The sequence below is a fragment of the Triticum aestivum genome, chromosome 4B (genome assembly GCF_018294505.1).
Source record: "Triticum aestivum cultivar Chinese Spring chromosome 4B, IWGSC CS RefSeq v2.1, whole genome shotgun sequence".
Classification (NCBI taxonomy): domain Eukaryota; kingdom Viridiplantae; phylum Streptophyta; class Magnoliopsida; order Poales; family Poaceae; genus Triticum; species Triticum aestivum.
The window spans coordinates 645,211,599-645,272,546 of record NC_057804.1 but is presented as its reverse complement, the minus strand read 5'-3'; the positions used below and the strand labels follow the sequence as shown (position 1 = coordinate 645,272,546).

General features: G+C 47.1%; 6 protein-coding genes across 11 annotated transcripts; 4 read left to right on the top strand and 2 right to left on the bottom strand.

Annotated features, from left to right (window-relative positions):
• Positions 1 to 23,250: 23,250 nt before the first annotated feature.
• LOC123089573 (xyloglucan endotransglucosylase/hydrolase protein 31-like) lies at positions 23,251 to 24,206 on the top strand. Its single transcript, XM_044511218.1, has one exon. The coding sequence runs from the start codon at positions 23,313 to 23,315 to the stop codon at positions 24,072 to 24,074; it is 762 nt and encodes a 253-aa protein (XP_044367153.1). The 5' UTR covers positions 23,251 to 23,312; the 3' UTR covers positions 24,075 to 24,206.
• Positions 24,207 to 25,597: 1,391 nt separating this feature from the next.
• Positions 25,598 to 32,503, bottom strand: LOC123093819 (pentatricopeptide repeat-containing protein At5g66520). Of its 3 annotated transcripts, XR_006445575.1 has the most exons (4): positions 30,689 to 32,503; positions 30,381 to 30,517; positions 26,200 to 26,439; positions 25,599 to 26,034 (listed from the first exon to the last, which is right to left on the bottom strand). XR_006445575.1 is itself a non-coding variant. In XM_044515874.1 (2 exons), the coding sequence occupies exon 1, from the start codon at positions 32,420 to 32,422 to the stop codon at positions 30,704 to 30,706; it is 1,719 nt and encodes a 572-aa protein (XP_044371809.1). In that variant the 5' UTR covers positions 32,423 to 32,503; the 3' UTR covers positions 30,141 to 30,517; positions 30,689 to 30,703. The 3 variants fall into 3 exon arrangements, 1 of the variants encoding a protein (XP_044371809.1); XR_006445576.1 differs by having other exon boundaries at positions 25,598 to 26,439; XM_044515874.1 differs by lacking the exons at positions 25,599 to 26,034; positions 26,200 to 26,439 and having other exon boundaries at positions 30,141 to 30,517.
• Positions 26,935 to 29,999, top strand: LOC123093821 (protein-ribulosamine 3-kinase, chloroplastic). Of its 2 annotated transcripts, none has more exons than XM_044515876.1 (9): positions 26,935 to 27,207; positions 27,564 to 27,717; positions 27,829 to 27,919; positions 28,258 to 28,332; positions 28,440 to 28,528; positions 28,697 to 28,815; positions 28,968 to 29,108; positions 29,323 to 29,399; positions 29,629 to 29,999. In XM_044515876.1, the coding sequence occupies exons 1-9, from the start codon at positions 27,081 to 27,083 to the stop codon at positions 29,773 to 29,775; spliced, it is 1,020 nt and encodes a 339-aa protein (XP_044371811.1). In that variant the 5' UTR covers positions 26,935 to 27,080; the 3' UTR covers positions 29,776 to 29,999. The 2 variants fall into 2 exon arrangements, with proteins under 2 accessions (XP_044371811.1, XP_044371810.1); XM_044515875.1 differs by having other exon boundaries at positions 28,258 to 28,371.
• A 7,675-nt stretch (positions 32,504 to 40,178) lies between the features above and the next one.
• LOC123090336 (dehydration-responsive element-binding protein 1F-like) lies at positions 40,179 to 40,900 on the top strand. Its single transcript, XM_044511682.1, has one exon. It carries the CDS (start codon positions 40,179 to 40,181, stop codon positions 40,743 to 40,745), a length of 567 nt encoding a protein of 188 aa, XP_044367617.1. The 3' UTR covers positions 40,746 to 40,900.
• A 7,322-nt stretch (positions 40,901 to 48,222) lies between these two features.
• LOC123093818 (uncharacterized) lies at positions 48,223 to 52,820 on the top strand. Of its 2 annotated transcripts, none has more exons than XM_044515872.1 (3): positions 48,223 to 49,137; positions 50,799 to 50,997; positions 51,908 to 52,820. In XM_044515872.1, the coding sequence occupies exons 1-3, from the start codon at positions 48,598 to 48,600 to the stop codon at positions 52,579 to 52,581; spliced, it is 1,413 nt and encodes a 470-aa protein (XP_044371807.1). In that variant the 5' UTR covers positions 48,223 to 48,597; the 3' UTR covers positions 52,582 to 52,820. The 2 variants fall into 2 exon arrangements, with proteins under 2 accessions (XP_044371807.1, XP_044371808.1); XM_044515873.1 differs by having other exon boundaries at positions 48,226 to 49,137; positions 50,799 to 50,988.
• A 1,625-nt stretch (positions 52,821 to 54,445) lies between these two features.
• LOC123089572 (probable low-specificity L-threonine aldolase 2) lies at positions 54,446 to 57,388 on the bottom strand. Of its 2 annotated transcripts, none has more exons than XM_044511217.1 (9): positions 56,841 to 57,388; positions 56,187 to 56,298; positions 55,913 to 55,963; positions 55,735 to 55,806; positions 55,510 to 55,642; positions 55,355 to 55,413; positions 55,163 to 55,260; positions 54,925 to 55,049; positions 54,446 to 54,833 (listed from the first exon to the last, which is right to left on the bottom strand). In XM_044511217.1, the coding sequence occupies exons 1-8, from the start codon at positions 57,281 to 57,283 to the stop codon at positions 54,953 to 54,955; spliced, it is 1,065 nt and encodes a 354-aa protein (XP_044367152.1). In that variant the 5' UTR covers positions 57,284 to 57,388; the 3' UTR covers positions 54,446 to 54,833; positions 54,925 to 54,952. The 2 variants fall into 2 exon arrangements, with proteins under 2 accessions (XP_044367152.1, XP_044367151.1); XM_044511216.1 differs by having other exon boundaries at positions 54,925 to 54,991.
• Between the last annotated feature and the right edge of the window lie 3,560 nt (positions 57,389 to 60,948).

Here is a 60,948-nt window from a genome sequence, read left to right as displayed (position 1 = left end):
ACTATCGACGTGGTTTAAAGGTCCCTTTGTTTCGGTGCAAATGGGTCAATATGACACGAGGCGGGGTAACGGAAGACCCGCAGTACGAAATGACAATAGTGGATCTCAACAATCTTGCGTATGCAGACGAACCATTCGTCCTAGCCAATGATGTGGCACAGGTTTTCTATGTGAAGGACATGTCTACCAAGCCAAGAAAAAGAAAAGATAAGAAAGCGAATGCATCGTACGATGAGCCAAAGCGGCACATAGTTCTTTCTGGGAAGAGAAACATCGTGGGAGTGGATGACAAGACAAACAAGTCAGAAGATTATGAAAATTTTGATGAAATTGCTCCATTCACACTGAATATTGACCCGAGCATCCCGTTAAATGATGAAGATTTTCCATGGTTACGGCGCAAAGGGACACACGCGAAGAAAAAGTTTCACACCCAAAGATCTGTGATGTGATCGGCTTCACTAGCTATCATCACTTTCTTCTGTGTTTCGCACCGAGAGGGGAATCTCTGTAATAGTTAGGGTAGTTATGTGTTTTGGCATTTGAAACGCGAAGAAATTTTATGTGCAAACAAATTCACACTAATTTCAAATAATTCAAAATTTAAACTATTCAAATTTGAAAACTACGGGCACTAACAGAAAATAGCAGAAAAGAAAGAAAAACTATAGCTGAAAAGAAAAAAACTATATAAAAGAACTACTCAAAAATAAATAGAAGAAAATAAATATAGCAGAAAAGAAAAAACTACTCAGAAATAAATAGAAGAAAAAATAAAGCAGAAAAGAAAAAAAATTATATTTGCTATTTTTCAATCGTTTACAAAATGACCGTGAAATTGAAAATCACTACAAAATGAACTCTAAAAATGTTGAATTTTGGCAAACTAGACGAAAAACTACTCACAAATAAATAGAAGAAAATAAATATAACAGAAAAGAAAAAACTATACAAAAACTACGCAAAAATAAATAGAAGAAAATAAAGCATAAAAGAAAAAAACTATTAAAAAAATTGGGGCGCTGCCCTGTGGGCCTGATAGGCCACAGGTGTGTAATTACATGCCTTAAAGGCCCAGCAGACTCACAGGGCAGCGCACAGAGTTTAGGCCCACAAGCCTGCTAGCTATATAGAGGAGTTCCAAGTGGTAGCCGTGGCTGGGTTTATAAACCAGTGCGGCTGCCCTTCGCCCGGCGAGGTGGGATTAAACTTTGGGGTGGCAGCGCGACCCCTTTAGTACCGGGTCGTGGCACAAACCGGTACTAAAGGAGGGGCCTTTAGTACCGGTTTGTGCCACCACCCGGTACTAAAGGGGGTCGCTTCCCGCCGCTTGGCCTGGCCAAAACAGGCCTTTAGTACCGGTTGGTGGCTCCAACCGGTACTAAAGGTGCCTTCTATATATACTCGACTTACGAAATTTTCATTCTTCCTCTGTTTCCGTCGTCTCCGTCGCCATCGCCGCCCCCATCCCCGTCGCCGCCCTCGTCTCCGTCGCCGCCCCCGTCCCCGTCGCCGTCATCGTCTTCGTCGCCGCCCTGGGCCCGCCCCCGTCCCCGTCGCCGCCGTCGCCTCGCCGTCGCCGTCGCCCCCGTCCCCGTCGCCACCCTCGTCTCCGTCGCCGCCCCCGTCCCCGTCGTCGCCCCCGTCCCCGTCGCCGCCATCGCCTCGCCGTCGCCGTCGCCCCGCTGTGAGCTCTCCCCCTCTAACCTCTCTCCCTCGCCCCCGGCGGCCACCATGGGCGCCGCCCCTCCCGGCCCCGAGCACACACACACGCAAGCATGAATTAGTATATAATTTAGATTATTATTGTTTTAGTTATCAAATTTTTTTATATGGAAATTAGTGTTTAATTAGTATGGAAATTTTTTATGTTTAATTAGTATATAATTTAGATTATTATTATTAGTATATAATTAGTGTTTAATTAGTATGGAAATTTTTTATATAATGTTGTTTTTCAGTTTTTTAATGGATGTATAGAAGTTGTGTTTTCTTTTTTAGTGTTAGATGCTTAATTAGTATGAGATAGTATATAGATTTTTGAAATAGTAGAAATGTTAGAAATTTTAGTTATCAAAATCCAATCATTAAAAAAATATTACTTTTTGCGGGCATATAGCTAGTATTTGTTCTCGACGATGCCCGGCCCGCATCCTCGCCGTCGACCCGTCCGCGACGACGTCCAACCGACCCATGTCCGGGACTAGGCTCCGCCGGGCTGGCACTGGGAGGTGCTGCCTGGAGGGGCGCGCCGCTTGATGAGGAACCCGGCCCCGGGTCCCGTCGTCGACCCTGATCTCGTTTGGTGGCGTTCGCGTGGGCCAGTTTCAGTGCGGAGGGACCCGGCCCCGCCGGAGGTGGTACGTCACCGTGTCAGGGAGGAGGACGAGCACGTCCATCGCTACATGGTTGCGTTAGAGGGCGGCAGGTTCTCCAATACCTGGCAGTATCTTCGGGGATCTCACTTCAGCTATGATCCTGTGAGGGTTCCTTCTCTTTGGGTGCCCACCGCCCGCGCCGCAGGAACCGCGAGTGTCCTAGATTCTTTAATTAGCTAGCCAGTGATGTACTATTCGATATTATATATTATTCGAGACGATGTATTCGAGATTATATCTATTATTCTAGACAAAGTATTCGAGATTATATCTATTATTCGAGATGATGTAATTTGAATACTAAATTGTTTTATATTTCTTCTGAATTAGTTAAATAAAAGCTATGGCAGACAATACCGACAGAGAGGGAGAACAGACCATGTTCGATATGATACGCGGGCCAGATGATGATCAGAATGAAGAAGATTATGACGGCTCCGAATTTCTAAACAACACCGGAGAGGGTGATATGATATTCGATCGCGGCGACCGAATTGATGAAGTCATGAACTACGATTATGACGATGACGAAGAACATGTTGATCCTGAAACAACAAAGACCGGCGAGGTATATATATTTATATAAGCAGGTATCTGGTGATCATCACATGTTTTAAATGACTTGAAGATATATTAACGAATCGATCTTTGTTCTTTCAGCCATCCGGATCGAGCAAATCTTCAGGCAAAAGGACGAAACGAGGCCCGAACAAAAAGTTGAAGGAGGGCGTAAAGTACAATATCGAGGCAGTCAGACCTAATGGCGAACCATTAGCGCCTAAGAAGATTGCGGACAAGTTCATTCGTCAGTGCGGAGTTCTTGTGAAGGACCAACTCCCGATCTCCCTTCAAGAATGGAGAGAGCCAGCAAAAGACAAAAGACAAAAAGGCAAAGAGGACGCTGCTCCACGTCCAGATGTTACTTTTGTCGACAAGAATCAAAAAGATCTGCTTTGGGATACTCTCATGGAACATTTCACCCTACCAGATCATTTCACAGAAGCAGATGTGCAGAAAGTCAAGGACGCTTCTCTTAGGAAGATGGCGGTTGCATTCAAGAACCACAAGAATCGTGAATGGGACAAGTACGTCTAGGGACGAAGGAAGACTCCAGTATTCGAGGGAACACTAGAGAACCAACATGCTCATTGGGACGATTTCGTGAAATTCAAGGATTCGGAATTAGCTAAGGAACGGTCGAGAATAAACAAGAAGAATGCCGAAAAAAAGGATAAGTTCCATAAGCTGGGGCCAGGTGGCTATGCAGTGGCAATGCCTAAGTGGGATAAGTCTGAGAAAGAGATGGAGAATGCAGGTGCCACTCCGGTTACTAAGAGCTGGCCCCCCAGGGTCAGGACTTGGTTCTATGCGCATGGGGGGGAGTTGGACCCGAAGACAGGCAATGTTTCGACGAGGGCAAGTATGAAGGGAGCTGACGATGCGATACTTGTTGCAATAGAAGAGGCACGATCGGGGGTATTCCAGCCCAACAGAGAGAACAACGAGCTTACGCGTGCCCTGGGAAATTCTAAACACCCAGGAAGAACACGAGGCAAGGGCGCTATTCCGTGGTATGAGGGGTTTTCAGACTGGAACACCGACTACAGAACCCGTGCGAGAAAGAAGATTGCAGAGGAGAAGAAGAGGAAGATGGAGGAGGAGCAGAGGAAGCGGGACTACGAACGCCTTCAAGGCCTAGAAGCAAGTCAAGCGAAATTGGTAGTCAAATTCCAGCGGCAGCAGGAGCAGATCGACTCACTTACCCAGCAAAGGGGGTCTCAGCAGCTGCAGCAGCTAGCGAATGATCCAGCATTGGATAGCACCGCCCCATCCATGCCGAGAAGCAGCGTGGGTTCCGCCCCGGACGATGCAATGCTGGGTAGATACCCCGTGGATGACATCACGAAGAACACTAGCTGCGAGCTACACGTCAAAATGAAGAACATATCCATGAAGGTGGCGGACGCCGTTGCTTTTACAAATCCCCCCGAGGCAACCTTCCATTGCAACCCGATTCTAGCGGGCTATGCTCGTGTCTTGGTTGATGAGGTGGTGGACCCATATTCGGAGCTAGAGCTTGACTATCCTGGAGGTGACGACGAGCGCTTTCTCGGAGACGCCAAACATCATATCATCCTATGGAAAAAGGATTGCATCATCTTTCGAAGGCCACCGACACCGCGTCAGCCGACTCCTCGTCGAAGTCCGCCACCGAGTCAGCAGTCTCCCGCTCCTGCAAGTCCACCAAGTCTAGCAAAGTGTCAGGCCACTCCTCCTCCAAGTCCGGCAAAGTGTCAGGCCACTCCTCCTCCTCCAAGTCCGCCACAGCGTCAGACGTCCACTCCTCCTCCAAGTCCGGCACAACCTCAGGCCACTCCTCCTCCAAGTCCGGCACAGCTTCAGGCGGCCACTCCTCCTCGTCCAACTCAGCCCCGTCAGCCGTCTCTGCCGCCTCAGCAATCGCAGAAGAGACACCCCGCAGCTATGGTGCGTAGCGGTATGAGTCGAGGTAGTACAGGAAGTACAGGCGGAGGCAAGCGATATAAATATGGTCCAAGCCTCGCGCCTCTTCCGCAGAGGGCTTATGACAGGTCCGAGGAGGAAATCGCAGTCATATCGAAGTCCGAGGTGGAAGCCCATTTTGCACCGAAACCGCCACCGCCGCTAAGGAAGAAAGTGCCTGAGGAAACGATTGACCACTTCATTCGTATGGCTCAACCACCAGCTCCCAAGCCTGTTGACACAGACTATGAGCGCCACATCAGGAAGTTAAATCGAGCACGTCTACATAAGGAGGCGAGCTCGGGATCGAGCAAACAAGAAGCAGCTGTCAAAAAATGCGGGAAAACCATTCCCCAGCTGGGAGAACAGGCGGCGCAATCGATCCCCTCGCTTGTTGTGCCAACAACATGTGACAGTACGCGCGCCCAATATTATTGTGGGCAAACAGTTTACGTTCCTGAGGTGGGCAATATGGTAATAACGGAGGAGCATATAATGCAGGCTGAAGTTCTCAAAATCACTATTGGACAACTCCTCGAGATCGAGCCCATGCCTGTGCTTAGAGAGGATGAAATAAAACGGAAATATGTCCGGGGCCAACCTTTGGTCGAGCCAGACAAGGTCAAGAACCTCCCAACGATAATGTATGAATTGCATCAATGGTACATGAACATTACCAAGATTTCCGATCGATTGTCCCTCATGGTGAATGTCAAGGAGGAGCATTACTACCATGAGAAAGCTGTGTCCGTTGAGTATTCTGAACTGTTTCAGTTATACAATCAAGACGCACTCGACAAATCTATCGTCAGTTGCTATTGTCTGTAAGTGATTTCTTTCTGTAATTTAAGTCTCAAGCTAGCTGTAGTGATCCTTTTGATCAATCATTACCTGTAATTATTCTCACTATATTCTTTTCTGTGGTATTATATGCAGGATGAAGATGTATGAAATGAGAAAAGGTGGACGCTATGGCATTGGGTTCATTGACCCAAACACCGTTAATGAATGCACATGGAAAATAGATGCACGTCATCAAAAGGCCGTAGAGGACAGCATGCTAGAGTTCTTGAAGCGCATCAAATACAATGAAGATATACTACTTCCTTACAACTTTCAGTGAGTCACACTGTCTTGTACTACAAATTCTCTGTTTTTGCCTACTAGCTAGCTACATGTTTTTGCTTACATATGCCCGCTTAATTAAGACATGCAAACGTGTGTGCATGCAGATTTCACTGGGTCTTGTGTATCATTAAAGTTGACGCCGGAACAGTTGAAATACTGGACTCACTACTCAAAGAAAAAACTGACTATAACATCTTGTTTGGGATAGTCAACAGGTAATTTCAATCATTATTAACTATATATCTCGGCCTATTTAGTTCGTCATTTCATGATATGAACTATTTAATAACCCATTTATTCATTTTCTTTGTCGGCGGGCAGGGCTTGGGCAAGGTACATCAGCGTCACGGAAGGCGAATGGAAAGAAAAGCTTAACTAGGGAAGACCCAAGGTAAGTAATTAAGTAGTACTAGCTAGCTAGCTAGCTGCCATCTCTTTAATTATCATGCTTGATTAATTATTATCTGATCAAATTCCATTCTCGTAAAGGCCCTGAAGCAGGCGCAGGGGACTGATCTGTGTGCATTCTGCGTTTGCGAGAACATTCGCATGATGGCGTCCGAAAGAAGCAGATCTCAAAGACAGGAATGGGTACGCTTGTCAAAACACTATTCACAATTTTTACATCATTATCGATATCTAGTCACATAACTAATACACATGCATATTGATCTCCTTCTTAACAGTTCAGAGAGGTGCGGGCGAAGCTCCTAGAAACGAAGCGCGTAGAAGCACTTCAAGAGGAAATAGCGGGATTTTTGCTCGACCAGGTCATAAATCCGAAGGGAGAATACTATTACCCGCTACCGCCCCCATGAAAACCACTTCCAATTGTCATCGTGCTCCGAAGGCACCAATTAGGCTAATGCCACTGGCTCCGAAGGCAACATGCATATGTAGGAGAAATTGTATATAGCTATACATGTGTGTATGTGTGAATTAATTAATATGATGGTTTGTGAGACATTGATGATATATATACGCATGATTGGTTCTACTAGAAATTCTATATATATATATATATATATATATATGCATAACGTGTACAATGTGTAGTATCGTAAAATACCAGCAAACGAAAAAGAATTAAAATGAAAACACAAAATTAAATGAAAAAGAAATCATAAAACTAAAAAAACCAAACCTTATAGTACCGGTTGGTCTTTCCAACCGGTACTAAAGGGCTCCAGACCCCTGGAGCTGGCTCGTGCCACGTGGTTTCCCTTTAGCACCGGTTCGTATTGAACCGGTACTAAAGGGGGGGGGGCTTTAGTGCCCACACTTTAGTGCCGGTTATGGAACCGGCACTAAAGGGCCTTACGAACCGGTGCTATTGCCCGGTTCTGCACTAGTCTGTCTGTAGCTACAGAGATGTCAGGGTCCCCGTTGTTGCGCTATCAGCGGGAGAGGAAGAAGAATGTCAGGATGATGCGAACGCCGGAGATGAGGCCGATGCTGCCGCCACCACCTGCGGTGCTGCGGAGGAGGTTGATGCCGAAGCTGCTAAAGATTAGATTAGATATCAGTGTTGTCCCGCCTCTCATCATGCCACCAGCCGTGTGGAATTTGCTACTCCCTCCGTCCGAGGGAGTATCTTGGTCACGAGTGTTGCAATAAAAGATCCATGAATTATTTGCTGTGAAGGAAAAACAATGAAAACATACACAGTTCATTTGAACAATGGGTTTTCTTAACGTTCATACGTTTAGATAATACTCTATAATAACAGAGATTGAACCCATAATATTATTAGTGCAAAATACATGTGGTTTATATGATGATGGTCTTCATCAACATACCTAACGTATCTCCTTCCCTATTCACAAAAAGAAAAAAAGAAAATAAAAATGTATCTCCTTCCCACAAACAAGCATTGGCTATCCTACTACGAATAGTGTTCGTGGTATCTTCATTCCCCCCCTCTTCAATGAGATCTGGTATCTTCATTCTCCCCCTCTTGAATGAGATCTGTTAATGTCATCGTATTTTCGTAGCACTGAAAGCATTGGTGAAGCCATCCGGGTTGGGTGCCTTGTCACTCGGCATTTGATCCACAACACTCTTGGCCTCCTCCTCGGTGAATGGTTCGTCAATGCCCTTTGGGTCGGTCTGCCCCAAATTTTGGTTCTTCCAATTAAAATCTTGGGTTGTTGCATGACCCCTACCAATGGCATTGGAAAAATGACTGCTTGGACAATAGTTTCCTTCACCATGTGATCAATTACCCAACCATTGTTATGCTTCAGCCTATGAATGTGCTTTTTTGTCGTCTCCCATTGAATCCAATGTGAAAAAAGTTGTGTTGGCGTCACCCTCCTTGATGTTATCAACGCGGGCGCATTGCTTCTTGCGTGCCCTTTCCAATACGGCAAGGCCCATGACACTCCTCTTAAGCCTAGCCCTCAGATCCTGCTCGTCAGGAGAGAGAGGTCACGATTCTTGGGTGATGTCGAGTTGAAGGAGGATCAACAAGGCGGCGTGGAGTTGAAGCCTACCTTTGGAGAAGAGCCGCTTGCTCCACTTGGAGAGATGCAAGCTTGCTTTCTTGAGCTATCAAGATTTGGCATGTCTCAAGGTGGGTGGATGCACTACAAAAAAATACACTTCCGTGATGATACGTGTTTGTCACAGTAGGTCATATTTTTTGTCATGCATGTACATTCATGACGATTTTATGACAAAATCAAGATAGTCATACCTGTGCTGTCATAGAAGTGTCCCATGACATTACCAAAATTATCATCACGGAAGCGTCCACTTCCATGACGATAAATCGCGCGTCATAGAAGTGCTTTCGTCAAGGATGACCAGCACATGACATCCACCGTAACGGGACGCCGTTAAGCTATCGGGTCCGGTTTTGGATCCGATAATCCGCTAACAGCTACGACCAATGCCGATTTTCCACGTGTAAAATTCTCATTGGTCGACGGAACCACGTGTTGCCTCACCGTTGGGACAGATGTCATCCACTCATTGGACAGGAGGCGCCTATGATAGGTCGACACATGGCACGGCCCAACAGTGGCCCATTCCGGTGAAAAAGGCCGGCCCAGTAAATATTAGCAGGCCGGCCCATATAAGGCCAACTTGTGTTAGGTCCATTTAAGCCCACGGCCCATACGAGATGTGCCAATTCGGCCCGTCAATGGCGCGTTAAAGATTTGACACCATTGCAGCCCATCATCAGTTCGAGCGCGTTAACAGCCCGCTATATATTTGGGCTCAATATCGGCCCGATGTGATTTCGACCTGTTAACGACCCATTTAAGGGATGTGCCAATTTTCAGGATGTACATCTTTCGGTCTTTTAGCGACCCATTTAAGTGTTGGGCTAATTTCCGACCCGGTGTGTCTTTCAGCCTGTTGACAGCCCATAAATGAGTTGGGCCATTTGTAGTTGAACCTAAGTTTTGGCCTTTTAGCGACCCATTTAAGTGTTAGGCCAATTCCTCCTGTGTGTCTTTCAGCCTGTTGACTGCCCATAAATGAGTTGGGCCATTTGTAGTCGGACCTGAGTTTTAACCTTTTAATGGCCCATGCACTTCATGGTCCAATACCAGCCCGGTTTCTCTTTGGGTCTGCTAAAGGCCCACAACACAGTTGGGCCATTTACAGTACGACCTGACTTTCGGCCTCTTAGCGGCCCATAGTCTTCATGGTCCACTACCAGTCCGCTGTCTCTTTCGGCCTGCTAAAGGCTCACAGTATAGTTGGGCCATATGTAGCCCGACCTTAGTAACGGCCTGTTCATGGCACGTGAAATCAAATGGGCCCACCTGTTGCCTGCTTCGATATCGGCCTGTTAATGACCCGGGAGCTAGGAGGACCGACCATTAACTTTCGGCCTGGTAACGACCCATTAACTTAATGGGCCCACTAAAGTTCGTACATGTCTTTAGGCCAAATTTGATAATTTGAGCCCATTACAACGAGCAATTATGCACAGGGCCAAAACCGATCAAGCAAAGGTACGGCATACAAGGAAAAACGTTGCACATCCAGCATATATTACAGGAAATTACATCCACTATGCAATCAAAGATTGATGCCAGTGCAAATAAATGAACAGAACCTAACGATCTACAACATCACGATCTACAACCTCAGTGCGGATGACGCCCATAAGCATGTGGGCAGTTCTTGCTGATTTGCTACACTGTCTCTAAAAACATTGATCAGTTATTGTTGCGCACGAATGAGCTCCTCTGATTCCTCCACCATTTTCATCATTGCTTCAGCCATTAATTGGTTCACAAACATAGATTTTTTCTGATGCATTCGAGACAGAGGAAACTGAACAGATTGATGGCGATTTTGGCAGGCTTGTATTGTTGATAGTGGAGAGTGTCTCGACCACTGTATCATAACACAAATTAGGAGGGGAACCGAACAGATTAATCATGAGTTATTTTCATATTACCTGGCCTAGATTTATTGAAAAGAAACAATGGGGTTGCCTTGCTGTTTTCAGAGTTTGTCTTCTTATCTTCAGCAGCCTGCACCAAATTAACACACTAGCATTGCTATCATTGGCCAAGTCAGATAATAGGAAAGCAACATTGACACAACAAACGTTTGGGAAACTAGCCTACACCAAATTAACACAATATGGCACAGTTATCATAAGCCAGGTAAGGTAATATGAAAGCAACATTGACACGATGAATAAATGGGCAACCAGAGCAGCACTACAATTCAGTAATGTGCATGATATGAGATAGTACACTCATGCAGCTCAGTATGCAAAACTACCAGGCATTTTTCCTTACAAAAAACAACATTGGCGCCTTTAACATTTTGCTACAACTAATTTTAGATCAGATAAAGGTTGGATTCACGCCGATTAACAAAATACATGCTGATGTAAAAATATAGTGATATACAACAGGTACTTACATCAGCATTGGAGCACAAAGAATTACTGCAAGATATTTTTCTTGAATATAATCCCAATGGAGGAAGTCTTCTATCGTTTAACCTTATTTTCTAAAATAGAGATGGGTAAGAAACATGTATAAAATATGATCAGAATGCTATAAAATTTCATGATGTGAGGATACGCACACGCTTCTTAGGATGGAGTTGACATTGGTTTGCTGGACTGGAGCGGACTAGTTCTTTGGCTACTGGAATCTGCTTATTATCAGTGAGAGTTGGTTTCTCTGTGCTGAAGCAGTATCTATGAAAACTGGAGTTGGTTTATTATCTCCTAGAGTTTGGATCTTTTGCAAAGACCTGGTTTGTAACCCTTCAGATTCTAACATAGCTGTCTTCCCCTTGCATGCCTTATATAGAAGAATGGTGCTTCAATTATAAAACACGCTACAGTAAGATGGAATAGGTACAGAAGAATAGAAGGCATGACATATTGACATGTATTCCCTCGATCCGGAAATAAATGGATGGGTTTAGGCGTATTTCAGTTCTAGATACATCCAGTTTTATCCATTTCTACGACATGTAATCCGGATGAAGGGAGTATGATGTACGAGCTAGGGATACGACAGGACAACAGTGTAAAAAACACTACTTAACTGTAAAACTGTATGATAGCGGATTACATACAGAAAAACACTAAGGCAACATATGCGTGTATGATTGGGAAACTAAGATGTCATTGCAAAATACTACTAGAACAACACTTCAATGTAAAAAAAAGAACATGGTATGGTAGACAGATGAAGTACATATTGATGAATATCAATGCATAAGATATTCAGAAGCATGATGTCCAAACTAAGCAGATGGCATTGCGATAGAGTAGAATGACAATACTTGAATTTGAAAACATGTTATCATGAATGGAATAGGTACTGAAAAACAGGAAGGCATGTCATATTTACATGCATGATCAGCAAGCTAAGCACACGGCATTGCAATAGAGTAGATGCACTCCAGGACATTATATGCATGTTGTACCCATATCAAGGGTCAAGTAAGAGCATTAGAGCAAGGACCTTGTGGGGTGAATAGGATTCATCATCTTTCTGCAAGTCTTGTGAAGAACTGACTTTACATGTTCCATCATATTGGGTATCATTGACGTCAAGTTTGTTGGCCGTTACATTGCTCCGTGAGGTTCTTGTGCATAAATCAGTGTGTGTAATTATATCTGACATGCATGGAAGACAACTAGTAGTTAGATTTATATAATGAGTGCCTGTAGGAACGACATAAATAGTAGGACTGGGGTTAACTAGCAGCAACATGTCTCAAAAACTAAAGGGAGAACACAGATGAAAGCTACAGAATATGTATCGTTTGTACTCGAGATTAACTAGATGGCACACAAAAGTAATAAAGAACAACATAGGTAATACTAGAAGTGGTATAATACTATAATCACCAGCTTGTGGATAGCATTGGTTGATGGATGATAACTATGGAACAATGTTACCTAAAGAACAAGTCTCTTAGCTGAACTATGGAACAATGTTAACTCCTGAACAAGACCCATAAGAGATCAGCATGAATATACAGTGAAATGTGATAATCTATTTCCATGCTTAGATTAATAACAAAGCCATAAATGTTGCACACAAGTAAGATGAGGGTACAACCTATCTGGCCGCCATCCATAGGAGTGAGCATCATGTGCTGACTTGTCGATGGCCCTGCAGTTGTTGTGGCTGTCCATGTCGGGCACGCGCATTCGATGCAGGGAACTGTTGAGTGGGGACTATAGGTCCCTTCTGGTGTATGCTTCCTGTGTTGGAGCAGCTGCGGTGAGTCGGAAGACGGTGTGGTTGAAGATGCAGAAAACGCATAATGTTAAGAATGACACATCTCTTTGATCTAAAGAAATACCCTAAGAGATCAACAACAAGGTATGAGAGTGGTCACAGTCTGTTGACTGAAGACTAAATTGGGGTCACACGATTTCATTTTATTTTTGTACTGTCCGATCTACGCCGGATGGCTTGATGGCCGTCTTGTGCCTCCCGACTGACACTGTTTGGAATCTTCCCCGAAGAGCCAGCGACCAACGGTAGAGCAGTTTACCTCCGCCATCCGTGGCCCCGACCAAAACCCGCTCCCCGCCCCACCGTATTTCCGTGGTTGCGCCGCCCCCGGGCCAATCCACAAAGACTCGCCGTCATCCAGATCCGGTGACGGCAGTACCTTCAACCCACACAACTCTAAGATACCCATCTAAGCACTGCTTATGCGGCAAACTTGCGCCCCCGCATCCTTAGTTAGACACCAGCCAACCGACAGCCTAGGAGCTCCGCCGCCTCGAGGGGTGCTGCTTCCCATTGGGAATCGATTGGCCCAGAATAAAAATTCAGACAACTGATGCCTAAATAAAGTGATTTGAGATGAGGGTGTGACCTATCTGGCGGCACGGTGAAGTAGGCAACTCCAGCTGCCGAGTCGGTGAGGTCGGCGCGGTTGCGGTGGCGACCGTTGGCAGGGAAGCAGAGATGTCGCGACGGTTGACAGCTACGGGGAAGCAGCATCGGGGCTCTGGACGGATCCAAAGTTGGAGCCGCTCTGGCGCCGTGAACAACGGCGGGGGTGAATCAGCTCCGGTACGGTTCACGCGGCCATCGTCGAGGTAGCTCCAACAACACTGAGTAAGAGGCACACAGCCCAGTGCACGACGGCAAATGGACAGCGTCTCCGGCATTAGGGAGGAGGGCGGCTGTGAAACTGCCCGGTGGGGGCACCATGGAGGAGGGCTGAGGCTTCGCGGCTCAGGAGAAGGGAGCTTCCGGGGAGAAGGTGATTTAGCGCCCACGAGGTATGAATAGGGAGGGAATTGGGAGGGGAGTGGAACCATGTCTTACAGACGCATTTGTCTGAAATGTGTGTGGGGGGGTTACAGTTCTACCCCTGCATTTAGGCTTGTCGGCTTGGGTCTATGTACTTAGAGTCGGGGATAGTAGAGTAACTTTGCTTCTCCCCAAATAGTGGACGCGGGCGATTTCGGGCGAGGAGGGTGTGTTTTGAAATATAGTGGGCGCGAGCGATTTCGGGCAAGGAGAGCGTGTTTTTAAATAGTGGGCGCGAGCTATTTCAGGCAAGGAGAGGGTGTTTTGCCGACCATGGTTTATGAATTATTCGGCACATGTCATTTCGGCCGAGGAGAAGGCGCGCTTGGATGAAGTTACGAACCTACCCTCGATGTACAACGGGCCAATTGATGCGTCTCCCACATAGGCCGGTAATTTCGCGTCTCCCATTTATTTGCTCGGGCGAATTCAACCGAGCAGAGGGTGTTTAACGGTTCGTTCAAATTTTGGGGGAACGAGCATCCACGCCTACTTTACCAAGTCGATTCGAATCAAATTTTGAAATATTAGCTTGCCACTTCTTTTTTAGATGGAGAGATGATGCTCGGGAGTAATGTGTTTTTACATGCTCATTGCTAGCGATTTACTATATAACAAATAGTTGGCCCACTCAAAAACGGGAATCAAACCCAAAATGAAATATCTCGATTCAATGAAATAGCTCGTTCACCAGGTCAAAATAGTGAACTAAATCCAAAATTGAACACCTCAATCGAGTAGCATGTTCTACACTATTATAGTACTCCATGAACATGTTGAAAGTCAAATTAATGAACTTGTTTGATATACGCATATCTCCGTTCATGTGTGGATTGCAGACAATATGTTCTCCAATTTAAATATTTGAATGCAAGTTTATATCGAAACATGGTTTATATCAGTCTTTGATGCATAAAACGCGACATCCCCTCTCCCGGACTCCTGCTCTCTCTCTCTCTCTCTCTCCCTCTCTCTCTCTCTCTCTCTCCGACAATCTTCAATTCTGTCGCACGCATCCAACACACAAACCTTGTTGGTCCCTCTCCCTCTCCCTCTCTCTCTCTCTCTTTGTGTGTGTGGGGAGGGGGGTCTTTGTAGTTCGCATGCATATATACTCCATCTATAAGTCTCTCTCGCATGCTATGTATGATTCTCTAGTCCAAGCTAGATATCTTGGGTGCACTCATCGTACGAACACAAATTCCTTGGCTCGTTGCCCGTAACTCTCTCACGCACCACTCTGTCATCTCGGAGCTCTTTCCTCTCTCTCTCAAACTCTCCATCTACCTGGGTCACACATACACGTGCATATCCCGCTCGCACTCGATAGACCCATCTAAAACTCTATCTCTCTGCCTCGTTCTCTCTCCATCTCACACGCACACACACACACAATCTCATGCCTAGCTAGCCAAGTATGATGGTCTCTCACTCAATTGTAGGCACGCGCATTCCCCCCTATATTGCTAAACAGTAAAACAGAGCTACCTAGGAGGCCTCTCAGCGTTTTGCCGTCCCCATCCATCCGATCAAAAAACTGACGATTCTGGCCAGTCAGACATTTGATCACGCATTACTTTTTTTAGAAGAATCACGCATTACTAATTGGGCCTACGTACATGGGCAGCTACTCCGCAAGTCTACCTGGGCCAGCTCCGGTTCACCCTGCGGCCCCATCGTTAGATTGGGAGGAGACGACCAAGATTGGCATTCTGGAGATCGACCCCTCCACGGCTACACACATTCCCTACCCGACAGCTGCGGCGGTTGTGCCTTGCGCTGGTTCTCCTTGCCCTGGCATCGCTCTCGTCGATTCCTGCCGGCCACCAGCGTCCACCACCACTCCCTCTCTTACTTCTGTTTCCTCCGTGCGCTGACATCTGGCGCTCAGCTTGCTTCGCCGCATGGCTCGCCCCACTCAGAAGCTCGATCCACGCACCATATGTCCACATCCCTCATGGCTTTCCTATCTCCATTAGCAACCTTTGGCAGCGTCATCGAGCCTCTCTCTGAAGAACATGAGCACGAGGAGGCAGACCCGTCACCGTGGCCTGGGCGGCATCTCATTCTTGAGGCTGGAGGACTCCCGCTCCCACAACTGCACGCGGCTGTGATACGTCCATTTTGCATCATGCTTTTATATCAATATTTATTGCATTATGGGCTATTATCTCACGTTATATCACAATACTTATGGCTATTTTCTCTTATTTTACAAGGTTTACATAAAGAGGGAGAATGCCGGCAACTGGAATTTTGGGCTGGAAAAGGAGCAAATATTGAAGGATTATTCTGCACAACTCCAAAAGTCCTGAAACCCCACGGAATACCTTAAAATAAATAAAGAAAAATCGTCGCCGAAGATGAAGGCCAGGGGGCCCACACCCTGCTCACGAGGGTGGGGGGCGCGCCCCCTACCTCATGAGCCCCCTGGTGGCTCTCCGACGTCCATCTTCTCCTATATGAAGTCTTTCGATGAGAAAAAAATAGAAGGCAACCTTTCGGGACGAGACTCCGCCGCCACGAGGCGGAACCTTGGCGGAACCAATCTAGGGCTCCGGCAGAGCTGTTTTGCGGGGGACACTTCCCTCCGGGAGGGGGAAATCATCACCATCGTCATCACCAACGCTCCTCTCATCGGGAGAGGGCAATCTCCATCAACATCTTCACCAGCACCATCTCATCTCCAAACCCTAGTTCATCTCTTGTATCCAATTCTTGTCTCCAAGTCCGGGATTGGTGCTAGTAGGTTGCTAGTAGTGTTGATTACTCCTTGTAGTTGATGCAAATTGGTTTATTTGGTGGAAGATCATATGTTCAGATCCTTTATGCACATTATTACCCCTCTGATTATGAACATGAATATGCTTTGTGAGTAGTTACGTTTGTTCCTGAGGACAAGGGAGAAGTCTTGCTATTAGTAGTCATGTGAATTTGGTATTCGTTCGATATTTTGATAAGATGTATGTTGTCTAACCTCTAGTGGTGTTATGTGAACGTCGACTACATAACACTTCACCATTATTTGGGCCTAGAGGAAGGCATTGGGAAGTAATAAGTAGATGATGGGTTGCTAGAGTGACAGACGCTTAAACCCTAGTTTATGCATTGCTTCGTAAGGGGCTGATTTGGATCCATATGTTTCATGCTATGGTTAGGTTTACCTTAATACTTTTGTTGTAGTTGCGGATGCTTGCAATAGACGTTAATCATAAGTGGGATGCTTGTCCAAGTAAGGGCAGTACCCAAGCACCGGTCCACCCACATATCAAATTATCAAAGTACCGAACGCAAATCATATGAGCGTGATGAAAACTAGCTTGACGATATTCCCATGTGTCCTCGGGAGCGCTTTTCCTATTATAAGAGTTTGTCCAGGCTTGCCCTTTGCTACAAAAAGGATTGGGACACCTTGCTGCACTTTATTTACTTTTGTTACTTATTGCTCGTTACAATTTATCTTATCACAAAACTATCTGTTACCACTTATTTCAGTACTTGCAGAGAATACCTTGCTGAAAACCGCTTATCATTTCCTTCTGCTCCTCGTTGGGTTCGACACTCTTACTTATCGAAAGGACTATGATAGATCCCCTATACTTATGGGTCATCAGACTGCACCAGGTGAACGCCGGTGCAAAGAGGTGGACGCGTGACAGGTGCAAACTGCAAAGTCTCGGAGACAAGATTGTGGCGCAGGCGCCCGTCCGGAGCGCAAGATGGTGTTCGGGATCTTGCCAAGAAGGTCGTGTTTGACCTATGAGCGGATGGCCAGAGCGGCACAACGCTCCACCAGGGACGCATGGGGAGCCTAGCAACAGCGACACGATGAGTCTGACGCGCGAGGAAGCGCCAAAGGAGGGGCGACCATGGACCAGAAGTTCCGCACCAACAGTATACTGCCGAACGGGTTTGGCAGGGCGCCTGGCATTGTTGGTCTTTGCCCGGCCATGCTGCACGAAAAGGTGGATGAGTACGGTGCCGAGGAGCAGGAGCTCTGTCTTTCAGTTCGTCTGTGGCTATTCTTTTCAGTTCGTCCATGATGATTTCTTTGTTTTTTTGTGCTTTGTCTGTTCAGTTTATCTTAGCTCTACAATGTCTCAAAATTTTCAGTAGCTAATCTCTTAATCCAATTTCTAGGTTCTCAAAGCAAGTTTCATCCAAACACTCAAACCAGTCTTTTGTTCCAGTTGAAGAAACATGACAAATCTGGTTTCCGAAAATAATGAACGTGGCTTACAATTTTGTATGTGATGGACATGCCCCCTTCGTTTTCCATTCAAGATCTACATCAGTAGCTTCCATGTCTTTTATGCAATGTTTATATTTTTCTTAGGAATTTCTTTTGCTGTCGACGTAATAGATTCTCATGGGTTGTTGACCCACTAATTTTGACTCTCACTCTGAGAAGACATAGATGCAGGCTTAGTGAGAGTATTTAGCATATATTAGCTCGATTTAATTAACTAGGATAATACTGGTCTTGAACTTTGTACACCCATTCCTGCCATGTTACTGATTGTTTGTGTCTTTAGTTCTTAACAGTAGCGTATGACATGACGACAACGAGCTGTTTGTAGCAAATAGCATTGGTGTGGTGTGATCCCTCCAAACCTACATTTGTAAAACATTTGCCTCTTGGACCAAAATGAAGAGATTCTTATTGGATCTGTGTCGCTCATTTATGCAATGTCAAGAGCATATTGATATTCTTCAGATTCCGTATTTTTTTCTTCAACATGGACGGGCGCAGCAACACGCGCCTATATGTTCTAGCGTACTAGTAAGGTACATGTGCATTGTACGCATGAGATTTGGCAAACAAATTATGAATAAATACCACATTATAGCATGTAAGCTTTGAGTCATATATGCATGATGTAGATGTTCGTTTAATTCTTATAGTTCATCTCATTTAAAATCAATTAGTTTTTATAAAAAAAGCTAATCTATTTTAAGATTCATGGAATTGAACGTTGTAAAGCATAAAGTAAAAAACAAATAATGGTAACTCATGTAGAAAATAATTTGGGCAATTATGATACGGAAGATTCTAGAACAAAGAAGAAGTACTTGTGTTTTGAGGTTTGTGCATTATGCTTAAGTTCAACCATGGAGTCTTCTAGATTGTACATGTGGCAAAATCTGGTGGAATGTAGATGATATCCAATGGCCAGTAGTGCTCGGATTTGCCATCTCTGCACCGTCGGATTGGTTTCATCCAACGACCATCTTTCAAAGTTATTCACACACTATATAGAAGTATAGATATGACTAGTTAATCTTAGTCTCCATCACAAACATGTGCATGGTCTATCTTGATTTCTCTCGGGGCATCTTTCTATCGCGCACGCACCTCCCTCGATCTCCCACCCATATAGTCCCCTCACGATCTCGAAGGGATCTCTCTATCACAAACACACCCTCTCTCCCTCCCCATGCGTCCATGTTCTCCATGTGTCACTCTCGACCTTTGTTCCTTGTTGGCCAGACCTCTATTGGACATGTACTATAGGGGTGTCTCCCTCCGTTGCAAACGATCACGCGCTAGCTATCTTCGTGTATCTCCTCACCTCGCTTTTCTATCTCGGAGATGCATGCATGATATGTTTGCATAAGAAACAAAAAAACGCACTCTCTCTCTAATTTATCGTTTGCTGTCACTTTCTCTTTCACACACATATTCTTTTTGCACACTCACTCATTCTCCTTCACACGCACTTGATCTCTCTCGACTTAGGCACTCTCTTTGATCCACAACATATAAATTTATTGAAAAGTCAAACATCACAAAGTTTGGCCATGTACGTGGAGAAAAACATTTACATCTAGAACGGCAAACATATACCATTAGATTCACCATGAGATGTAGTTTCGTATGATGTATCTTTGGTATTGTAGATATAAATAACAATTGCGTAAACCTGATCAAAGTTTCCAAAATTTGACTTTTAAAAAATTTACATGCACTGCATTATCGAGCGGATGGAATATCTCTTTCCCCCTCTCAGCTATCTGACGCACCACTCAGCCTTATCGGGACTCCTCCATCTCTCTCAAACTTTATATCTCCCTGGTTCACACATACACATGTCTCGCTCGTGCTACATATAGACTCATCCAACACTCTTCGCCCTTGTTTTCTCTCTATGTGACACGCACCCCCTAAGTACCATAATCCCTCACTCCATCATAGGTGCAAGCACTCCTCCCCTAAGTATGATTATCTCTCACTAGCCATCGAGAACACACATATTGTCTCCTTCCATCCATACGTTTATCTCGATATCTCTCGGGGTATCTTCTATCGCGCACACACCTTGTCACTCGATCTCCCACCCATGTAGTCCCATCACGATCTCCAGGGAATCTCTCTATGACAAACATACACTCTCTCCTCCCCATGTCTGCATTTTTCTCCGTACGTCTCTCTCGACCTCTCTTCCTTGTTCTTGGCCACGTGCTAGGGGTCTTTCTCTCTCAGTTGCAAACAACCACACATTATCTCCTCACCTTGTTTCCGTTGTCCAAGATGCATGTGTGATATGTTTGCATAAGACACACACGCTTTTTCTCTACTTTTATCGTGTGTGGTCCATGTCTCTTTCACACACGCACACACACTTTTTTCACTCACTCTTTCTATTTCACACACACACTCTCTATATATATATAGTTAGGGACTCTCTCACGTCCATAAGCATATGGATGTTTTGAAAAGTCAAACCTCAGAAAAGTTTGACCAGGTATATGTGGAGAAAACATACATCTGGAACGATCATTAGATTCATCACAACATGTACTTACTTCATACTATCATTTATCTTTGGTTTTGTAGATATAAGTAATTTCTTTATAAACTTGGTCAAAGTTTATAAATTTTGACTTTAAAAAAAATGTTGGCACTACATTATCGAATGGAGGGAGTAGCTCTTTCTCTCTCTCTCTGCTATCTCTCATGGGCCTCCCCTCTCACTCGAACTCTCTATACCGACGGATTATACGCTCATTATGCCAGTGTATAGCTCCGTATATTGTTTAGTTGACTGGTCAACCAGTCCACATGCTGCCTTGTCAGCTCGTGTTCTCTATCTTCATGTGCTGGCCCATGTGGCAGTGGGTGAAAATAAGTAAACTAGAGGCCCATCTGACACGCGGTGAAGTAAACAAAGTTGAAACCACTCGGGGTAGCACCCCGCACACTAGTAAATTGAGGACGCATTGAGGACACACTTCTTTCGCGTGAAGGACGCACTCGCGCACAATTCACCACTGCACGGCGGCATGCACAGAAGAACGCACTCGCGCACACCCAGCAGGCTCTCCACTATGTAGGCCAAAACACGTGCCAAATTCACTTTTGATGCATTTGGCATCGATGCCCCTCCATTGCTCACCTGGTGCCCCAATATGGATCACCTACTTTGCTCCGGTGCCAAATTAACTCACGCAATAAAAAAACATTGGCATGGGAGGGAGAGAGGACCGAGGCAATAAAAAAACACTTGTTTGGGAGAGTGAGAGGCTGGTGTAGTTGGTTTGATTGATTTGTTTATTCATGCGGGTCTGTGTGCACAGCGGTGCCAACTCTCTCGCATTGTGAGAGCGGTGCCAAAATCTTTTAATTTGACATTGATGCGTATTATGTGGCATACTTTTGAGAAATATGGCATCGGCTACATAGTGGAAGGCAACAAATGCCCAAGCTCTTCACGTGCTCCTAGGTAAATGAGAGGAGAGAGGGAGAGAGAGAGAGAGAGAGAGTGAAAAAATATCACTAGCCAGCCAACCCTATCGTATGAGAGAATGATATTGGTACCTCTTGATGACACGACAATCTTATACAGCCAGCTGCTCTAATATGTTCTCTTCTTTTGCAGATAAAAAAAGACCCGAAAGTGAAAAATGTGCTGCACTATATCAATCTCATCAAATGCCTTGATCTCCATCTTACAGAAATTGATTTGATCGGTCACCAAGGCAGCACATCTGAGATTAAATTGGTCAGGTTCTTTGTTCTGGAGGCACGTGTGCTCAAGGTAATGAGGTTTGGCGTTCTCTGGCGCAACAATGAATGGCGTGCTGATCACCGCAAGCGTCTAAGCCTAAATGACAAAGTCTCCGCAGAAGCTGAATTTGTTTTTGAAACATCAAGTGGCCAGAGACTGGAAAATTTATTTGCCCATTAATGACTTGTCAGGGCGGTGGATTTTAGTTTGTACGATAATGTTGCATCCACCTAAAGTAACGGAAGTTTTTACGTAAACTTCCTAATAATTCTCTCTTCGTAAGTGCAGCATTACTCCTAACATTTGTAATATCAGTCTGAAACTTGTAATAATGCCGTGTTCTATTCCTGCGTTTTCAAAATCCTGCGAATCAAAGAGGTCCTGAGTTGGTGATGATGGTGTGCCTGCCATCTTTCAATAATAGCCGTCGGATCTAGATCTGACGCATACAAACCAAATTTCTCCAGTTTTATATCTTTCATGTCAGCCTATTCGGTAGGTGAGGTTAAGGTTTGTCGTTCGTGGTGGCACCTATTCCTTTCCTTTGCAGTTTGGTTATTGCCCTCCCTATGTCACAATCTCACATTGCTGCGGTTTCTGGTGCCACGTAAGGCCTTTGAATTTGGAGGTTTGGATAGAAAAATAGCCCCTCTTCGGCTCGGAAGATCGCTTTGCTTATCGCTACTAGCTTCCACATTGGATCTGTGGATCTTTCAGCGGCGACGGCTTCAATAGTTTTTTCTCTAGGGTCTATCTAGGGCATATCTAGATCTGATCTAATTATTGCACATCTAAGTGACTTAACCGAACATAAAAAGAAAAAAAAACATACACCCATCCGAATCTTGGCGTAAAATCTATGACACAAGACTTAGATGTGCAATATTTATGGCACATCTAGATGTGATTTAGCAAAACGAATATTTGCATAATATCAATGACATAGGACTTAGATGTGCAATACTTAGGGCACATCTAGATGTTATTTATCAAAATTGTCTTATTTATTTTTCCACCTTACATAAAATGTTTTTATTTTTCCATCTGCAATGGGATATCCGGAAAAGGTGTGATTAGGTCTCAAGTGAATAGTATATGAGAAGAAAAATGAAAAACAAAACTGAAAAGAAAAAAAATACGAATCTCCGTGCAAGATCAAAAGAATATAGCATCGAGATTGAGACATAACGAAGTCTCAGTCGACTGGGACTTAGCAAACTGATCAGGAAATGTTAAAATGTTCTTTCATGGACAAAATTGTGATCCAGCCTTTCTTGGCTGTCATGTGTAATCAAGATAATATTTCTTACATGGTGTTCATGTTGCTCCTGCAGCAAATGGTTCTCATGTTGTTTGTTCTCACTCAGCAAGTTGGCTCATTATTGCACATACATGATTCTTCACGTTATACTCCTGCAGCTGCAGAGCTGGAGAGCACGTTGCCGGAGCGGCGCTGTCCGGCACATCAAAACCCCACCACCTCGCTCCCACTCCTCCGCGCTCTACTATCCACCACCATGGCGTCCGACTCCGAGTCCAGCGACGTCGCGCCGGACGACCAGCACGAGCACCTGCGCCCCGAGGGCACGGAGCCGCTGGCGCGCATCGCCGTCGACTACACCCCGGACGCCTGCCGCCACGCGCCGGAGACCGGCGAGATCCACGTCACCTACGACCACCGCGGCGGCGCGCGGTGGCGGTCCCGCAGCCGCTTCCTCCCGGGCGGCGCCGTGGCCGCAGCGGTCCGCGCCCCGGCCGGCGACACCGCGGGGCTCAACTACAACCTCTACCTCTCCTCCCTCGAGGGCTCCGGCGACATGGACGAGATCGACTTCGAGTTCCTCGGCAACCACAAGCGCGCCGTGCAGACCAACTTCTTCGTCGCCGGCTGCGGGGGCAGGGAGGCGGTCCACGAGCTCCCCTTCGACTCCTCCGACGGGTTCCACCACTACGCCGTCGCCTGGGGCGCCGAGGCCATCGAGTGGCGCGTCGACGGGGAGGTGATCCGGAGGGAGGAGCGGCGCGACGGGGAGCCCTGGCCGGAGAAGCCCATGTTCCTGTACGCCTCCTTCTGGGACGCGAGCGGCGTCGACGAGGGGCGGTGGACCGGCACGTACCACGGCCGCGACGCGCCCTACGTCTGCATCTACAGAGATGTCAGGGTGCCCGCTGCTCTATCGGCGGAGGAGGAAGAAGATGAATGTCAGGATGATGCGGACGCCGGAGATGACGATGATGCGGAGGAGGAGGAGGAGGATGCCGGGGCTGGTGAAGATTAGATCTCGGCGTTGTTCCGTCTCTGAGCGTACCACAAGCCATGTGGAATTAGCTATCTTGGTCACGACTCACGAGTGTGTTTGGTTCAAGCATTGCAATAACAGATTCATGAATTATTTGCTGTGAAGAAAAACAATGACAATACACACAGTTCACTTGAATAACTAATCATGTGTATACATAGTATAAATAGAGTGAGGCCATAACATTATTAAAAAATACATGGACCCATTACCCATACATCTGGTTCACATGATATTCGTCATCAACATTCTTTTTTGATAAGTCCTCTTGCCCCCGGCGGCTAGGGTTCGCCGCCAGGAGAGATCAATCTTCCAACGCCGTCTTGCGGCAGCTCCCCTCCGTCGGCGACCTCGATCGTCGGTGGTGAGGGGGAGGGGGAGGGGGGGGTCCCCGGTTCCAAGCGTGTGCATTGTTTGTACTTCCTCGTAGTCTAGGCTTTTAGGTTGTTCATCGTCTTGGCTTCAGCGGCGATGATGACGACACTGAATAAACATTCTTCAGATACTTCCCTGACAAGGCCATCGGTCCTATGGTTGGGGATGGATTTAGAAATCAGTCTGTTCAAGCAATGATGGTGTGGCAGTGGCCGCATCCTCGTGGTGGACCTGTGTCCACGGGCTCCGCCGTTGCGGCGACGTTTGCTCTAGCGTCGGCGCGGAGCTTGGGAGGTAGTTCAGGAGCGAATGCAGATTGTGGTCTGCATCGACGACATCTGGAGGACGGAACGTGTGCTGGGTCTGTGGTTCGTGGATGGGAGGTATGGTTTCCTCCTTCGGCGTCTGAGTCGTGGTGGGGTGTCGGATCTGAAGTTCGATGGCGTGCCCGGGGTGTTGCCTCGGTTTGATTCGTTCAACAGCAATGGCTTCACTTTTGGTGAGCCACCTTGGAGATCCGCAAAGCTGCATATCAGCTATGGAGCCGCATCGAGCTCAGTTAAGGAGGTGATCCGTCATTCTTTTCTTCGATGGCTGTTGTGGTGGTGCCGGAGGCAGGTAACGGTCCTTGGTGTCAAGTTCAGAGATGTTCTGCTATCTTTTCAATTTTGTCAGGTCGGTCCTTACGTGACATGTATTTTAATATTTATGATACGAATGAGTCGGGTATTACGAATATTTTCCTTTTTGATAAAAGAAGGCTCTCCCCTTCAGATTTTCATTAAGAAACCAAAGCAATTCAAACTACTACAATATCCAAGGAAACATTCTTCATCAACATAGTTAATCGTATTGTCCTCTCGCACACAACAAGCATCAAACTCGAATGGGATCCGCTTGTGTTGATGTTGGCGCCTTTCGTCGCACTGGAAGTAGATACTCATCTTGTGCATAATCCAAAAACACCGTGTCGGCATTGTCAGCAATATTGCGCAATCAAGCAAATACTCCCTCCGTCTCGAATTGTAAGACGTTTACATTTCAAGACGGAGGGAGTACTTTATAAATTTCTTCATGCATGCATCATCGCAAAGCGCCTTTTCAGACAATATCCATGTAAAATATATGAGCACTCTCATTATGTTTAAATTTAGCCACCATAACTATGTACACAAGTACTGCATAACAATGCTATATAGCATTTCTAGCGCACTAGTACTACATGTGACTAGGAAGTTTTTTTCTTCAAAAAGGCCTAAGGCCATATATTAAGTGTCACGGGACCTTAAAAAGTAGAAGAACATTCAAAAATATTGGGGTGTTGAAGTCTTCTTGTTCCTGCATCCACTGGTGGTGAGCTGTGAGCATAGCTTGATGCCTCCTCTAGGCTTTCTCTTCGTAGAGAAAACTTTTTAAAACTCAAGAGCTTGTAAAAGCAACGGCTAGAAAATTGTTGATGCAGATCAGGAGATGCCGGCGGTTGTGATTTGCGACAAAGATCATGACAGACGGTTGACTGCAGAAGGATCCACCGGAAATCTAAACGGATCGGATCCTGAAAGACCTGCCGAAGACACAGCTCCACGCACCCTCAGCCACCAAAAAAACATGAAAGAAATGGGGATAGGGCGAGGAGAACATTATGCCTACCCTGGAGCAATGCCACCGCTTCACCACAACAAACAAAAGACAAGGACTCTATAAAGAAAACATGAAAACAAAAACATACCGATGTATGCCAGTTTTGGATCTGATGTGAGCTCGGGCCGTACAAAATCGTGTACTGACGTCCTTTTCTCCGACGATCCAACCAAGCCGGGCCACCGTAGAAGACCCCCATGTTGGATCCCTCCGGCCACCTCTGGCTTCACCAACGTGTCATCACGCACCGTCTAAGAAAGGCCTCTGCTTGAGCACACATCTCCTTCGCCGCCCCACAACAACCCTCCACAGTACCCCCGATCTTGACCTTCAACATAGAGAAGGGAAAATAACGATGCAAATTAACATTTTCTTTGTTCCATATAAATGCCACATCGAGAGCTCCTCCTTAGCACTTATAACATACGTTACGCTGGCGCTCATGCACACTATATGGGCCGCAGCCCACTTGACCACTGACCACTGAACATTGACTTTTGGAAAAACGTTGATGAAATTGAATAAAAAATCATGGATTTGAAAAATGTTCATGAATTTAGAAATGTTCATGAATTATGGATTTGAAAATTATTCGATAATTTAAAAAAATTCATGAATTCTATTTGAAAAGAGGAAAAGAAAGAAACAGAAAAAAGGAAGAAAATAAACAGAAAGAGAAATAAAATATAAAAAAAGAAGACCACAGAAAACCTAGCCCGGTAAATCGGAATCCCACCCAAAAGGCCCAAACCGTTGGGGAGATAATGGGATGGCAGCCCATTTAGACCAGCGAACAAGGAGGGACAAACCCATCCGCTTGTCGAGACCAGGCCCGTCAGGCCCTGGGCAGCACCCGTTTCGTCACTCCTAGTCCTAGCCAGTAGCCACGGCGATGGCGACGGCGGGCGGCAGCCAATAGGATTTCGCCGGGCGTCCGTCCGTGCTCGGAGAAGAAGGCGAGCGCTTGCGATGGCAGCAAACGTGGCGCTGCTCTCCGCCTCCTCGCCCTCCACCTCCGCCTCCTCCATCCTCCGTCGCCGCCCCCGGCCTCGCCGCTCCGCCTGCCCCCGCAGAGCAGCCTCCAGGCTATCCGTCGGTAAGAAGTCCTCCTCCACTTGTCTCAAAACTCAATCCTGCAACATTTTTTCACCTCGCCGCCGTACGACCAGTGCGGAAGCTCAGTTTCGCCGCCCTCCGAGCTGCGTCGATGGTCTTCGGCAGCACGCCGAGGGCAAAGCCATAGCCAGGCCCGATGTGAAACGTTGGCCGTAGAAATTTGGATAGGGTTTGAGGTGCTGTGGCAGCCATGGCCTGCAACAGTTGCGATTATGTGGGTACCAGCGTCAGTTTCCAGGCCCAATTTATGGCATTGCCATGGCTGTACCTTTGGCTGTGGATTCTACTATATGTTTTTATGTGTCGTTTTGATCCTGTCTCCGTGCAATTGGGCAGTGGCTGCGATGAGCGACGACCCAATCAAGGAGTGGATCCTCACCGAGGGGAAGGCCACCCAGATCACAGGGACCAGCTCCATTGGGGGCGGCTGCATCAACGCCGCCCAGCGCTACGACACCGATGCTGGCTCCTTTTTTGTGAAGACCAACAGGTGTGCTAACACAAATTTATGTTTCAGAACTCAAACTCATCTTGTGGTGGAGTAGCGCAACTAGTGATGTTGGTGGCAACAATGGAATTGAAACATATTGTTGTATGCCAGGCGCATCGGTCCAGCTATGTTTGAAGGAGAGGCTCTGGGCTTGAAGGCAATGTATGACACCAAGTCAATCCGTGTTCCTTTGCCGTACAAGGTCAGTGAAGAACCAGACTCAAGAACATGTATAAGTTGTGCGATGCATAAACCAGTACAAGATAATCATAACTCACGTTCATGACTGAAACCGCACTACACCATACATCGCAGAACTCGACACTCACTCTGCCATTTGATTGGTATACATGATTCTTGTTTCAGTTACATTCATCTGAAAGTCGTTGGTTTGTTTCTCATCTAGCAACTAATAGTTAGCATCTTAGCACAGCGATTGCATACTATCTTTATTTTTCACTACCTGGCACCTGCCTACAGCCGTCTTTCTTCACTGTATTTCTTAGTTCTTACTCTGTATTTCTACCCCTTTTATTTCAGGTTGGCTCGTTACCAACTGGTGGTTCTTTTATCATCATGGAATATATTCAATTTGGTCGTTCTAGGGGTGACCAGGTAACCTTGTCCCGAAACCCCTTTCGTTCAAAGAAAAAGGTAACTTGTACCTTTTGTTGCAAGCTTTTATGTAAATCATGCATCATTAACAAACAACTTATTGTCAGTCAGCTCTAGGAAGAAAGCTGGCCGAAATGCATAAAGCTGCAAAATCTGACAAGGGATATGGTTTCTACGTCGAAAATACTATTGGAAGGTAAAATTAAGCGCTCGCTATTCTAAAACTAACTTATCCCTTTTTTAAGAGTAGATGACTGTCTCTCAGTGACATTTGACTTTGAAGTCCATCTCGAGTGGTGTGGCTTGCAACCCATGTTTGCTTTGAAATACAGTTCTTTTTAATCCACCAACTTTCCTGATGTAGCACTCCGCAAATTAACACTTGGACTGCTGACTGGATTGAGTTTTACTCGAAGCATAGACTGGGATACCAGTTGAAGTTGATATCGCAGCGGTTCGGAGATTCAGCCATATATGAAAAAGGTACATAGGAGAAAGGAGGAGAATCTGGAACTTAACCATTATGTTCCCATTTCTTCTGATGGACACGTCATTAACTGAGTGCTAGTCATTTTTCTCTTGATCGCAAGTTTGTAATAGTTCATAACGTTTTCATATAAGTTCCTCTTGTGCAGGTCAACAATTGATTGAGAAAATGCATCCACTGTTTGACGGTGCTGTTATTGAGCCATGCCTGCTTCATGGAGATTTATGGAGTGGAAATATAAGCGCTGATACCAATGGAGATCCTGTAATATTGGATCCAGCATGCTACTGTATGTAAAATTCACTATTTCTTGCCCTAATCTCCAGAATCACAATCATTGTATGCAATATGTTGATCCATTTTTTATAAGAAAATTGTCGATCAACATACACACGAACCAAGTGGTTATTAATTTGTTTGGAATCACTGACTTTCTTGCACAGTTTTGTTAGAACCTGTAGATAATTGTTGAAGAAACGTCATCCATTGTTCTTTAACTGCAGATGGACACAATGAAGCAGAGTTTGGGATGTCCTGGTGTGCTGGATTCGGAGGGGAATTCTACCGCTCCTATTTCGAGGTATCCGATACTCATTTTGTTCCACTACATGTTTCGTAATAAAACAGGGTAGTAGAATTTGTGTATCACTCCCATAAAATGCAGTCCCTCACCTCAAGCTGTACTCTTTTTTTTTACTGCGTGTCTTTCTCTCTTCATATTTAACTATATCACGTCTTGTGCCGGGTGGGCCTCTCAATTAACCGTCCTGATGGAAAAGTTAAATGTAACATACTGAACTGTTATTCAGGTGATGCCGAAGCAGCCAGGCTTTGAGAAGAGGAGGGACCTGTATCTCCTATACCACTACCTGAATCACTATAACCTTTTCGGCTCTGGGTACCGCTCCTCGGCTATGTCCATAATCGAAGACTACCTGCGGATGCTGAAGGCATAGCCGCGTCTTCTCTTTGAGAATTGAGAACAGGGAATTTCCCACCTCTGCTTCTCCCCAGAATGGCATGCACGTATAAATGACATGGTCTATATGTACCCCTTGATATGTTGTGGATTAGTAGTGACATCCTTACATTCTGTTGTAAATTCACTATCAACTGAATTTTTTTATTATATCTGTAAATATATATATCAGTGATAATCCATGTCACCGTGTCTGGCGCACAAATGGGTATGAAACAAAAATAGTGTATCCTTCCCTCCCCTTTCATCTTTCCTGTGGTGGACTACAGCCAGTCTATAGATTCAGCTCCTCGGATATAATAGCTCTTGTCAGATTCAGCTCCCCGGGGAAGCTCCACGCGCTCCATCTGTGGAGTTGGGAGCAGGAGCCTTCCTCAACAGGCCCTCAGACAGTGTAATGAGGACAAAAGTGAAATATACATACTCTTATAAAGGAATCTTTTGTTGTTGACAGCAGCAAACAATGAAGAAAATGTGTTCTTTGTAAAACTCTCATCTACATCAGAGTTTCTGTCGAACCCTAGAGTCAAGTACAAGTGAAGAGGTATATGCTGGGACCTGGGAGGGAGAGTGGAGACTTACGTTAGGTGAACAGTTTGTGCCACTGGGGTCAGAATTTTGGCAAGCTTCTTGCTCAATTAGTCCGCACTCCGCAGTGACGTATAAATCATGTCAACCAGCGGCTGAGACACTTGTCTTGAAGTACATGATCATGCCATCTACATTTCATTCGTGAAAAAAGACTTACTTCAACAAAAGGATCTTATGATCGTGAATAGGACAAAGGTTACTTCTATGTTTATATAGTTCCATCCACTGGTTGTATGAAAGTAGTGATTCCTAATACAAAAGGGCAATGAATTGATTGCATATTTCCTAGAGAACCTTACCATTCTGATTTTGTCCTACCAATAGTCCAAGCAGGAACAGGAGCCGTTCTTGAAGTGGTGGAACCGGTTTCGGTCTCTGACAACTATGACTCGATCGTAGACCTCTGAGACTATCTTCATGACAGAGTGACAATCCTCACAGATTCTCAGGTTCTTCACTATACGGATGACATCCCCTCTTGTCGTGCTTATGAGTCCCAAGGCAAGCGCGAGTTTCTCGCTGTGCTGCGAAATGCAAACTTCTTTGTCCTCCTCATCAACGTCGAAGGTAACTTCTTTAGTTGAAGGCTTGTGTCCCTTGAGGCTTAAGGTCTTGCAAATCTCATCAAGCATTGCATATATTCGATCAGACTGAGGATGTGAACGGTCCCCGGACAAGAACTCGTAAACCACACCATTCAGCTCAACAATGCTGGATCCTGGAGGCTTGTATATCTTGTGTTCTTTCATCGAGCTCCTTACCCCTTGTACAAGGTCCCATTTCCCAGCATCAGCATAGACATTAGATAAGAACACACATGCCCCGGCATGCTGGGGATCCAACTTGAGTATCTCCATGGCAGCCATCTCCCCCATGTCGACATTCTTGTGAACCCTACATGCGACCAAGAGAGCACCCCATAGCACAACATCAGCCTTGAACGGGACAGTCTTAATGAGAGCCAATGCCTCATCTAGCTGCCCTGCTCGACCAAGCAGATCGACGACGCAGCCATAATGCTCTATGGTGGGCTGTACACGATATTCAACCGGCATACAGTCCAGGAACTTCTTGCCCTCATCCACCATGCCAGCATGGGCGCACGCACTCAGCACAGCGGTCATGGTGATGGAATCTGGGTCCACACCTGTGTTCTTCATCTCAGCGAACAAGGCCAGCGCGTCCCTGGGGAGACCGTTGGTGGCCAGTCCGGCGATCATGACGCTCCACGTCCGGACATCCTTGTCGAGCGTCTCCCGGAACACGGACCACGCGCTCTCGACATCTCCGCACCTCATGTACATGTTGAGCAGAGCGGTGCCCAGATTCCTGGTGGTGCTCCGGCGGGTCCTTGCATAGGAAGCATGCGCCCAGCGGCCTGTGTCGAGCGCGCCGAGATGCGAGCAGGCGGAGACGAGGGCGAGCAGCGTGACCTCGTCGGCGGCGGGCATCTGCCGCGAGAGGCGCAGCACGTGGGCGTAGAAGCCCTGCGAGAGGTGGGCGTGGAGGAGCGAGTTCCAGAGAGGCAGGTCCCTTTGGCCGGGGGGACTTGCGTCGAACACCTGGCGTGCGGCGGGCAGGTCCCCGGCGGCCGCATAGAAGGAGAGGAGCGACGCGCCGATGAACCGGTCGCGGGAATCCAGGCCGCGGCGGAAGAGGGAGGCGTGGACGGCGGTGCCCGGCGCGGCCGCCGGGGTTGGTGAGCTCGCGGGGAGGAGGCGGGCGCAGGCGGCGAGGAGCGGCGGGTAGGTGTAGTTGTTGGGGTTGGAGAGGGGGCCGAGGAGCATGGAGCGGTAGAGGGCGACGGCGAGGTGCGGGCGGGGGCCGTGCGCGAGGGAGCGGATGGCGGTGTTGTAGGAGAAGGTGGAGGGGTGGGCTCGGAGGAGGGAGAGCGCGTAGGGGAGGGAGGAGTTGGCGGCCGACGCGGCGAGCGGGGCGGCGGCTGACGGGTCGGCGTCGAGCGCGCCGGAGCGGAGGAGCCGGGCGTGGAGTGCCCTGTTCGGGAGCGTGCCCGCGGTGGTCGGCGGCGGCATCGGCGGCGGAGGTGGACCTCCGGCGGCGGCTGATGCAATGTTGTGGGTACCGCTCCATCAGCTGCTTGCGGATGCTGCAGGCGTAGCGGTGTCTACTGTCAGAACATAGCCCGAGTTCCCATTTCTTTAAGGGCATGTACAATGCATAGCCTCAAGGTGATGCCTCACATGCCATGTAGGATCGGATATGACGTAAAATAGGTTCGGATAGGGAAGCAGGATCCTCTCCAGGAGGCGGGTGCTTGAAAAAAAAAAGCGTGGTCCAGTGACAAAAGCTGAAAAGGTTGGAGTGAAAAGTAGAGATGCATGTGTACTAGAGTCTTTATTTTTTATTTCTTAATGAGGCCCACTAGTGATAGCTTGCACTGGAGAAGAAAAATTAATGTAGGTGCTTCAAATTACTTTTTATCATAGGGCATATGTATCCATATACCACCATTGTACATGCCCTAACACGGCCTAATTTCTGAAAACGAAGCAATGCAACTACTATACGCTTTACGTGATTATTACATTTGTTGTAAATATTATTTGCAAATTTCTTACAACAATGTATGTCAATTGATAGGTTGAGCCGCCCCGTGCCATCCTTCGCGACTCGGGTGGCACGCGGCAACCAGAACGGCCGCCACCTCCCTCCTTCCCTCCCCTCACTCGCCGCCGGAGGGCACCGCCAGCAAAAATCCCCCAATAGTGACGGGGTAGTGCTTGTTCCAAGCGAGGTGCGATGCTCGCTCCTGCCAAGGAGGCGAGTCGTGTCGTCCCCATCTTCGGCAAGGTCCTGGCAAGCCCTCCCGGGCGACATGGACGATACTCGTGGCAACGCCGCGCCGTCCCCAGCTCAAGCTCGTGAGTTGTCTAATCTTCGGGAGGTCAGAAAAGCCCCTTCCCCCTCCTTATATGCATCAGTGAACCCTCTTCTTGATCTTTGACGGCAATATCATGGTTGGTCACAACGTCATTGGCTCAAGCCCAGCAATGCGCTCTTTTTCTAGGTGAAATTGCCTGAAACATACTTTCTTGTTAACTTCCTGAGGAATAGCAACTGAGTATAAAAACAGTGTATGTATATGGAAAGGGTCCCAATGAACCTGAATTGAAAAAAATGATTTCAAAAAAGAGTCGAAAAATTCTATTTTAAAAAAATCAAACATGATTAAGTATTACACTCGTGTGAAAGTTTCGCGAAGGAATAGCTTGGAGCTCGTGCCAAGGAAACAAAATTGTGAGTAGACCGGCATAGAGTCCACCTTTTCCTCTAGGGTTTCCCTAGAGTCCACCTTTTCCTCCGGCGGCGCCGTCGGAGTCCACCAAAAAAACCCAGCGTCCCGATTAGTGATCGCGACCGCTGTCTGATAGGGTTTGATCCCGAGAACAAGCCAGTGTGGTTGCATGGCGGAATCGGAAGTCCAGGTGAACGCAGGAGGAAGGACGGGAGTTCGTGGCGATCTAGGGTTTAGTGCGGAGACGGGAGTTGCAGGAGGACAACGGAGGGATTCAGGAGCGTCTTTGGGCATGAACGGGGCAGGATCCATGGAGGCGGACGGGGCTGAGGTCAAAGGTGCAGATCGTGAAGAAGATGCAGATCGGGGGGAGGATGCTAATGGATGGGATCAATTCGGTCCAGAACCGGAGTTGGAGGACGTGTTTGAAGGCCTAAAGCTCCATGGCGAGGAGGAGGAGGATCTCGATCTCTCAGGAGAGGTAGATGAGCTGATTAAGGATGTTCGTTGGTTGTGCTTGTTTCTAGTGCATACTATGAGGCCGTTTAGTCATGCAGCGTTGCTTAATTCAATGCGGAACGCATGGGCCTGTGCCGAAGGAGTAACCTTTAATATCAAATGGCCGAACTTGTTTTTGGCTCAGTGTCATTGCCTGGGCGATTGGAAACGGGTAATGGACGGAGGACCTTGGCAGTTTCGAAGTGATCCGGTGGTCATTGTGGAGTATGATGGGTTTACTAACGTCTCTGAATATGCTTTGGATATGTATCCTTTGTGGGCAAGGATCAAAGGCTTACCGGATGGGCTCACAAGAAAGACGGAGTTGGCGGAGAAGGTTGCCAAGAAGGTCGGAGAGCCGCCGTTTACGGTGGTAGTTAATGAGGGGAGGACCAACCCATCAAGCCACTTAAGAGTTAGGGTTTTTGTGAATGTTCAGAAGCCATTGGTGAGGTTCGTGAGTATTACCCTGAAGGAGATGAAACGGTACCCTGTTACGTATGAGAAGCTGCCGGATTTTTGTTTTTTCTGTGGTTGTATGGGGCATGTGGTGGAGGAGTGTGGGGACGGGGTTCATGATCCCGCTGAGTGTGGATGGGGGGATTGGTTGCATTGGAATAGCGAGCCGGCCATGGCGGGAGGCGGTGTAGGGCGGGGAGGAGGAGGGAGGTCTGCAGGCCAAGGTGGGGGGGAGAGGAGCAAGGCGGGCTGGTAGGGGAGGAGGAAGAGGCGTAGGAGGTTCAGGAGGAAGAGATGGTTCCGAAGGATCTCATGCAATGAGAGTTGATGATAATGTTCAGCTGATGGGGGATGGTGGGCAAACCGTGCCAGGAGCTCATAATATTGGTGATGATGATGTGCGGACGGCTCGCAAGAGGCTTATGGGGGCGGATGGGGTTGTTGTGGTTCGAGGGCAGCCATTGCCAAACCTGGTGGGTAAAGTCCCAAACACCGTTCTGTTGCTGGAGGGGGGGGAGTGGATCCGGGGTGAGTAATGTGGCAGAGCCGTCATCTACTCCGGGCAAGGTGCCTATGGTCAAGAGAAGGAAGCAAGGGGAAGAGGGGGATGATGGTGACACAACCATGATAGAAGAGGCGGCCTCCAGTGAGGGGGACCGCCGGGCCCAATGAATGTCTTAAGTTGGAACTGCCGGGGAGGGGGGAATACCCGGACAGTTCGAGAGCTAGTGACTATCTGTCAGTCGCATTCCCCCAATTTGGTGTTTTTGTGTGAAACAAGACAGAAGGCTGAGAAAATAAAGAAGGTGCGTGGGAGGATTGGGTTGAAGGGTTTTGCTGGGGTTGACAGTAATGGTATGAGTGGTGGTCTTGCTCTTTTTTGGCATGAGAACTACGAGGTGGAGATCTTGGAAAAGGAAGAACACTTTATTGATGCACTGGTGCGTGTCCATGAGGGGGCGGCACAATGGAGGATCACTTGTATATACGGTGAACCACGAGTGGAAAACAGACATATCATGTGGTCAAAACTCGAGCAGCTAAAAGTAGTGAATGATCTACCTTGGCTTGTGATCGGCGATTTCAACGAAGCCATGTGGGACTTTGAACATCTATCTCCTACACCGCGTGGTGAGCCACAAATGATTGCTTTTCGGGATTCATTGGAGATCTGTGGCCTAGTCGACCTTGGCTTCGTTGGTGTGCCCTTTACATATGATAACAAGAGGGGAGGAGGAGGTAATGTTAAGGTAAGGCTGGATAGGGCAGTTGCAACTAATGCGTGGAGGAACATGTTTGCCTATGCTTCTGTGGTGCATGTTCCTTCGCCCTGCTCAAATCATGTGGCCCTTGTCCTAAAGGGCTCGGCCGACCTGGGACCGCTAGGTGGTAAGCAGAGGAGGTACGAAGTGTTTTGGGAGCGTGATGAGTCCCTGCCTGAGGTGATAAAGGAAGCCTGGGAGGCAGTGGGGGAGTTCATAATATGGCTCAGTTGCGGGATGCTCTTTCTAAAACAATGGCAGCTCTTAGGGTGTGGAGCAAAAAAATTGGTAATATTACAAGGGAGCTTGCCAAGTCCCGTACTCAGTTAGAGGAGTTGATGCATATGAATGCTGATCGCCAAGATATCACAAGAGTGACGGACAAGATGAACGAGCTTCTGTATCAAGAAGAGATGCTTTAGTTACAACGATCACGTATCACGTGGTTGAAGGAGGGGGATAGAAACACAAAATACTTCCAAAGCAAAGCAGTCTGGAGGGCGAGGAAAAACAAGATTCGGGAATTGACGGATAGTGTCGATGTAGTTCATTCCGATCTTGCTTCTATGGGGGAAGTGGCTAACAGTTATTTTCATGATATTTTCACAGCCGATCCCACACTAAATGCAGCGCCTATTTTGGATCTGATTAACCCGGTGGTGACCGAGGAGGATAACAGAAGGTTGGGTGAGCCTTTTACGGATAAAGAGATCTCGGACGCTCTGTTTCAAATCGGGCCACTAAAAGCGCCGGGTCCGGATGGTTTCCCCGCTAGATTCTTTCAGAGGAATTGGATTACCCTCAAGGAGAGTGTGCTGGCTGCGGTGAAGGATTTTTTCAGCACTGGTATCATGCCGGAGGGAGTGAATTCCACATCTATTGTACTTATTCCAAAAGTTCCCAACCCGGTAAGAATCATGGACTATAGGCCCATTAGTCTGTGCAATGTTATCTATAAGGTCATCTCTAAGTGCCTAGTGAATAGGATGAGGCCATTGCTGGATGATCTCATCTCTCCTGAGCAAAGCACTTTCGTTCCAGGGAGGTTGATTACTGATAATGCACTAGTGGCTTTTGAGTGTATACATCATATTAAGCAAGAGAAGGACCCCACAAAGAGTTTTTGTGCTTACAAATTGGATCTATCAAAAGCATATGATAGAGTGGATTGGGTCTTGTTGAGGCAAATGATGCAAAAGTTGGGTTTCTCTCAGCGATGGGTTGACTGGATAATGTCGTGTGTCACGTCGGTGAGATACTCTGTCAAACTTAATGGAACCCTCTTGGATTCGTTTGCGCCGACGTGTGGTATTCGGCAAGGAGATCTGCTCTCTCCGTTTCTGTTTTTGCTAGTGGCAGATGGTCTATCAGCTCTTCTAAAGAGCAAAGTGGCTTCGGGTGACATAACATCGGTGCATGTCTCTAGACGAGGACCGGGTGTCTCACATTTATTGTTTGCTGATGACACATTGCTGTTTTTTGAGGCTTCGAGAGAGCAAGCAGATGAGGTTAAAGTGGTGTTGGAATTGTACGGGAAGGCGACGGGGCAATGCATAAACCCTACCAAGTGCTCCATTCTTTTTGGTGACGCTTGCCCCATAGCGGTTCAAGAGGAAGTAAGATCAGTACTTAATATCACGAGCACTCACTTCGAGGAGAAATATTTGGGCTTGCCTACGCCAGAAGGGAGGATGTCTAAAGGGCGTTTTCAGAATCTACAGACGCGGCTTACCAAACGTTTTATACAATGGGGGGATGGCCTCTTGGCACAACCGGGGAGAGAAGTGTTGATCAAATCGGTTGCGCAAGCGCTTCCAACTTATATTATGGGCGTCTTCAAGCTACCGTTTTCTGTTTGTGATGACCTTACGCGCATGGTGCGGAATTTCTATTGGGGTTCAGCAAAAGGTAAAAGGAAAGTGCACTGGAAGAACTGGGACCATCTTTTGCAGCCTAAAGACAGAGGAGGTATTGGCTTTCGTGATTTTTGGATGTTTAATCAGGCCCTACTGGCCAGTCAGGCGTGGGGGCTCTTAACAAAGCCGGACAACCTCTGTGCTAGGGTTCTAAAAGCACGTTATTACCCTGATGGCAAGTTGGAAGATACTGTTTTTGCTGGTAATGGGTCCTCATCTTGGCTGGCTATATGCCATGGTCTGGAGTTGTTGAAAAAGGGGCTGCTTTGGAGAGTAGGGGACGGGGCAAGCATACGGGTGTGGCGGGATAGCTGGATCCCGAGACCCTTCTCATATAAACCGATCTCTCCTCAGGGGCGCTGCCGTATTCGTTTTGTTTCTGGTCTGCTTAATGCCAATGGGTCTTGGAATGTCGAGCTCCTTCGGGAGTATTTTGTGGCTGCAGATGTACATGAAATAATGAAGATTCGTGCTTCTCCCAGAATGGAAGGAGATGATATCGCCTGGGCCCCGGGCATACATGGTATTTTTACGGTGAAATCAGCTTACGAACTAGCTTTTGACGAGGCGCACCGGAGTTCTGCGGTGGCGTCCAGCTCTGTGCCTTCGGGAAGTCGGGCGTGCTGGGACTTCATATGGAAGTGTGATGCCCCTCCAACGGTGAAACACTTTGCATGGCGATTGTCCAATGATGCATTACCCACATGGTAGAGGAAACACCGTATTGGATTGGAAACCACGAGTATGTGTCCGGTATGTGGAGTAGAAGAGGAGGATAACTTTCACCCGTTCGTGTGCTGTCAGTTTGGACGTGATCTGTTTGTGGCCATGGCAAAGGTGTGGAAGCTCCCGGATATCACATCAATACTTAATAACGGGAAAGAATGGCCGCTACACGTCCTGGGATCTCTTTCTAGCCTGGAACGAACAATGATACTAATGATTTTCTGGAGGTGCTGGTTTGTCCGAAACGAACTTGTTCATGCTAAGCCTGCCCCGCCTATGGAAGTCTCTCTAAGATTTCTTCAAAGCTATCTAGTTTCCTTGATTGGTATCAAACAAAATCCACAGGCTGACCCAGCCAAAGGCAAATCCTATATTGAATGGAAGGATACAGCGAGAAGGGGGAGATGCGCTGGTATTCAGGTCGAACGGAAGTGGACTACGCCGGAGTCGGGCTGGTCCAAATTGAATACCGACGGTTCCTTTGTTACGTCAGAACTGGCGGGTGCATGCATGATTCTACGTGATCATCAAGGAGTTATTAACTTCTCGTCCTGCAGGGTGTTGTTTTCATGCAAAGACTCCCTTGAGGCGGAGTTGTGTGCGTGTATGGAAGGCCTGTCTCTTGCCTTGCAGCGAAGCGTTTTGCCGATCGTGGTGGAGTTGGATTCTATCGAAGCTTGCTCCCTCTTATCAAGCTCGGATACGGATCGTTCGGTTTATTCCTCTATTGTTAGAGAGATTAAGCACCTCATGGGTTTAAGAAAAACTTGTATTTCTCATATAGTTAGATCTCAAAATAAAGCTAGTGATTGCTTAGCTAAGTTTGCTAGAATCGAAGGCAGGACCATGACTTGGTTAGGAGCTGGTCCAGTTGAAGTATTGGAAATAGCAGCGTCTGATTGTAATGACATTGTGATTGAGTAATGAAATGCTATTTCTCCCGTAAAAAAAGAATTGTGAGTAGAAAAAGGGTGAATAATAACTTTTGTATAGTTTGGATTTTGTTTTTGACTTTTTGTTGTCGTCCAAAATACCATGGAAGTCATTCGTTCGCTAAACTTTTCACACACCTGCTCATGCTTGATTAGAAAGGAAAATTAAAATTTAAAAATTATCATTATTCAATTTGGGTGCATCGGCAGCAAGACCCAAAGATTCACGTCTGTATGTATATGTACTATCTTCTCCCCCTTGACCCCTTTCAATCTTCCCCGTGGTGGATTATGATCATGCATGGTACTGTCGTCGGTCGGGGCCCCGGTAGAACGAGTCAACCTGACAGCGATCCTCCGACCCAGTAAAACTATCCCGAGTCAACCAGAGTGACACTGACGGATCAACACGTGTGCTCACCGGCTATTCTCAACAGACCTGTAAAGGCGACGCACTAATGGCGTTCTTAACAACCTAGGACGGCCCCGACGTGGCGGCTCGCCGTTCGACCACCGGCGAACAAAGATCATCTGAACTTTTGGCTCTCTCGTGCTCCCCAGCTAAGCTAATCCCTAGCCAAGGAAGCAACCCGGAGAGAGAGACGCGTCCCAGAAATTCTTTCCAGTTTCTCGCCGCCATTGGCATGCACCACCGGCCTCCCCTGTGCTTTTAAACCCTCGCCGTGATCCGACTAGCATCATCACACGACACAATTACGCCATTGTTGTGTGCGGAGCGGATGGAGGAGGAGCGGGAGGAGGCGGGCGTGGCGCTGACGGGGAGGCGGGCGCGGGCGGACACGAGGCACCCGGTGTACCGGGGCATCCGGCTCAGGGGCGGCAAGTGGGTGTCGGAGATCCGGGAGCCGGGCAAGGCCAGCAGGATCTGGCTGGGCACGTACCGGACGCCCGAGATGGCCGCCGCCGCGTACGACGCCGCCGCATTGGCGCTGCGGGGGGCCCGGGCCGCCGGCCCCGCGCTCAACTTCCCCGGCGAGGCGCTGTCGCGGCCCGCGCCGGCGTCGTGCGCGCCGGACGACATACGGGCGGCCGCGGCCGCAGCCGCGGCGATGGTTGTCGATGCCGGCAGCTCTCCTCGGACGGAGGCTGATGGCGGCCGCTCCGGGTCCGGGAGCTGCGGCGCGGGTGAACAGGGCCCCGTCGTGGACGAGGACGACGTCTTCGAGATGCCGCGGCTGCTGGCGAGCATGGCGGAGGGGCTGATGATGAGCCCGCCGAGGCTGGGCGCGGCGACGGCGGTGGACGACGACCACGATGGCGGCATGAGCTTGTGGGAACACTCTTGAGTTTCTCTTCTTTCTCCTGTGGGTGTAGCTGGTCTGTTGCACTTGCACTAGTACGAAACTTGAACGAGCAGACACAGCACACAAGTACAGAGCTGCGCGAACTTTGCGGCTCCCCTTATCGATACGTGGCAAGTTGATCTCGTCATATTGGTTATCCGTCCAGTCAAAGATAAAATATCATCAGTGAGAAATACTCCCTCCGTCTCAAAATTCATGTCTTCGATTTGTTTAGATACAGATGTATCAAGTCACGTTTTAATATTAGGTATATCTGTATCTAGACAAATGTAAGACAAATTTTTTGGGACGGAGGGAGTATATAAACAAACTACCAAGGGAAAGCACAAAGCGTTTGGTTTGTTAACTTTTCACCATCTCTCTAGATTACAACCTTGTCCAAAAATGAAAAGATTACAGCCTGCTCACTAATACATTACTCCCTCCTATCCAAATTAATTGGCACTGCTTTAGTACAACTTTAGGGAGTAAGTGCTTTTGTTTGGGTTGAGCCGGTTTCAGTTCCCCTCTAATTTTGTTCTTTGTTCTTTTCCGCCACAAGCAGTCGCTGCTCTTTTTGTTCTTTGTTGCAACTTGCAAACCATTCCCAAGAGACACTGAAATTTTGCGTAAATAAATTGAGAGGATAACCCAACAATCAAATGGGAAATAAGTTACTGTCCCTATGTACTCCACAAAATGTTTTACCAATAGAACAAAAGCAAAGTGATTGATAGAACAACAAACTATAAAGAACAAATTCAAACAATTCAAGAAACATCCCATGAATGGTTTTACAAAAAATTAGAAATAGGAAAGTGAACATCAGTACCATGAGATATAAAAAGGTGTGAATAAATGAAATAAATTGACAAAAAAATCTAGAGCAAAAGGGAAAAGGAAAAAGTACATGAAAACAAATATTTTCCTCATTAAGTATTACCGACCAACAGATAGCGGTAGCGACAACAACAAAGTAATCAACATTTGTGAAGCTACGCACGTGCGCGTCTGAAGACCAGCTTGTGTGGTAGGGAAGACCATCACATTTCCATCCTAAAGTGATCTCATAAAGTTCCAAGTCCCTGGAAGAGTTTCCCACTTTTGCCATCTGTATATAAATGAGGTTCAGAAGTTTCTCGAAAAAAAAAGGTTCAGAAGCAAACTGCTCCATGGTTCACATTAGAAGATGAAAAAAATTCACAAGTTGAAGAAGATGACAAGAAAGAATAACTTTAGATAACTACTTGGTCTATAGGACTCCTGGGCATTGCTCAAACAGGCCTTAGGAACGACATCGCTAATCGGCCCCCTCCCGTGCGTCGGCTAGTGGTAATGTGATGGGCTGGCTGGTGCTACAAGTTAACGGGTTAAAAAACAATTGTTCACCGTGCGTTAAAAAATGTTCATGAAATGTAAACCTTGCTCGTGTGATTTTCAATGGCCATATCATTAAAAAAATTCACACCTTTATAAATATATTCCTGCCATTTTTGAAAAATATTTATGTAAATCTAAAAAATCGTTTGGGTGATTTGTAAAAACAATGTTCATACCATTCAAAAAATTGTTGATGATTCTAAAAATATTTTTCATACTAATATTTTAATAACATCCAGGAAATGTAGAAAATCGTTTGCACACATTTCGAAAAATCTCTATAACATATAAAAATTCTTGGTGTCATTTAGGAAAAATAGTCTATTACTTATGAAATATTTGCACATTTTTAAAATTATTTTAAATGTGTGTTTCAAAATGTTTATTGTGTACTAAAAAAATGTTTAATGTGCATTTTACAAGTCTTCAACATCTATTCAGATAAATGTTCAACACTTTACTTAAAACATCCACAACATGTATCTAATTAATGTTCAACTTATATATGTAAAATGCTCAACGTGCATTTTCAAAAAAGCCACTTGTATTTGAGAAAAGACAAAAAAACTAGAAGTAAAAAAAAGAAGGGAACAAAAAAACGCGTAGAATGTTCTAAAACCAATCTATACCCCGCTTGAGGCGATGCTTTCTTTCATCTCACAGTAAGCGAGACGTAGTGCACACGAGCTATGGCCAGCTCCGAGCATCTCAACAAACCTGGTTCTTCGACATGTCCATGATCACAAGTTTTCGACAGGCACAGGGAGCGCAGGAAACATAACAGTTGGAAAGCCAGGTAAACAACGAAAAGTGCAAGCAACGACCGAGCTCTATGGAACTCTTTTAATTATGTTTCAGCAAAAAATAATTTTTCCACACCTCAAAAAATCTAAAAGAAAGTATACACATAGGTATATATTTGTAATATTGACGTACAAAATTCAATGTTTTAAATAGCGGGCTATGAAAAATAGCGGCGGGCCTCCAAAAACAGCTATAGCGTTGTGAAGACGACCATTTAGGGGCATCCTGCTGAAAAGGCTATGCTATTTAAAACATTGACAAAATTTCATATGTGATGTACACAAAAAAGACAAATACATAGAATATAGCCGGCTTTTTCTCTTTTTGGGCCAGATATTTGTTATTGTCGTTGTGTAGCTTGCAAATAATTTAATTAATTAACGACACTTTATACATAGTTGAAGAACATGCATATGTATTTATTAAAAAAAACTAGAATTTTTCGGAACTTCTAAATTTATCTTTGATTCTTTTAAAGAATCCTTTGCGACGCCGCTCTCGGTAAACAAAACCTTTTGGTTTCCCTAAAGAGCCAGTGATCAAACTGGCAGGAAGAAACCAGCAGGTGCGTTGGACCCTCGGCTAGTTCGAGAGGACAGAGCCCATTATATCTGGCCATGGGCCAGGCCGGGCCGGGCTTGGGCCAGGCCTAAAAAAGCCCACAGCAAAAAACTGAGGCACAGGCCCTCCCAGGCCCTACCATTGGGCCTACTTTTCAAGTCCAAGCCCAGCCCATCTGGTAAAAAGCCCTGAAAAGCCCTTAGGGCTTAGGGCCGTGGGCCGGACCTCTTCCTTAAAATGCCAATATGCCAAGCCCAAGCCCATCCAGGCCCTACTGGTGGGCTCAAAACTCAGGCCCAAGCCCGGCCCATGGGCAAGCCCATCGGGCCTAGGCCCTGGATTTTAGGGCTGGGCCTGGGTGGACCGACAGGGCCGGGCCTGAGATGGCCAGGACTAGAGCCCATTGACACGCCACACCTGTACCTATACTCTGCTCTGTGTCTCAAAAAAAAAACCTATACTTTGCTCTGTTCACTTCACTAGGTTGGACCTTCGGCGGAGCAGCTGGCACTGGCCGAGAGTCAGATCACGTACGGTACGACGGAGCAGCTGGCATCGGCACGCGACGGGCGCGTGATGCGCGCGCGCACCATCACGTACGAACCAGCGAACGTGCCGCGCTCCCTGGCGTCAAGATGAAGGCGGCGCAGTTAACCACCCTGCCTCCCGCGGCGTGGCCGTACGGGCACCCGGACCCGGCAGGGCCTGATGCAGGCAGCAGTTTGCACCTCTTTCTGCCCCATCTCATCTCTCGTGTCGCCACGCCCGCCGCCGCGTGTAGTGTAGATCCAGCCAGCGCGCCACGCCGATGTATGCCACAGTGCCAGCACGGTACGTCTGCAGGCAAGGCACGCATAATCAACCGATCAACGAGTTGACCTTGGAGCTACAGTAAGCTTGATTACTCAATTCGTTCCCACATCTGACAGGGATGATCAAGCAGGCGAAGGGGTGTCTGACTCGACGATTAAATGGCACAGCTGGAGCCAGCTTGAAGCTTCCACTATGCTGCTCCAATGCACGCACCAGTACTGCAATTCATCAGTATGGTATAATATTTGTGTCAACACAAGTACTCCTACATACTCACTTGCAGTATTTATTATGTACTCCATGATCACGAGACTACCGGTGTAATCCCCTGCCATACAGGTGTGCAATCCGTACGTGCAGTCGTATACACTGCAATATATTTTACACGTCTCGAACCCCTGGAAGAAATCGAATCTCACGGCGACGGATCTAGCTCGGCGGCTGAAACACCGCCGAAGCTAATCAGCAGGTCAATTGCTCGGCTCGTGCAGCACAAGTAGAATTCGGCACTCGCTCTACTTACTTACTGCAGTGGCAACGCCTCCGTCCGGTCGATTTTACTCACGGAGGGGGACAAGCTGGCGTGCTTGCAGCAACCGTACGTACCACCAAAGTTAAAAGCCAGAGAAACTATACCGCGTACGTACAAATGAGCTGTCAAATTTCCAAGATGTACATTGCAACGTGGTGTGCTTGACTATTGTGGCATGCATGGGAGGCGAATGACAAGTATATTTCGTGGGTCGTCGTCGGTAAGGGTGACCACGTACGTACGTACTCCCTCTGTCCAAAAATACTTGTCATCAAAATAAATTAAAGGGAATGTATCTAGATGTATATTAGTTTTAGATACATTTATTTTTATCTATTTTAATGACAAGTATTTTCGGACAGAGGAACGAGGAAGAAAACAGCAAACACGAATGATTGCCAAAAACGTACTACTAATTGTACTCATCATTAATTCATCAAGCGGCATGGGCGCCTAGCCATGGGATCTGTACAGTAGCATGTGCTCATCATCGTCAACGAATTAGTTAAGGTCACATATATACCTGGAATACTCCTTCTGTTATATTTATAGTGTGCCCGCGTTGTCCGAGGTTTAACTTTGACCATAAATTTAACCAATGAGCTGACTGCGGCGGGAGAAAAAATATTATATAATTGAAAACTTTTTTTGAATACAAATTCACTGGTATAATTTTTGCTCCCGCCGCAATCGCTCTCGTTAGTCAAATTTATGATCAAAGTTGAAGCGCGGAAACCCGAGGACACGCTATGTTTCGAAAAGGAGGGAGTATTAAAGAGAATGATGGGAGTGATTCAATCCATAGATGGGGACTCAGACTTTGTGGGCATGCATAGGTATATAGGACTAGTAGTAGTACGGTGGAAAATTATCATTGATCGTCGATGCACACAATCATACTCCCCTTTTCTAAAAAGCAATTTGCCGGAGAGGTACAAACAGTGACGCAGAGGCCGGCATACTCTCCTTTTCTAAAAAGATAAAATACTGTATAGCGTGGTCTGGACCTATGACTTGTTAAAGTAGATGAAGATATATTAGGAATTTCGACAAAGTTGCATGCGTTGATGAATGATCAATTTTTGTATTGCACAGGAGTATTCTAGTAATAGGGACCCAGCCTGTTTTTGTTCACCTAAACACGATTTATACTAGATAAAAAGGGTCAGCAAACGTTTTGGTTCAGACCGAGGTGGCCAACTGCTGCATTGTCTGAATCTGTGGGACTACATTAATCTAACACATCTTGGTCTTTATATAGAAAAGATTTATTTATTGTTCTCTTGCTCCCCTCGCGTCGTCTCCCCGAGCGAGGCGGCCGGGGGCTCCTCTCCCCTCCTCCAGCACTCCGTCCCCCTAACCCTCTCTCGCCGCCGCCGGCGTGCTTCACCGGGCCCTCCCTGCGTGGCGGCTTCGTGCTTCCTCGCACGCGGCACCCCGGCTGGCGGCGGTGTCCCTCGGTCCATGGCGGTTCCGGCGGTGGCACGCTGCCTCGGGTGGCGCTGCTCCGGGTGGCCAGGAGGCGGTAGCGCGCCCACTTGGCTGCGGGATGGTGGTGGCGCCCTCTCGTCCTAGATCTGGGCCGTTTTGGGCCCCATCTGGGTCTGGGCGGGTCTCACCCTAACTTGCCTGCGACAGCTCCGACAGACGGAGGTGCGGCTTGTGCAGGGGGTTGCGGAGACTGTTGCGCGCCTACTGCAACGCGGCAACATGAGCTTTTCTTGAGCATCTTTCGGGTTCGGCCGGGCCTAGAGGGCCTCGTGTGCTCCTATTGCTGCGTCCGATCGAAGACCACCGATGGCGGTGGAGGTTGTCCCCTCCCACGTGGTTGCTGACTCTGCCGCTTCTCGTTCCCGGTTGTTCCCTCTCGGCTCCGTTGGTCTTGCTTTGTTGACCATGCTGAGGCGACGGTGATGATGGCAAGACCGTGGTGGCGCATGTTGGTGGGTGGCAAGTTTGGTGTAGCGTGACTGGTAGTCCGGCGTTGGAGGTGTTTGGTGGATGGGAGAAATCCCTGTTGGCTTGCCGGCACCTGCGCGATGACGCCCGTGGGCGCCGTCGTTCTTTCCTGAAGAATGTCAGGCATTCCCCTTCCCCACGCCCCTCCGCGTATCAGGGGAAACCCTAGGACCAATCCGAGCAGCAGCGTCGTTGTCGTCACGCTCCTTCCTGAAGGTGTTTCTTGGTATGCAGAGGTTCGAAGTGCTAGGAGCATGGTGGAAATTCTCCGGTGGGCACAACAGTTGCGGGTCATCATCGTTTTCGTTGATCTGACATTGTTGACATTAGTTTCTTCCTTCTTTTGTTTTGTTTTGTTTGGGCGTGCTTGTGTTGTTTGCCCCAGCATTGGACTCATAATTGCATCGGGGGGTTGTTATATCTATATAGCGGGACGAAAGTCTATTTCGAGAGAAAATATTTTTTTTTCTATTTTCACAACTGATCCAGGTAAAATCTACTCCATAGTGGAGTAATATATACTCCCTCTGTTCCTAAATCTAAGCCTTTTTAGAGATTATAATACAGACTACACAAGGAGCAAAATGAGTGGATATACACTCTAAAATACGTCTACTATTATGAATAGTATCAAAAAAGTACTACAAAAATAAAAAAAACTGATTTTTTTGTAGCATACATGGTCGGCCATTCTACTCGCGTATAAACTTTCACAAAGAAATGACACCCATGGCATTCTAGGCAAAAATGACAAAATATGTGCTATATTTGAGAACACTGTTTGAAGGACTAGTAAGGCTAGATTGTATTTTTCTTCACTACGGAATACTGAGGTGTCACTCCTTTGCGAAATTTCATACGCGAGTAGAATGGTCGATCAGGTTTGATATCCCAAATTTTCAGATTTCCTTTTTTAGTATTTTTTTCGAATATACTATTCACGTGGGCTCATGTGAAACCATGTACATCTGTGTATTTTTGTCATGTAATGCAGAAAAATGTGTTTGTTCACTCTTAGAACCTAATAAAAATGTAAAATTTTCCATGGATCGCAACGTCCGATCATCGACATTGAACAAAGGCTTAAAAAATCTATTGCCTGAAATGTATAATCTTTTCATCCGAAAATACTTGTCAGAGAAATTGATGTATCTAGATGTATTTTAGTCCTTAGGTACATCAGTTTTTATCCTTGTGTTCGACAAGTATTTCCCAGACGGAAGGAGTATATAGAAAAAAAGAACACACCCTTAGTGCCTCGCTCGACCGGACTGGATCCAATTACTCTGCATATTTTGCACCACATGACGCGCGTTCACATCTTCTATAGATACGATATTATCATGTCTTCTTAGTCATACTACATTTATATACTAGGGCAAAAGCGTGTCTTCGTATCCACTCCGGTTGATCACAACTAATACTCGTGAGCTTAATTAAGTTGCTGGTTGATATATAATCGCGCAGTCGCAGGTGGTGCTGACTGCTGACTGACCGGCCGGTGACCACGGGAAAAAGATCCAGCGGGAACACCCACCCAGCGGGCTTCGTTTAAACGCCGGCCCACTCCCTGCATCCATCCAACTGCTTCTTCTACTTAAGCCGAGCCACCCCACAGCTGCCACACCGGCAGCCACCTCGCTCGTCCCTCCTCCATCTCAGGCTAGCTCTCAACTACCCAAAACCTCGCCGGCCCGGCACAAGCCGAGCCCGCGCATGCATTTCCCACCGACGCGCGCCGCAGCTCGCCGGCACGAAGCTCGACCGTAGCAGGCGCGCACGCAGAGCACTCGGCAGTCGGCACCGATGGGGGCGGCGGCGCCGCTGACGCTGCGGGACTTCCTGGAGATGGCGTGCGAGTCCAGCTGCAGCGACGGCTTCCGCTCCTACCCGCGCCGCCTGCTCCCCTGCCCCGTCCCCTCCTGCGACGACGGCGTGCAGGCCAAGATTAAGGCGGAGACGGCGCCCGTGCGGCTGCTCATCGAGGCCGACCTGCGGCGGAGCCCGTCGCGGACGCTCTCCTCCCTCCTCTTCCCGAGGAGCCCCCGGTCGCTGGCCGCCATCTCGCGCCTCTCCAGGACCCTCTCGCGGCGGCTCGTCTTCTGGAGGCGACACCCCGGCGACGACGGCAGCGAGCGGGACTCCCTCGGCCTCCCGTCGCCCGTCGTCAGCAGCTGCTGCGCGTCCGAGTACGCCGAGTCGGACGCCGAGGCGCCTGGCCCGCCGCCCGTCGACGCGGCGGAGGAGAAGCCCGCCTCGAAGCCGTCGCCGTCGCCGTCGCCGTCGTCCAGCTCGGGCAGCGTCGACGCGGACGACGGCCCCGCCGCCGCCGGTGCCAAGCACAAGGTGAGTCCTCCGGCCCAGTACAGTCCAATAGTCCATTGCTCTGCCTGCGTGTTTGACTAGTTGCCGCTCGCTCGCCATGGGTGGCTTTGGTGGTGCCCGCGCGTTGAATGCCGCTCAATCTTTCGCGATTTGTTTGGTTGGTTGGCGCGTCGTAAATACAGTCGAGTTTGGTGATCGATCGCTGTGGATGCATGAGCGACGCCACTGCATACATGCATGGCTTGGATGGGCACATCATCAAAAATTCGAAAAAAAAACAAATTCGTAAACATCCAGATCACTAGGGAGATAAAACCAAAATTTCTATATCGATCCTGTGTTGTTTAGTGTTACGGACGGTACGAAATTTGACCACTTTTGATTTTTTCCAAACGATTTTCTGCGACGCTGGGAAAAAACAGTGCATGGGCAGCTGCCACGAGTAGAGGTAGAGGTCGTAGGGGAACTCAAGTATAGGGACGGGATGGGCTCTCTGTGGGTTATTGGTGAGCCCAAAATATTCTCTCTTGATTTCGATGTGATGGAGACGACTAGTGAAGTAAGATTGTGCCCGTACCCCTGCGCCCCGCGCGTGCGCCGCTGTCAACTCGAGTCATCAGCCACGGACCGACACTCTGCTGACGGCGTTAACAGCTTCGAACTCGCTGACATACGGGGCCACAACAGTATTTTTTTTTTGAAACGGAGGCAAAAATTTTGTCTCATCGATTAATTAAGCAGAAGAGAGTTCGGGGCCACAACAGTAGTATACTCCCCTCCGGAAAGGTGCTTTGCGACGTGCCTCGCCTCAGAAATGAGGGTGGCTTTTTTACCGTGGCAGACAGCTGGGTGCTTCAGTCTAGATAGACAGCAAAAGCTCTTTAATTCTACTAGGAGAGTAGACAAGTTATTTCTCCCACTCATCAAGTGATGTAGTACGGGCACGTTATGAGTTGAGTGAGTGAATAGGGAGCGGTGCAGTGCTAGCTCTGTGCCTGTGCCTGTGTGCTCCGGCTGTCTGCACGGCGACATCGGTTCAAGTGAGCTCGAGTGGGCTCACTCACGAATTAACACCAGCCAGCTTCTGCCATTGCTGATTCAAGACGGCAGCTAGCAAGGCTAATTAATCGCTCGGGTTTCTTTGGGGTGGTGAGAGAGCAAAGCCATCCACTTCACCGCTCGTGGAAGTCATAAATTTTGGCAGATCAAGTGTACTTTTCCGTAGTACTACTAGTAGTACCGTCTTGCTCAGGTATCGCCCACGGTGGCACCGACGCGTCACGCACGAGCACGTAGGTCTGCTAGCCAGCTGCCCCGAAAACGCCACGACACGGTCTCTCCTCCACAGGCCACAGCCACCACCGCGGTGACCACCGGAATGAATGATCCACCAAGGTTGTCAGCAACAAAAAAGAAGAGTGTATCTACATCCATGTATCTGACATTTGCAACGCGACGCTGCTCTTTTGGTACCAACTCTGTGGTGTGGAGCACGTACGTCGTTCGTTGGAAATACTGTATGTAGAATTGTAGATCGAGGAGAAGGAACCACGGGTTGGATTGGGTTGGTTCTCGGTCGACACTGTGGCCCTTTCGGTTTGGCGTACCCTTTCTGTGCGGTCATTTCAATCGGTTAAAATGACTGAGACGGTAAATTAACCCAGTGTGTGCGTGTATTGCAGGAGCAGCTAACACATGGCGGCGATGCCGTCGGGTCGACGGAGGAGGAGAAGCAGCAGCTGAGCCCCGTCTCCGTCATGGACTTCCCCTTCCTCCACCACCACCACGACGACGACGGCGACGAAACGAGCGACCCCGGCACCTGCTCGCCTGCTACCCCCTTCCAGCACTGCCTCCCCGATGATCCCCAACGTACGCTACGTAAGCCTTCTCTTCTCCCAGATTAATTCATCGGTGCCGTACGTGCTAGCTCAATGTTGGTTAGCGTGCCACGCCCGAGTCGGCACCGTGCTCTGGCAAATTTGACAAATTTGACCTATAGACGAAATCAAATCACAGAATGAACTGTCCACGAAACTATTTCACGCGGTTGACCCGTGGCGCCTAGCTCTCAGGCGCTGCACACTGATTTAGTAATTTTCTGAACACACGGGTGCGACGCTGGCCGTGTAGCGCCTATCTCTGAGGCGTTGCACAGTGTAGTGTGACGCCTTCGTGTCGGGCGTCACACAAAAAGATCAGCCGCGTGAAATAGTTTCACAGATAGTTCATTCTATAATTTGATTTCGTCTATAGGTCAAATTTGTCAAATTTGCCCCGTGCTCTGGACGCCCCTTGCTCGGACACGACACCACGGGCATTAAAGCCGCCTCAGCTGACTCTTCAACCTCCAGATCGGCCCACGGTTCAGAGCTCCATCGAAACCGTTGAGTAGTCCCCATTGGACCGGACCACAGGCAGCCGCGTTGTGAAACGGGAACGGAGAGAGCTCTCCCCGTTTGGCGTGCCGCCCGGTCTCCTTGGCTGGCTAGAGACCTCCCATGAATCCCCATGAATTGACCTTTGCCGCGCATTATATTGCCATGCGTGCTACGACGAGCAGCGGAATCTAGGCCGCCGCATGTGATCGTGACGCTTGTCCAGTCGATCGATCAAGTATACGTACTCAACGCATCGTGTGGAGTAAATAAGTTTTTCGCAACCTGGAGAGCCGTAGTATGAGCAGCACTAGGTCAACCATCAAGAGCCGTTTCATGGATCCATCTAGTGTTATTAACAATTCACAGCCGTTGATTTAATTAACCTCGTCGATGCATGGGACTGACTGCAGGGTCGAACAAGGCGCAGGCGCAGGAGCTGCTGCTGCTGCACAAGATCCGACGGCTCGACGGCCTGGCGCATGCGGTGGGCCCCGTGGATCTCGAGGCGCAGTTCGGCACCGAATCTGATCGCCAGTCTGCGGAATCTGACGACACGCACACCCAGACGAGCAACTCCAGCAGCACCAGCGCCGACCACGGCGTGGCGGCGACGTGGTCACCACGGTGCTGGAGCGGCGCCGATCGTGAAGCAGAGCGCGGACCTGACGTGCCCCGGCGCCTCCTCGCGCGACTCCTCAAAGACGACGACGACGACGGCACGGCAGTTACTTCGGGTGCCACGGAACGGCTGCTCCTTGACTTCTTCGAGGAGGGACTCGACCGGCGCCGTGCGTCGGAGGCAGGGCCGGTGATCGGCGCGTCGAGGCCGTCGGACCACGAGTCGGCGCTGGTGCGTGCGGCACGGGATTGGGTGCAGGGCGCCAGGACGCGGTGGGGCGCGGAGGACGTGTTGTACGCCGGGGAGGCGGCGCTGGCGGACATGGACCGGGGTCGGCGGTGGGTGCGCGCCGGCGAGGAGGAGCGGGAGGTCTGCGCGGCGTTGGAGGGGTTGATGATGGACGCGCTGGTGGCCGAGCTGGTGTGCGACTTGGCACTGGCAGCACGGCGTCGACGTACGCTGTAAAATATGTGCTCCTCGTGCGTGTTCCCGTGTGCCGCTGGCTTGGTCAGGTAGGAAGGGTAGACGGTCTGCACCACGTCGTGTGCACGTTAACTGGAGTGTTAAAACATGACGTGGTTCCACATGGTTGGGTGGTGCGAGCAAATTGATACTACTCCATATCGAGTACTCCCTCCGTTTCAACTCAAACCATGGCAACCACATCCCTCAAAAAAAAAAAAATCCCTCAAAAAAAAAAACAACTCAAACCATGGCACTTATTTTTTGTCGGGGCGAATTGACACCACGCACCGTTATGACACGCCTAAAATCGTATTTTCTCCTTGGCAAGTTATAGAACGTAGTATATGATTTAATCACATTAAACTTAAACTTTAACCAAGTTCATGAAAAGTACTGTATTTCATATTGCGACTACTCGGCATTGTAATATCTTTACGATCGAGACTCTTGGTTGACATGCCTTAATATTGCACATTTTGCAACTTAAAATTCTGATGGGTCGCTTCACCACTTTTGCCTTGGGCACCCTTGAAGGTCATGTTCTTTGGTTAGCTTGCTATTCAAGATAGGATTTGGACCTTCGACAGTTTGACCAAGTGTGGATGGCTGCATTACGGGTTGTTCCATTTTTTTTTCGATCAGCGGGGCCACATGACCCCCATTTTCATTATGAAAATGGAGTCACAACATACAGACCAAGTCCCACACAAACCCTTTGTAAATGTGGAAACGAAACAATGGCACATCTCCTCTACAAGTTCCGCTACACCTTGAGAGTTTGGGGGTGGCAAAGGATTGGGTTCAACTATACATGATACTACACACTCGCACGTGGGTCGCCGAGCGAACAGTCAAGGAGTGGTGGATTGCGATGTCGGATCTCCACATGCCACACCGAAAAGCAATGGCATCAATCACCATGCTCGTCTCTTGGACCATTTGAAACAAAAGGAAGCGAGGGTCTTCCTGCAGAAATCTACCCCACCCTTCATCATTTTTGACATGATCAAGAGCCAAGCAAAGCTTTGGAAAGTTGCTGGAGCGAAACATTTGGGTAAAATCATGACGAGAAATAATCTAAAACATTTGGGTAAATTTAGGGCTAGATTGGTGTGGCAAGAAGATGAACATGAGAGGAAATACCACTGGGTGAATTGGCAGACTTGCTGTTTGCCTAGAGAGGTAGGGGTTTTGGGGATTTTAAACCTAGAAATCATGAACACTGCTCTTTTAACTACATGGCTTTGGAAAATAGAAATGGAAGAAGGGTTATGGCAAAATGTGTTGTTTAGAAAATACATTCTTGATGAATGCACATCTAGAATTAAAAAAAAACCCTAGTGATTCCTAGTTTTGGTCCAGTCTGATGAGTGTGAAAGACCTTTTTTATAGATATGCTAAGAAAAAACTGGGGAATGGAAAAGACACCAGATTTTGGGAAGATATATTGGTAGATGACAAACCTATTAAAGAGGCTTACCCTAGACTTTTTAACCTCTGCTTTAATCATAACATTATTGTTGACGTATAATGTGCTGCCTAGTCTCTTCAATCAGATCGGTCTTTTGGTTGCATTGGCTAGAACATGCACTTCTACATGGTATCGAAGCTAAGAGGTCTTGAGTTCAAGACCCGTCTGGCGCAATTAAATTGTGGCTCTGTTTGGTCTGGAGTCTGATATCTTGCTTTGGCAGCCTCTTCTGGTGTCTAGAGGGCACGGGGAGAGGTGTGCTGTTTCTTTTGAGTCACTGACTTCGACATGTTGGATGCTTGGTTTCTAGTAATGGAAATCGGAAGGGCCTACCCATCTTTTATCAAAAAAAGAAAGAAAAAAAATCATGACCGGAGAGTAGCGGCTTTGTAATTATTGGATGAGGCAAAACTTTTGCCTTTGTTTCAAAAATAAACAATACTGGCAGAAACGATAAAGATTGGCAACAGGCATAATGAATGGTGCAAGCAATTATCCAATATACATCGTTACTATCCCTAGTCGCAAGCTCCGCAACATAATCACACGCACATCGCATGCATAAAAAGGCAATAGATATTCTTGGAAGTTGTTACCACTGCCAATGCCGGCCACGATCACAAACAAGCTGGATACAGCAGCACCGATGGATACGTAAGGTGGGCGGCAAAGGGAAGTGGCCTAGCTAAGCTAGCTACTAGCGCCCTTCTGAATTCGTGGCAGCGCTGTTCGTCAGATGCTCCAATTTCGCATCGCCAGTCAGTATTTCCTTCACGGCTTCCTGAAAACAGAGCGACGTATCAGTGCTATCCACACCCAACCCAGAGCGTCGTTGATACAAGGTCTCACACAAGAATCTAAGATTTTCGTACCTCGATGCATGTCAAAGTATACTGGACGTCACCATCTGAAATTTGGTAGTGTACCGCAAGTCTGACGCTGTAGATTGGGGGAGTTCAAAATGAAGTTATATACGAAGCATAAATATACACAGGCACTGAAAGAAAAAGCTGTAGTTAGAGATCAACACAGGCATAAATGTGCTTATGCCAAGCAGTTGAGCTTTGTACCAGTACTAAAAAAAAAGCAGTTGAGTCAACTGAACTGAACCTCTTGGAGCCTATTGGCGTTGCAAGCACATTGCGCTGTTCCAGGACTTGACACAGTTTGGCAGGTGATATGCGTGCATCCGCCATATCAAAGAACACCTAGGGAATACAGTGGAATGTGGATGCATGAAATTTAATCAGTCAGGAAACATCAACCAAACTCTCTGATTGATGGACTAGCAAGAGTACTAACCAAATTGGTCTCCACTGAAGCTAAATCAACTGTAAAGTGTTCGATTTTCTTCAGCCCGTCTGAACAATTGGACAAGAAAACATATTCAGGGCTGTAACGCACACACGATGGAATACCTATATAAATGGGATAGAAAAGATTAATTAATATGAAACCTGCTAAGACTTTAGCCTTCCTATGATCGTCCGCAAGCTTGCCGACGGTGTCGCGGACTGCAACTTCGGCAGCAGCACAAAGAATTCCTACCTGCCTTATCCCACCACCTAGTGTCTTCCTAAGAATTGTAGCCTGAAAATATTATTTGCCAGATTTTCGTTACATGTTCTCTTGCGCAAGCAGCTCAAACTTACTAGCAGAAATACAGTAATATCCATCATCACCTTGTGTATGAAGGCCTTGGAACCAACAATAACTGATCCAACAGGAGCACCTATCCCTTTCGCTAGGCCTACCTGCACTTCCACGTTTAACAAAGAAATACAGTCACACATCCTATACCAGCGTGGCCCATTGTATACAATCTGCCATTATAGAAGTGCCAAGCAAATCGATACGTACCGAAACCGAATCAGCAGCTCTCACAAGTCTATCAACAGGAACCCCAAGCGCCTGACAGATTAAGATAGCAGTGATGATCTAAAATCGCAGCAGAAGATCGACATGCATACTGTGCTTGGTACTTAGACCATCTGGTTAATTGATCTTATATATACTCCCTCCGTTCGGAATTACTTGTCTCGGAAATGGATGTATCTAGAACTAAAATACATCTAGATACATCCATTTTCGCGACAAGTAATTCCGAACGGAGGGAGTAGTACATAGTACTTACTGCGGAGGCATTGAAAATACGAGCTCCGTCGATATGAAGCTTCAAGCCGTGGGTTTTAGCAACTTCACCAACCTTATCGGTGTATTCTACAGAAAGACACTTCCCGCCGCAACTGCAGCAGCAACAACAACAACAAAAATACTATCAAATCATGTAACATACTCCCTCCGTCCTTTAAAGAGTGTACTTCCAAATTTATTGGAGAGTCAAACTATCACAAAGTTTGACCAAATTTATTCAAAAATATATCAATGTTTGTGAAACCAAATAGGTATATGATGAAAATATTTTTTATCATGAATCTAATGAGACTAATTTGATGGCATAAATGATGATGTATTGTTGTATAAATACGGTCAAACATAAAAATCTTTGACTTTCCAACAAAGTTGGAAGTACACTCTTCAAAGGACGGAGGGAGTAGCACAGTTAGCTAGTAGGAGTACTACTTATTACTCATTTTTTCTTTTCAAAAAGGGGATAGCCCTGGCCTCGAATTCAGAGATGTACACAGCCATTTTATTAAACATTTATTCAAAGTACGTATTATTGAACACTTACGACGAAAATGGAAAGATGAGGGTCGATACTAGTTATTACTCTACCACACTGCGGCACTAGCCTTGTGAATGAGCATGGGACAGAGCAACTCACTTTCCCTGTGTGTTCTCCAAGCAGATGAGCCTGGTGGTGGGATAGTACAGTGACCCATCCGGACTCCTGATGGCGGCAACGATCTTGTCGATGTCCATGGTGCCGTCGGCGTTGTTGGCGACGATCCTGGGGTGGACGCCGCCGAGGGTGGAGATGCCGCCGTGCTCGTAGACGTGGATGTGTGAGTTGTCGCCGAGGATGGCCTCGCTGCCCCTCGTGTCGCAGTGCGCGAGGACGGATATGAGGTTGGCCATGGTGCCCGACGGCACGAACAGCGCGGCCTCCTTGCCCATGATCCGGGCCATCTCCGCCTCGAAGCGGCGCGCGGTCGGGTCCGAGCCCAGGATGTCGTCCTCCACGTCCGCCGCGGCCATGGCGGCGCGCATGGCCTCCGAGGGCTTGGTCACCGTGTCGGAGCGGAGGTCCACCACCTTGGTCGCCATTCTTTCTGCGCAGCGCCGATCGAGACGCGGGTCAGACCGAGAGTGGAGAGCTGTGGCTTCACTGGAGATGCGGCTAGAGGAAGAGGAGAGGGAAAGCTGGACGAGGCGACGTAATAATAACCTTACCTAGAAAGGGTTGGGCCGTTGCTTTCTACGTATAATACTCCTATCTTATCTAGTGATATGAATGAAGCAACAATATACGTACAATCATCTACATCGGTCAACTCAGTTTGCACCAATTAGAACACGCCAAAGCTACCAAGTGGCAGGATGTATATTCAGTTAATTCAGAATGCAAGTTGGTTCCCTGCCTCTCTTATTTGTAGCGCAAAGGCAGTTTATATATGTTTGATGATTCGCTGGTGCTGAGTAGCTTCACTGCTGTCACAGAGAGATTTTTGAGGGTCTGCCAGAGAGAGTTTTTTTTAGTGGTGTCTGTCATAGAGAGCTGGGCGACCTGTCTTTTCATATTATTATTTTTGGATAAAAGAGAGCTTCACTCTCCGATTTCCATTAATAGAAATCACCAAGTCTTACTAGAAAAGGAACAAAAAACTACTGCAAGCACCTCGGAAACTAACTGTTGAGGGCATGGCCAATGGGTAGCCCCAAAGGCGCACTAGTAGAAAAGAGGACTTTGGTCCACCCCGGGTTAGCCCATTAGTCCCGGTTCAGTCTAGAACCGGGACTAATGGGGGCATTAGTCCCGGTTCGTGCGCCCAGGGGCCACGTGGCCCATTTGTCCCGGTTCGTCTGGACCTTTTAGTCCCGGTTGGTGCCACGAACCGGGACTAAAGGGTGCGATGCCCATTAGTCCCGGTTCGTGGCACCAACCGGGACTAAAGGGTTAGACCTTTACTCCCGTTCGTGCCACCAACCGGTACTAATGGGGTTTGAGGCATTAGTACCGGTTCATGGCACGAATCGGTACTAAAGGTCCCATTTTTAAACTCTACCCCCCGGATCGTCTTTTTAGTTTTAAAAAAAATAAAAGAAAATGATGAAAATGTCAAAAAAATAAAAGAAAATAAGTTTCCCATGTGATATGTGGTCTAGTTGTTGGGAAACTAACTGTTGAGGGCATGGCCAATGGGTAGCCCCAAAGGTGATTCTTCATAAGCCAACTAGGCTCGGATGCCACTGTGACAGCAGGACCGCTACTTGCATGTGCCAGGTGAAGCTTGCAGAGGAGACGAGTTCTTCAACAGATAAAGAAGGAAAAAGTAGGGAGGGAGAGGAAAAGAAGAGGAGGAATGAATGAAAAAGATGAACACATGGGGACCAAAGGATGACGGGTGTGAGGCAGCACCACCATAGCCACCATTGGACTGAACGCATGTGAGCAATAGCCTCAATCCTCCCATGCCTATGTGTTTGATGGAGCACCTGTCTTTTTTCCGCCTCCATTGGTCATGCCCTGAGAGGCCAAAACAGTAGCCTGAGATCTAAGACCTGGGCTCAAAAGCAGGTCCCAGTACCAAAAACATAAAATAGTTTTGACCCATACAGAAGAAATCCAGGCATACAACTGCCATTTAACAGGTATCATACATCATTTTTATTTAGATCAAAAGACGGAGGAAGAAAAACACATGCGAGGTTGATGAAGCTTGAAAGTACCCGTAGGGTCGCAGCACTGGAAGGTGATCCGAAAGCGGAAGATAATCACCCTGCCGTGATCCTTCCTGCTCTCAGACGCCACCCGTGTGCTGCTCTGAACACTTCTTCAGCTACTTCGCCGACCTGTCTCACCCCTGCCGCCATCATCTCACTTCTTGCGTGGGTTTTCTGCAAAATATTCCAATCATGTATTTCTTTTTGAGAAACAAATTCACAGATACACAAGGATCATTAACCCTGTTATTCTCAAAGACAACACTATTTCTCAAATTCCAGATTGTCCAACAAATAGCAGATATCCCTATCATAACTAGTCATCTCTCTTCTCTTCCGAATTTCTTGACCCAGGCTCTCATTATAAGATCTAGATCATCTGGGATCTCTGCCAAATTAAAAGCACATTTTAAGACATTCCACAGCAGACGAGCTACAAAACAGGAAAAGAAAAGGTGGTTTATGCTTTCATCATGTCCACAAAATGGGCATTTTTTATCCCCTTTCTACCCCCTGCATAGCAGATTATCTTTTGTGAGAATGATGTTTCTGAGAGCTAGCCACATAAAGACTTTAACTCTACGTGGCATTTTAATTTTCCACATATATAAGTGTAGATATTTAATACCATTTTCTATCAAATGTCTGTAGAAATACCTAACTGTATACACTCCATTTTTCGTCAGTGTACACTTAATCTCATCTTTCTTATCATTCAGAACAGTCGAACTACAAGCTTCTCTAATGTACTCCCAAAGATCTTTCGAGTCCCCCATCAGTGTCCTTCTAAAATGCATGTTATCTATCCCTTTTTCAAAAACTTCACTCATAGTATTTTTTTATCAAAACAAATGTTGTAGAGCCTAGGGAAATTCTTCCTCAGAGGTGCGGACCCAATCCACCAGTCCTCCCAGAAACGAACACTTTTCCCATTGCCCACTATAAATTTGCACAAAGAAACAAAATGTTATCTATGTTTCAAGAGTTCTTTCCAAAACTGGGAGTCCCCCTATTTGGCAGAAATGTTACTAAGGTTTTTATTCCCCTGATATTTACTAACAATAACCTCCTGCCATAGTCCCTCAGTAGTTTATAACTTCCACCACCATTTACATAACAGGGCTTTATTCATATGATTGAGATTCTGAATCCCAAAGCCTCCCATGTCTTTTGGTCTGCAAACCTTAGACCATTTAACTAAATGATATTTTTACCTTTTGTCATTTTCCTGCCACAATAGCCCGGCTCTAAAGAAGTCCATACGCTTATTAACTCCATTTGGTAAACCATAGAATGACATCATAAAATATGGTATGCTTATTGATGAAGATTGTATCAAAATAATTCTACCAGCACTTGCAAGTAATCTACCTTGCCAACTTTCACATTTTCTCTCCATTTTATCCTCAGGAGGTTTCCAATGTTTATTTCTAATACGTTTCTCATCCACAGGTAGACCTAGATATTTCATAGGTAGGGCACCCACAGAGCATGTAATTTTTTTCCGCATATTATTCTTTTTTATTGATGGCATCGCCAAAAAGGAACAACTCACTTTCATGGAAGTTGATCTTCAGACCAGACATTTGTTCAAAAAGGCACAAAATATATTTAAAATTATTGGCACTTTCCAAATCGTCTTGCACTGAGAGTTAGTATCATCTGCATATTGTAACATATTTACCCCATTTGGAACATTTTCATTAAGCACCCCTTTTACTAAACCATTTCTTCTTGCATTATCTAGCATAATGGCCAATGCATCAGCAACAAGGTCAAAATTAAGGAGGGACAGAGAGTCCCCCTATCTCAAACCCTTATGAGTAGGAAAATATTTGCCCAAAGTATCATTCACTTTGATACACACCATCCCCCCCTAATAGTCCCCATTACCTAGTCTATCCATTTGTCAGGGAACCCCTTCATTTTGAATATCTGGAAAAGAAAGGACCATTTTATTTTGTCATATGCTTTTTCAAAATCTATTTTTAGCAAGAGACCACTATGTTTCTTCTTATGTATATTGTTTAAAGCTTCATGAAGATCAA

Coding starts and splice junctions, on each gene's coding strand:
- LOC123089573 (XM_044511218.1), top strand. CDS start 23,313: ATGGCGTCCGACTCCGAGTCCAGCGACGTCGCGCCGGACGACCAGCAC.
- LOC123093821 (XM_044515875.1), top strand. CDS start 27,081: ATGGCAGCAAACGTGGCGCTGCTCTCCGCCTCCTCGCCCTCCACCTCC. Junction 27,208..27,563: donor AGCCTCCAGGCTATCCGTCG/GTAAGAAGTCCT, acceptor GCAATTGGGCAG/TGGCTGCGATGAGCGACGAC. Junction 27,920..28,257: donor GTGTTCCTTTGCCGTACAAG/GTCAGTGAAGAA, acceptor CTTTTATTTCAG/GTTGGCTCGTTACCAACTGG.
- LOC123093819 (XM_044515874.1), bottom strand. CDS start 32,422: ATGCCGCCGCCGACCACCGCGGGCACGCTCCCGAACAGGGCACTCCAC.
- LOC123090336 (XM_044511682.1), top strand. CDS start 40,179: ATGGAGGAGGAGCGGGAGGAGGCGGGCGTGGCGCTGACGGGGAGGCGG.
- LOC123093818 (XM_044515872.1), top strand. CDS start 48,598: ATGGGGGCGGCGGCGCCGCTGACGCTGCGGGACTTCCTGGAGATGGCG. Junction 49,138..50,798: donor CCGCCGGTGCCAAGCACAAG/GTGAGTCCTCCG, acceptor CGTGTATTGCAG/GAGCAGCTAACACATGGCGG. Junction 50,998..51,907: donor TGATCCCCAACGTACGCTAC/GTAAGCCTTCTC, acceptor GACTGACTGCAG/GGTCGAACAAGGCGCAGGCG.
- LOC123089572 (XM_044511216.1), bottom strand. CDS start 57,283: ATGGCGACCAAGGTGGTGGACCTCCGCTCCGACACGGTGACCAAGCCC. Junction 55,414..55,509: donor GAAGGCTAAAGTCTTAGCAG/GTTTCATATTAA, acceptor CCAATTGTTCAG/ACGGGCTGAAGAAAATCGAA. Junction 54,992..55,162: donor ACGCCAATAGGCTCCAAGAG/GTTCAGTTCAGT, acceptor CCCAATCTACAG/CGTCAGACTTGCGGTACACT.